Source organism: Gasterosteus aculeatus, chromosome 16, assembly GCF_964276395.1.
Source record: "Gasterosteus aculeatus chromosome 16, fGasAcu3.hap1.1, whole genome shotgun sequence".
In the NCBI taxonomy this organism is placed as follows: domain Eukaryota; kingdom Metazoa; phylum Chordata; class Actinopteri; order Perciformes; family Gasterosteidae; genus Gasterosteus; species Gasterosteus aculeatus.
Window position 1 is genome coordinate 11350344 of NC_135704.1, and position 59745 is coordinate 11410088.

The following is a 59745-nucleotide window of genomic DNA, read 5'->3' on the forward strand; positions in this document are numbered from 1 at the left end:
CTAAATTGCTTTTTCAACCTCCTGTTTCACATACCAATGTTTTTGTAGGTAAACACATTTAATTTTTTTGTTTATTGTTATTGTGCTGATATTAGTGGACCTCTTCTGCTATCATCACTCCATAATGGTGCGATTGCTGACCTTTACAAACTTGCGCAACAGCTTAAGATGTGATTTCTCCTTCAAAAACCGACCCGTTTGTTGTCCGTTGGTGCATGAATTCAGCACAAACAAGAACGTGTCGCTTCTCGTTTCTTTTTCTACTGGCGGTCGCCCCTTTGTGTGCGGTTGGCCCCGAGTGGAAGTACATATGTTCATGTTGCAGGTAAATAAGGCAGCCTCTTCCTTAATACAGCCGTCTTCTGTGAATTCACAGCTGTGGCTGAACGGTGAGTCAGTGGAGCAGAACGGAGAAGGGATTTGGCCACACCTAATCAATCACTGACAGATTACCGCTAAAGCCACTTCCATGCACATTAAAGACAGACAAATGCAGAATTGCAACTGAACAAGTTCTAGTTTTAAGGCGACAGTGGGACTTCCTGGTGATTTATCAAAGTCTCTGCTGCTGAGCAGCGTGCCTTTGTGATTGTAGTTTGCAGCGGACAGAGCTGAGGCGCCGCACTGAAAGGGGTGTTTATGCCCTCAGCTGTGGCACTGACAGCCTCGTGAAATTTACTGTAAATCACATTGCTTTTATTGCAAGATTTAGTAGCTTATCCTCTGGTGGCTCTATTCACTTCCAACGTGTCCCTATTAGGATTGTAGCCCTGGTCTATGGAGGGCCTCGGATACACATCTAAAAATAATGTGGGAAATCAAGCCTGGGATTTTTTTACTTTTAGCACATCTTTCTCTATAATAGCTTTTCCTTTTTTATATTTGCGACTAGAAGACGGTGTCTTAATACTAGGTGTGTGCTCTCTTCCTGGTGAGGATTGCTGCCCCTGCAGCATCTCGTAGAATGATGTTGCTTTGTTTACATTGTGAAATGCTGAAAAATATTAACACTATTCAGGGAAGGAAAATCAAATTAGTTGTCAGTGCTGGTGGAAATACTTAATAGACATATTCTTATTTTGGTGTGAGATTAACGCTACGCGCTGTTTAAAAACTACCACAGTGGAGATGAGTCAATATCTACGAGCCTCTAATCAGGGGAATAAAATCAGTTTGTTACATCTTGCTTCTGTGAGAAATGGCTCAATGCAGCTGGTTCCTCCGAAGTCAGTGTTTCACGGCAGAAACAATAAACGCCCGGCAACATGGTTTGAGTGATCACACATGACATGAGAGTCTGTAGGCAGAAGGTTAGAAAACAAGCAGTCACGTGCCGCGTAAACCCCTAACCTCGTTCCTGAGGAAATGAACAATTCCCGTCCGTGAGTGTCTATTTAACACTGATTCCTCATTGTAGCGTAGTCAATGCAGAAATATGCAGACATTGATATTCATCTTGGAAAAAGGGTAATGTGTGACTTTTTTATTTTATTTAACAACTCAATTTTGTGAAACGGGTTTGAATCTTTTCAAACTGTGTCATTTGAAATTTAGATCCGAAATGGCTTGACACTAAAATCACAGCAACTTCTTTCGCTCTCTGTGTTTGATTTGTGTCAAGGAGGATTCAAGTGTGTGATGGACGTGAACTGTGATCTCTGTAGCTGTGTGTGTGTGCGCGGCGTCTGCATGATGTGTGTATTGACGTGCTGTAGCAAGAGTTCAGGGAGGCAGCTGAGCAAAATAATTTAGAATGTCCTGCCTGCTGACACAAGGACAAAGGCACGGACTGAACATGCCCATAAGAGGAAGGAGACAATGGACGTGGCTACCTGGAAATGCACTGCTGTTGTTTTGCCCGTGACCTCCACAGCTCACAGATATTTTCACAGGCTGTTCCTACAATCGTGGACACCCACTTCTGCTCGAGTCAGCTGCGTATTAACGGGACGTTTCTCCACAATGAGAACCAGCATCCGTACTTTGTTATTAGCAGGGGATAAATAAATGGCATTAGGATCATTTTACTACCTTTTAAATCTCGGCCAGTGTTGACGCTGCCGACAGGGACAGAAGCAGTGGATTAAAGTGGAGTGTGTGCGTTTTTTTAAATGCCGTTGTCCAAAGTAGCCGTGGTTACTTCACATCCGGCCTTTTGGGTATAGGATTCATCTTAAGAGCTCATGCAGTTGGAATTAGCATGGTGCAGTCAAGGGAGCACTGAAGGCTGAATCAATGCATCACTCCTAAGGCCTTGGTATGGATATGAGAGGGCATAATGGGACTTTTGTTGCCGGCTCTCACATCATATGTCGAACCGGGGTCTTCGTGAGACGCTTTCCCCAAAGGAGGAGAGCCCCCACCTCCCCTTCTTGTTTCTCCCCTTTTTCAAGGCTGTGCACAGATAACAGAGAGGGGTTTCAGAATAACCTGCAAAACTTTGAGTCAGTCAGCGAACAAATTGCAACGCTATGTATAAATAAATGTCCCTTTCAGGACAAAATGACTTGTGGTAAGTAAGTAACAAAAGTGGATATTCACAGTCTAAAGCAATGGGCAAAAATGAATCTTTTTAAAATGTCCAATATGTACCAGGTCAGCCGGTCAAAAGTGTCGACAATCCCCAGCTTTCCCCCACTCGCCGTACGGTTCTCCTCACAAAACGTGTGACAGCGGAATCGGCCCAGTCACTTAAGGTTATCCAACTTCCGTCACCTTGTGATGACAAGGCAGCAAAACTTCCATCATCCATTTATTGTTTTTAATGTAGCCTACATGTGAACCTGAAACAAACCACAACTTAACCGTGTGCACACACATCATGTGCACACTGTACTAATCAAACTATAACTACACCCCTACTCAGAGGAATATGCAACTCTGACCCCAATGGTGAAATCTCGCCAGCAGAGACAACCTCAACGCAGGACAATTGGGGAGGTAAGCAACAGGCTACTCTTGACTATAACAGAAGCAATATCCAGCAAATGTATATAACATCTCTCACACCCTTAATAGCAATGCGTTTACGATGTGTCCCTCTTGCTCTTATTCAGAGAAGTGGACACGATGCAGCACTCAATCCAACAGAGCCTGCAGACGCCATACAATTAGTCTCAGTTGTTAATAGCCTCGAACACGTTGTCACAATAGGCTGCGGGTGAAGCCTGCTTCCCTTTGAATCCGGCTCCCGCTGCACAGATCATGCGCAGTGTGCAGCGTGCCGCCTTCAGTCAGCGGAGCAGCTGTCCAGGGTTTGGAATTCCAACATGGCAGAGGCTGCGGTCAGTCTTCCCCCTCACTAACTTGGAATGGTTTCAGATCGCGAGCAGCCGCGCTTAACCTCAGCGAGCCGATTCATCTGCGCACTCACCGAGCCGATGGTGCCGCTTTAAACCCCGACGCCCGGCGCTGGCAACCCACACGAGGTAAGACGCATCCCGGCTATCGGCGATTTTTGGCCAAATTTCAAAGGGAAACGAAGCGACCCTGCACACCCCAACAGCCATAAAAAACAAAAAAGAGAGAGAGAGAGACGGTTTTTTGCGCAGCGCAGATCTGCGGCGCAGTCCTGCGGCCAGTCACCCTGCGCCTGCATGGACACCGCTTTTAGCGCAGACACGATACACGCTTTGAAGTTTGCGTTGTTTTATTGCATAAAGACTCCGCATCCAGTCCCATTTAATAACTTTCCTGCGACAAGAAGTTGCGTGTTGTTGTTTTTTTGGTTGTTTTTTTTTGTTGCACGTCTGGCCGAATAAAAACTTGCATGCGGGAGGCTGATAGGCGCGTTGTCATTGCGCTCGTGGTGGAACAACCGCTGGCGTGTAATCTATTTTAAAAGTAAAGGGAGGGAGGGGAGGATGGGGGGGGGGGGGGGGGGGGGGGGGCATCACGCTGGTTTGGCTGCTTCCCCTAATAGGCGGCATGGAGAATGTGTGTTTTATGTCATCTGCAGGCTTTCTCTCTCTCACGCTTGCTGTCCTCTCGTGTTAAACTCGCAGGAGAAGTGACAGCCTCCCTTTTCTGCGTCTACCTACTGGGATGCTTTGCTTTGCTTTTTCTTTTTTTTTTAAATTTCATCTCACTGTTCCGTGTCCCTTTTTTGGTTTGATTTGTCCTTAAATACGCGACCTAGATGAACACCGGAGGACAGAACAAGGGAGCGTGCGTTTTTTGAAACTTGTGAAATGTGATAGCTGAGGAAAAAGTGGCTGTAATGAGACGCAACCTTTGGAATTCCTCCTCGTGAAAATTCCCTTTCTGCTGTTTTTTCCCCTCTCCTCTTGTTTTTAGGCTTGAAGACATGATCACTAGCACCAGTATTTATGGTATGTTCATTTTATGATTATCAATAATATTATTGTTATAATGTCATATGTGTCATAGCCCATTTGGAAGGAGAATGTTATTGTATTAATGTGTTTTTTTTCCCTTTGTGCATGTGTGGGTGATCTTTAAAAGTTTTCTGAAATTAGGTTATTATATGAAACATGGTCCTGAAATTTGGACACATAATGTGCTTCATTTCATACAAGTGGCATTATCAATTAGGCTCAAAGTATCTTGTAAAGGTTTAGGAATTTGGACCCATTTTAAATTGGTTTGGTTTCTATTCCTGACACAATTTTTGTGCAGATTAACTTCCATATTTCTTGCACGTTGAACAATAGATAATTTTTTCTAATGCATGTTAGGGGGAACTTTGCACTTTCATTAAGAGAACATTTAATCCCTGTGTGTGTTGAGACTAGTTTGCTATGTCATAAAATAAAATATTGCCCATAAAATAATTTTCAGGAGGTACTATTCTGACAATAGCTGCCAAATGTAATTTAATTTAACATATATGTGACTGAAGCTCAGAATCTCTCACAGATATTTAGAAAATCTACCCTCAGTAAAATGACTGCTGATGTGAACATTTAGAATCACATGTTATTATCAACCAGCTGCATTACAAACTATGTCTGTTGAATTATTCCCAATGAGATTTCAGTTAATAGCACAACAGAAATACCTGTAATTTAACAATGCTACAATATGTTTGCAATATCATTAATGTAGAGGAGATCATTTAAACATCACAAGACTTTGAGGGAAAACTCACAATTAGCCGTTTTAATTTTTCATTCCTGAAGTTGTCTTGCACTTTAATTTACTCGTCGCACTGTGTAACAATTCACTTGTGAAACATAATCAAAGTTGCTCACAGCTGACATCAAAGGGAGCGTCAGAAATAGCTGTTATTCATGTTTTCCGGTGGAAATGGTTTGCGACGAGCCAGTAACTGACACAAAGTCAGCAGGAGTCACAAGTTGTGTGCCGTGTCTCTTTTGCAAACACTTTGTCCCAAGCGAACCACGTCCACTTGCATAGAACAATTTACTTAATTGTGCTCCAACATTTCATTTGCATGTTTCCTCTGAGAGGAAATTAACATCAGCAGCAGTGAGCTGAAGTGTGTTTTCATTCCTCTTCAAAAAAATAACAGAATTGCATCCTCCGTCGCTCAGTGGGAGAAAAAATGTACATTACCACCACGTTCATTATGTTTGAGTGTTTAGTTGTAATGTGTTTTTGTAAAGTGCTTATTTCATTTTTGGTCAGATTTTTACCTCCACCTCCACCAACACTATACTTATCTGTGATGTGGGTATTGTTTTTTTTTGTTATTACAAAATAACTTTAATTGTAGCAGCTCAGATATGGACTGGATCATTTGAAGTAATTATTGATATCTAAATTGGTATCCACAGCTTGCTTGCATGTGCTCACACTGAAATATCCTGTTAAGTGTGTTTACACGTCACATTTTATATCTTGAGTCTCAATACCAGTTGACAACTTCTGCAAATCACATAATTGTTTTGCTGCTGCAGTATGTTCACACTTCATTTTAGAGAAGGTTATTTACAGAAAGATCTTGACAAATTAGAATGCATCCGCACAACAAAGGCAATCCTCTCGCATTCATCAAACTCCCCTGTTGGATCTGGCGTATACCCTAATTATCGAGTGCAACCGGACACTGTTTATTAGAGTTCAATCCCTGGAAGGCTTCTCTGTCGGCGCTCCTGCGGTGATTCTCGCAGGTCCTTACTTAACCTCAGACGACACCGATGCGCATGGAAAGAAGCTGACAGCTCTGTTTATTTCTCATCGCACTTATGCTAGCCCTCTAAGCTGCTGCTTGATGTCAATCTCTCTGAGCCGAATTCGACGACAGATGCTGACCCTCCCCCCTCCCTCCCCCCCCCCACACCCCCCCCCCCCCCCGACCCTCCTTGTTTTCATCACCCTATTTACTGATTGTCACACGTGTTCACACTTTTTAAAGCGTCTGCAAAAAAGAACGAGGAGTTGCGCGAAGTAAACAACAGTAAGTTATTCTATTCAGCTAATCCCCAGTAAAACAAGGATGGCAAAACAATTTTGAAAATTCGTAATCTTTCTAACATTGCTGCTTTTCAACTGTTTATTTACTGAATGTTAGCTGCAGCACATGAATCCACCGAGGTTTCCAGAAGTCAGTGTTTGTGTTATCTGCTGTGACCAATTTAATATACTGCACAGTCTTTGTAGGCTGTTCGGTTAATCACAGATGTGAGAAAAAGTAATCATCGTTATCTGCATAGTGATGCAATCTTTGCATCAGTATGCTGTATGAAGCAGGTTACTGCTCTAAATGTTCTGTCCATAAGCCAAAGTGTGTTACTCCATTAACAAGCGCTAAAATCGACAGCGTGATTTAAAACATTATCACGATAGGACGGACACTTTATATACAGTATGTGCCCTAATGACGGCAATTAAAGCCAGCTCCTAAATACCTTGAGCTGATTCTGTGTAAACACCCGCTGGGATGTCTGCCACGCCGTCCGTAAACTGATGAAATGTTAATCTTTACAGATGTACATATCTGTCAGTAACTATGAGCAATCCTTTCCAGCCCCATGGCAACATAAACAGATCAGTTCTGGATGTTCATCTGATGGCAAATATGTTAAGTGGTGTATAAAAAGCGAGGGAGTCCCCATCCGAGCAGGATGCTAGCAGAAGGGACAAAAACATTCCAATCTTTCTTCTTCCAACGTCTTCCTCCCACTATCCTCCCTTTCTTCCCCCGTCTCTCCCTCTCTCTCTCTCTCTCTCTTTCTTGTGTCCACATCTCTGTCGTTTCCCTTATGGCAGCTTGCTATGTTATCTTTTTGTGTTTCTCTCTAGTCTGACAATTCTTGCAGTGATCTAAGTTGGACTGCATTAGAAAGTGAAGGCAGCTGTCTGTTGCTATACTGAGGGACGTGTTTGCTCTACTGCAAAGATGAAGGACCATGAATCCTTGACATCCTCCCTTTCTCCCCCGCGCTCCACCCTCCTCCTCCTCCTCCTCCTTCCACCATCTCATTTAGACACAGCGACTGTCTGCTCAGACTGTTTTTTTTCCTCTGAGTGACAGCATATGGCGTGGACATTTTCTAAAATGCACGAGCTAAACATTTAGCTGTACGTCTATTTGTTATTCTAATCCAAACAAAATACTTAAGGCACAATTCAATTCGGTACATGGATCTCTCTGTTATTATGTTGGCATGTACCTTATCATCTTACATGTTTGAAAGGATTATGTGCAAGTACATGTCTTTGCATGTCACCGTGAGTGTGCACGTACACTATGTGTGTCTGTTTCTCTTTGTGCATGTTCTTTTTCCCCGACCAGTTTTTATGGGGGAAAACAATGCCCTTGTCTTAAAAAACGAATCTTGCACATTTCTCCTGTTAGCATTTTTTATGATCTACACCATAATAGCCACTGAGCTTATAGAGCTTAGAGTTAACTAAATGACTGATGTTCATAAGTCAAGGTTGATTTATTCAGGCTATATTTGCAAGGCATATTATTTACAAATACGGCATTTGTTGCTTTGAATTCGTTGGTCTCCCTCATTTCCAACACGTTGAAACAGTGGCTTTGTTTCATCTCCTTCACACGAGGTGTCTGTGCACTTATCAGGACACGAGGCAGCTCCCCGCCTGTGGGGGATTGGCTGGAATAGACAATCCCCAGGTGTACTAAACTAGGTTTACTACTAAGGCTTTTAATCTGGACTTGTCGGAGATTCATGTGCATTCATAGATTTGCCTCTGTAATTATCATACCCCCAGTGGCAGCCAGAGAGACATTTGCCTAAATCACTGATGTCCTCATTACGCTGTTTACATTTTAATTAGAGATGCTATACCCCTGTCTTTTTTTAATGGCCACAAAGATTGAAGGTCTTCCTATCATTCCTCTGGGAATGTCAGGGACTATTTGTTGCCTGGCTGTAAGTCGCAGTAGTAGGTGCATATTGCTAGAAAAGAAAAATTATTTTCCACCTTTTAAATGATGTCTTTTAGCTAGACTATTTATTTCTGACTTTAAGGCAGTAAATATCCAGCCGCGAACCACTGATTTGAACAAACTCTACTGTTGAAAATAGCCGTCACTTTGAGCTGTCATTGTGTGCCTGAGTAGCTGTTTCTCATCATTGAATAACCTTGGTTAAGAGAGGTGTTTTTTCCCGTCCTTCTTACAAAGTGTTTTTCATCTTATTTCATTGCATGCTGTTATGCAGTTTTGTACTACGAGAAAGCAGCAAGCTTTTCACAGGAGCATAAGAGAAAACTCAATATTTTCCTGTATTGTAATTCCTCTTGTGTACCCACAAAAGTGTCTGACTAATCTGGCCATCTAGGGCACCTTTCTATCTGGACTGAAAACCCATACAGCAAGAGAACCTTTTAAGCACTTTCATCATAACACACATTTTCAAATATAATTTGAAGTGTTTGAACTTTTCTTTTTTAAACAGTCTCAAATTTTCCTTTAATGCTGCCCTGTCTTAATCAACATAGCCCCTTAAATATGATAACGCCCAGAAGCTGTGATCCCACCGCTTTGATTGCGCTACAAGAACGCAGATCGCTCTAAATTTAATAAAAGATGAAACATATAACTGTAAAGAACAAAATTTTAATTTGAATAAATTTGTCTCACGGAATAATTCTGTAATACAACCATTTCATTTAATAAGTGCATGACAATATAATAGTGTTATAATTAATTTATTGAAATACATGCTCAAATTAACTTCGATATTTTCATTCGAGAGCATGCTGGGATTTGCTTTGAACAGAAACGTTAATCCTTTGACCGTTTCCCATTGTCGCATTCATCACATCCCATGCTAATTGTCTCAAATTGATATCTGAGACAAGTAGCTGAAAAGATGATCTGACGAGATGTGAGCTATCGGTGGCTGTTACGGAAACTTCTGAGTGCTTCATTCATCCTCCGCGGAGCCGGTCGGCTGACAGGTTGGCAACGTGCCGAGTGCTGGCAGAGGGGGCCTTGAGTGCCAGGGACGGGAAGGATGGGGTTGATGTCTGCCTGGTGGCGTCTAGCGGGGAGGGAGGGAGGGAGGGGGGGAGGGCTGAGCGAAGGAAAGGAGGGGTGAGTACGCTGCCATAAAAGTGTAGTGTCAGGCCGTGGCAAGGCAGCGGGTGTCTGCAGTGACACTGTGACCCGACCACAGCAGCAGGCGCAGAAGTCAGCAGCTGGATATTTGAGGATGTGAGGTTGTTGTTGTTGTTGTAGTTGTTGTCGTAGTGTCAGGCGAATTAGAGCATAAGACAAATTAGTTTCCTTTAAGGTAGCTTAAAATGAATATGAAACCATAAGAAAATATCTTTATTTTAGTTAGCGGAAGATTAAATGCATTCATTTAAAATGATAAAAAGCGTTTTTTTTCTTCTTTATAAACAAGTCTCACTTGCACGGTGTAAGTAAATAGTAACTAGAAGTCTTGTTGCCTGCCGTGTGGCCTATTTGACAGCCCCTCTCTGTGTCCACACGGAATTAGATTAATTTAAATCAGAAAAATAAGAGTTCCAAACTTGCGCAAGGGTTGAGCACCATCACAGAGCTTCATGAGGGCTGACACTTCTTTTGTGTTCATTACCAGGAAATCCCCTCAGGGAGTCGCGTTGACTTTGCATGGTCTAAAATAGCTGTTACATTGCACTACTGCACCGCGCCCGCTTCCACTCAGAGTATCTGGGGAGGCGAGGTGGAAATACCAAACCAAGGATTTGCTGAGAAAAGCTAAACATAGCATGAACTCCCTGTTTAGCCGAGGACATCAAGCTATTCGTCCAGTTCTGCTGTCTAGGATTGTTGCGTGCGCTGAACAAAGGCTTGTGTTCTTTTTAAAACGCCACGAGTCCAGTGTCTTTAGCTTATTGTTACATGTTTACAAAAAAATAACCCACGGTGTATTTTTATCATTTTTGAATGGATAGTGATGTCCAATTTTAAAAGTAAGCCTGTCAACATTTAATACTATAATGTTCTTACTGGCATCAACGGGCCTGCACAAGGTTTATAGCTGCAGTCGGTCTGTACAGTACAGAACAATAGCAGATCATCATTGACTTGGAGCGTGATGTTTCTGCAGTGCAAACCCAGACTGCTTCGCCTCTCCCACATCTTTAAATGGATCCCATGAGTCTTCTGCTCTGTTGTTTCCATTATTCATTTCAAAACTTCCATGTAGCATGGAGAGGCTAGAGGGGTGAAAAATAATTTTGTGTCTGAAAAAAATTGATGTAGAGCAAAGTCACTGCTTTATGCAAAGTGTGCGATGCCTGGGGAGAATGTGAGCTGGCGTACTGTAGGAGCGGGCGAGTGCTTGGGCGACGAACGGAGTGTATGCGCGCGCGTGTGTGTGTGTGAGTGTGTGTGTGCCTCTGCGTGTGTTCCTGTCAGTCCGTCAGTTAGGCCTAATGTGGCTCCCTAGAGGTACCTGGGGGAGCCCCATCTAGCACCCAGTCAGCCTCTGCTGGCGGCCAAGTGGTGACACCGGGTTCCCACTGAGAGAGGAAGTGTCATAGTATGTATGTAAACTAGTGACAGATGACTGGAGACATGTGGCCTGTGGACACCGGGCTCCGAAAGTAAAAGCAGTTTTTTTCACTTCCTTTCTCTCTTCTCACTTGAGACTTCAGAGGGTGAACGTCAGACTCCACAAAAGCATCGAATACATTGACAGCAAGTCAAGAATTTGAATAAAAAGGATGCAAATCATTTGGCATGAAAAGATGAATGCTATGTGCAAATATTTCGTTTCGCCTTTGAAAAGGCCATAGCAAAGGAGTGAGGAGGTTTTTAGTGTGCAGAGCTTCAGGCAGCTTTTCTTGGTCAAAGGTCATGTGGGTCAGTGTTACACTCCCCGCAGCCTCACTTCAACCCCTCGGTCTGGAAATAGAACATGCAACGTCACCCAGCCAGGACGGAGGTAGATTCCAGACCGCGGTTGGCCACGGGGCTGCACATGTGAAATCTGCTCGTGTGGTTGACCCGAAATGTTTGAAACTCAGAAATGCTCCCACTAGGATATTGTTATTTCATACATACCCAAATGAGCAAGGCTGTTCAAATTTGCCTCGCACAAAGTGGACCGGCATCCTTAGACTCTTCCCCGTCTGCCGTTCACAATTCATCGAGGGAACTCGCACCAGCCAGAGGCAGTTTTATTTAACAGTATGCACATAACCTGTAAGAGAGGCGAAACATAACCGATACACTGTGGAGCAATTGTTGTTTTTTATTACATATATCAGCCAGCAGGCCTGCCCTTCCTCTTTTTAAGCATTCACTGTAGAAACATCGACGCCTCAGCATGGAGCACATTAACTATTCGGCTTATTCCATTTTTAGTCACAAAAAGCAGTTAAAAATGCCCACATACAAGAGTATTTATTGTAAGTGTTGTCGATATAAGATCATTTTTGCTGTAGTTGTCCTGGTAGTTTGCAGTTACACACAGCGAACGCCAAGAATCACATCAAGGTTTTCCAAAATATGCAGTGAAATACGAATTGTGAAGCAATTAAACCTGAACATAAACATGTGGTGTATATGGAGTGTGTTGCATACTCAATCACACTAGTGTTTGATTCTAGTATTTGTTTATTTTTCACGCACTTTTCTTGTGGCACCTAGAAGATATGAACTTGTGGCACCTAGAAGATATGAATGTTAGTCCATAGTTTTAATAGTTATGTCCTTTTGCCATGTGGAGATTTATGTGTTTCATCGTGGCTACATAGAACAGTGATTCAAAAAATGACTTACAATAAACATGTGATCAGTAGTTGATATTTAGAGTTGCAGTATGATTACAGTATTGTGTATTTAGTACAATGTGAGTTCTAATTGTGATCATTTGAGAAAAGCTGAATGTCCAAGCAACACCTCTTGGTCCCACTGTCTATCCAGGGAAGTAAAAATCTATCAGCACTGATGAGTTCATGCTCCCTTAAATATATCAGTTCCTATTGTGTTTATTGTGAGCTGCAGTAGTGCTATTGTGCTTTTCTCTAGTCCACGTGGTGCAAAGAACCAATCCACTTTTGAGCAATGGGTGACCCGGGGTTGTGTATATTGATGACTGGATTTTGTTGCTTAATAGAATTGTGTCTAATTAATTAGCTTTTAATTGGTTGAACTCTGTACATGCAAATGCAGCACAATGTAGAACAATCATTGCTTTAAACTGCACACTGAGGTTGATTTAATGAAATGTGGGAAATGCGTTTGTTGTGTGTGTTTATTTCGGTTTGGTCGGGTCAAATTCACTTCTCACCCAACATACTCGAGGATTTGACTATCAGCACCAGAAAGGTTTTGGTTAAACAAAGAAAACATAGAATTGTTGGAAAGGTCTATCTCTAAATTTCTATTAATTACCTGGTGTGTTTTTAAATCGTTTTGCCATAGATTAACCTATTTCATTCCTTCATTTTGTAATCTATTAAGGAATACTTTAGCATAATTTCTATTGCAAAGCCCGTGCTGCTTTCTTGCCTGCCGGTCAATTGTGTCAAGTCTTCATCTCTCAATCAGAGCTGCTGCCGTTTACTCAAATTACACAAAAGAACAACCGCGATTTTGCTCCCTTATAACATGCAAAGGGATATTGTACAACCATTAATTGCATATTTGATTTGAAAATCAGAATTTATTTTGTGTTGAATATTAGCTAGATACCTGCAACACTGAAACAAATGACACCAAAACAATAGTTAATATTATACCCTAAAATGTCCCACAAAATTAACGTAAGTAAGATACTATTCTGCCATAACCGTATGCAAGATCCGGTAAAAAGAATGAATATGCATGAATAGAATGTATGGTGATAAAGTCACACTCCTCAAGTTATGTCGTAAAAAAAAACGTTTTTCATTGTTTATTTCTCTGTAAAACAACAAAAAGCTCGGAAAATATTCAAACCTTTAAAACCAGACTTACTTTTAAAATCAGATTCATTAATTCAGCTCGATGCTAGTGCACCGACATGCCACCTTAGCTCTTAGAAGTCATTGTTTGCCAGTGGGCGAACCAATCTTCCAGACAGCTCTTTCCTTGTAAAAGTTCCCCTTTATGGCTTCACTACCGCACTTGAGTAACTTTATTATAGTATAGCTGAAAGATTTCTATTTCATATTGACCTAAGATTGCTTCAGTTGTCTCATTTCACCTTTTGTGTGGCCTGTGTTGGAGAAGTGACCTTCTTTGAGGCTTGCAGTCGATACCGCAGAAAGCTCCAGAAGGCTTTTGACGGAGAGCCGGCGGTGGTTACAGGCCAACGTCCGTTTTCCGTTCCCTCGGAAGGTTTTTAACCAATGTTCCACGTGAAATCTTTAATCACTTATTACAGCCATAGCTTTCCACGTGAATGCAAAAAAAGAAAAGATTTCACTTTACCTTTTCAGTTTTGCTTGTTGTGTTACTGTTTACCATCAGATCAAAGCACACACTGTGTATTTTTATCATAAACAAAGGCTTAAACATTGGTGTGCATCCCCATATAGCTGCAGTCACTATGTGCATCTTGGAAATAATGCCGCTGGCTGTGTTCACAGTCTGATATGTCGAGATCTCACTGTGAAGAAGATTTCTTTACAATGTTCTTTTCTGTCTCAACCAGGTTAACGTGGTTGTAAAGTCTAATAGTTGTAAGTGTAGTCACAGTTGTGAATCGGACCAGTGAAGAAGATAATCTGATCATTTCCAGTGGTCCTCAGCACGTAGGGTTATACATCAGATGACTGCTGCTGGTGCCATTGAACCGCTGCCTGTGGAAGTCAAGATGTGCTAACTTTGTTAAAAATCCAGAAAAACGCTACGGAACGCTGTGAAGTCTCCCGTAGCTGTGTTGGTTTTATTCGGTGTACAAGTTTGTCTCATGAGAGGAGAGCTGTTAGTTTAGCACGTGTTGATTTAAAGAACACTTAAAGTAGTAATGGAAGATGTAGCCTCTGGGGCTGTTTGGCCTGAAAAGTCATGGTTTAATTAGCATCACTTAGACAGAGGAATCACAGCGCCCAGCATCTCTTAACTTAAAGGATTTACTGTATCGCAGGGTAGAAAATGAGAAAAACATGTTCCCCTCAAGCCAATAGTCTATCATTAACAATTAAGCACAGAAACTGGGGACATGACAATATCCAGGGTGTGTAACAAAGACTAAATGATGATATCAAATTTAACATTGTAACCTTGCAAGCTGGTCAACAGATGAGTTGTGTGTTCTGCATACCAAAAGCTTGTGCCGTCAAACACAAGTCATCTTTTGTGCACTCTTGTCGGTCTTCTTCCCTTTGGAAAGAACAGCTCCACTTGCACACATGTGTGTTGAATCGTCCATCTACGTCGCACCCCGGCGCTTTAGTTTTTAACTCTTTTCAAACAAGTTTTGATAATTATTATATTACATGGAATCATTTTTCCTTCCTGATTGTGTTTAATACACACGATGCTTTCCAGCAGGATGATGTGTGACTGACGGCGTGCATGGTGATTTTAATCAAGGAACATGCCAACATCAACTCTATACTATAATTCTTATTGTATTCTTATCACTCTGAATACCGAAACATCTACACAGTGCGCTCTCATGCGCTTTATTCAACCTCTTTTAAAGACAGATTACTTCAACACAAAGTTGACAAGTGGACATTTGTACAGTTAAATTATGAAATGATGCCTGAGTGGGAACATTTACATCTTCTCGTTACATTTCAGATGAATTATTCAAACTATTAACAGCGTGGTGCCAGCTTAAAAGTTTTATTCTGTTTCAAGCTCTTACAGCCACTATTAAAATAATGTGCCACTAGGTTGTTTGTAGTTTTAGGAAAATTAGGCAAAGAAGGTTTTATTTTCACTCTCTTGTTGTACATTTACAAGTCATGCAATGGTACATTTACTGTGACTACAAATAAACAGGCATTTCACTGAGGTTTTGTTATTAGTTTATATTTACTATTATTTGGAAATCCATTATCTGCTAATTTACTGCCAAATAACGTATAACAAAGCGTCTTTTTGAATTATTTTAAGACAGTCAATTGATTTTAAATGAAGATCAAATAATAAATAAAAGTGAATTATAGATCTACTCTAAGAAAAGATGTTTGTTTTTTGGTTGAGTAGCATTATACTACTTAGTAGTATAGTAGACAAATAACTGATTGTTTATGACATTTACAATTTAATGTAATTTAGTGTATTAAACAGCAAGCGTGTTTGAGGTTTAATTGCCTAAATTAATCTAGAAGGCAACGTGGGTGCAGAATGATAACTGACTTAGTTGTGATTCTGGTCACTACTTTTATCTGAAAATATATATGCTTACTGCTCAGGAAAACAGCGTGTAATACTGCTGGTATTTGCACTAACTGGTAAGCGGAAGATGGATAGAAGACAATGGCTTTCTGACATCTACTCATCGTGTAACTGTTGTGGTTTTGTGTGAATTCCTGTGCAGGGTTATGTGTATATTTTTGATCACACACTATAAAACACCCGGTTAGGGAACATTCTACTATCTCGTCAGGCTGTACACACTTCAAGGATTAAATCACAATCGGATGTCTGAACACAGCTCCAAGGAACTATTGTTTATATATATTTGGATACAATGTATATCAACTGCCAGATTATTTTATACGCTTCTTTTGTCTTCACCGACTTGCCTACGAGTTCGCACCAGCATTTCTGCAATTATAGTGTATTTCTCAGGATAATTGTGTGTTGCATCCAATCTTAGGTCACCTTCTCATGTAACTAAATGTTTCTTGTTCCCATATTCCCAACACCCCTTTGTGTTTAATAGCAACTTGTGAATAATTTGACAATTTTTCATTATTTTTGGCCAAATAATGTAAACACAGTGATTGTTTAATTCTTTAGTGGTATTTAATGAATTCCATGAAAGATTTTTGAATCAACATCAGAGTATTTCTAATAATACTAATAATTTAGCATATACTCTAATAATTTAGCATTTTCAATGAATACATCTTTTTGATTGTCAAAAAAATGACAGCTCTGCATAGACCAAATCTTACCATGTTATATTATAGCATCTTTAATCTTACATTGAATCTGATTGATCCAATATGATTATGATTGATTCTTATCAAAATAATCATTCATTCATGCCTTGCATGTTCTTAAGATGTTTAAGGTGTGGCATTTTTTCAGCAAAATCGAAAGTTTCCATGGATACAGTAGATAAACCATACGAGATCAGGCAAATATTTGCGGCCTGTTTCATCTCAGATAATATACAAAATAAATATTGTTGTGGTGTGTCAGACATTTACCAATGCTGCTTTGAATGAATAACATGTGTTTACTAAATCGAAATGATTACAGCACTCTTGCAATGGACTTGAAGTTGTCTCCCTGACTGGCAGGTCATCTACAATAAACAACCAGTTTCAGTGCATGCCTGCACAACAATTTTACGCCTTTTGTGTTTAGATAAGTACTGAATCCACTTTGATAGTGTGGAAACATGCTGCCATGGATGGTGAGACTGTGAAAGACAGTGAGTGAGGAAGGCATATCTTAAATGAGTGGTTAAATGGCACCCTGCCGTCTACAGATTGGAATGCCACATAGATCCCTAAATTTACTTTAAATAGTCTTAACTTGATATGTGAGATGAATGAGACTGTAGCTTTACCGATTACCATTTCACATTGTATGGGAATGTTTTGCCCCACCCCTACTTAGAATATCTTCAGTAAATTTTAATACGAACATGAGCTTGTTTTTATTTATAAACGTAATTACTGTCTGTCCGCAATATTTGCACGCTTGTCATGTAGAGTGGTCTGTGTGCGCAGAATAAAAGCAAAAGCTCCCGTAATTATGTTTATGTACGCCGACTGAAATCCCAGGGTTGTAATTATCAGTAATTATAAATACTTTTCAACATGTCTGCTTCCTCAGCTGGAACCATTGTTTGGTGTGAAGTGCAGAGTTTGTGCAGCTTAATTATGACATTGTACATGACTAAATGTACAAGTCTGCTTTAGGCCTGCAAAACACTTCCAGTGTATAATCACGCTCAAGTCTGACTTTAAAGAGCTCATTACAGTTAGTTTTCTAAAGAGCAGCTTATTAAACACAGTTACCTAATAAGCATCTTTGGTGGTGCAAATTGGTAAAAATGGTAATGGGTCTGATTAGGCCACGTTTCAATTACGACAGCTTTCACCCCCCCCCCCCCCCCCCCCCCCCCCCCCCCAAAAAAAAGCCTCAACCCTCCCACCTTCCCCTCCCCCAAATCAAAAACGAGGAAGCAAAGTCCAGCTCTTTATTCCTGGGAATCCTCCTGGAAGGCATTTTGCTCTCTCCCTCTCTCTCACCCTGTGTCTCACATACAAACGGGCAGAAAGAGGAAAAGAAAACCGCTCTGCCACCTCTGTGCTTCCTTTCAGCAGCACAGTAATGAATAGAGAATTGTGCGAGCGGCGGTCCAATTTACGCACTGGGAAATTGGATGGACAGAGTGGAGGCCCACTCTTGTTTGCTTAAAAAACGTTCTAGGCTACCAGATTAATAGTTCCCCAAAAAGGTCAACATCTCTGTTTCAGCGCTGATGATAACTGAACCAGAAATTAAACACCACAGCGTAGCATAGCAGTATGGAGTCACATGGCCAGTGCATTTTCCCAGGTTTTTTTTCTTCAAAAAGAGTGAGATAATCTAAAGCATAACATGTGTTTTATTCCTAAATTCAGCGGGGTTATCATTCAGAAATGAGTCAACTTTTAAGACACATGTAACTAGAAATATTTGATAACTGCCAAAGAATACCATCTCATAGTATCATCGTCTCCGAGATCCGAGCCAGAGGATTATTCAGACAAACACAATGGTCCAACAAAGGCTGTACTTGTTGATGACTGATCAGTGGAATTTGAGCCGGAGGCCTGAGGCTATCTGACAACATTCCGCGAATGGAGCGCTCTGTAATTATACTATTTCTAAGAAAGACAAAGGGACATGTAGATGTTTTATTTGAATTTCCAGGCAGGAGGAGTACAACCGTTTTACCGTAATGCCAAAGTACAAGATCACTATGCTAATGCATGCTTGTGTGTGCACAGGGCTGCATTGTGTCTTTATGTGTGTTGGTGTTATCTACTTAATTGTGTGTGGATGCATTTCTATATCTACAATATAACCGTTGTATGATTGAAACTCTTATTCTTAGTCCTATTCTCCTTCAAATAGTGAGTTCAGTAGAAAAAATATGAAGAGAAAACTAGTTGATTCACTAAATTGTTTTACAGCACTAATTAGAATAAGATGCATTGCTTTATTGCTGTTGAATACAAAATCTGTTTATTTAAAACTGTTAAAAAAAAGCCTTGTTTTCTTCAATTCCTCTTTGTATGTTCTGTATTAATAGAATATACATTGTTTCCTGTGGAAAAGAAAATCCCTTGATTTTGTGGGTTACTTTGCATGTACTGAGTATGTTTATTACAGTGTGCTGTACTTATATAATTAGCTTGGAGGGTTTTCTCTTTCATAAAATACCTGATCCTCAAAGATCTCAAGTACACGTTTTGAGCAGCCCTCCTTGGATTGTCCAAAGTGGCGCATTGCTCAGGGAGGATTAACAGTAATAGACGAATCTCAATCAACAATCTTTATGCAATTTTCTTATTGACAAAATGTGCCTTATGGTGTTAATGAACTCTACTGAATGGTTTTACCAAAACATTCTCCAGATTTCTTTAGTAGAACACAGCGGTAGTTGGTCTTTTCCAAATAATTATTTGTGATTTTGAAGGGAACATTTTATCTCATATTTAGCGATAATGCAGAGAAATAAATACATTCTACACTTTAAATAAAGGTATGTTAATGCATCAATAGGGACAGGCGGCAGATAAATCAGACTTTTGCATTTCACCCACCTACAGACTTAACATTACAGCTGACCTATAGAATGTATTGAGGGACACATTCTTAAATTACTGTAAATGTATCAGAATCAGTGTAAAGTTGGGAGTGAGACATCTGATATTCGAAAGGGTGTCATTCATTCTTCACATCACTTCACTTCCACCTAGCACGAGTAAATAGTTCTGGTTTACATTAAATACTTTTTCTTTCTCATTGTTTTTACCTCATTCACCGCACCCTGTGGTTCTACACATCGTCTTCATATTGTATTTTCTGTGGTTTGAGGAACCTCCCTGTTGAAGCACAGAACAGCCACTGTATTTGTCATTTTGCTTTTTGCCTCAGGCTTTTTTTCTTATTTATTAGCTTGGATGGGTTACAACCACGTGAGCATGAATCTCTTTGACTAAAACCTTGTAAATTAACACAATTAGTGCAGCATCATCCTGCTAATTAGCTCCTGGTGTCTGGTGTGCCGGGTGGGCAAATGGCTGGAAGGGAGTTGGACAAACATTGCGTTTGTAATCCGCCTATGGACAGTGGGGTTTGTTTCCTAAATCCTGTGATATAGTCCTAACGTTGTGAAGTGTAAAGAATAGCGCTGCAGCGCCTGATTAGCAAAGCCTTGGACCATTTAAACGACCATGGAAGGTTTTGTTAAATATATCTCCTCTTGTATGCTCTTCTTGCTTTTGGTCCGATTAGTGTTGATGGAAGATGTTTGTGGATCTCTGATTGTTTTGAGCCGTAAATCTCTTTAGTAGTCGACATTCTCTGAGGCCATAGTACATCTTCTGATAATCCCAAACAAGAGTTAGAGATGACAGAACTGGCAAAATCTTTTATTTGCAGATTGACTTGTGGATTTAACTTGATTATTCATGTCATTTAAACCCTCAAGGCCAAATAGAGTGGCTGAGAGACGTTGGAGAGAAAAAGACAAGTGAAGCGTGTTTGGTTTTTTTCCCCCTCCCCTGCCTCACTCTGTGGACGAGGAAGCAGTAGGCACACTGGAAGTGGATGTAATTCATGCTGAGCTGAGGGGTTTGTGTGATGAAAGCAACAGAGCGCTGCCAAGGAAGATTGCTTTGCTGCGCTCCTCCAAGCAGATTTGAAACTGTCTCAGATGAGAGTTGGATTATAGACTGACCTGCTGTGTCTGTGTCATTCTGCTCTATGGTGAATTATGCCACGCTAACCAGGTGTTTGGTCCCACATGATACTCATACTGATCATGGTGTGTGTTCTGTTTATGTTTTCTTTCTGGCATATTGGAAACATTTGTTGACAGTTTTTCCATAGTCAGAATAGCCTCTTGCTTTTTTTCTTTAGATACAAATATTGCATTGTATTTTATTGTTTATTTTATTGTATTGTATTATTATAGAACACTTAAAATGGTAAAATGTTATTGTCAATGATTACGACAAAACAATGCTTACTGTGACATATTTCTTCCTTTTGCACTATATCTAGGTTTAAAGATGCAGTGGACCCCAGAACACACACAATGGGCAGAACAACACTTTGACATCTCATCCACTACCCGCTCGCCAGCACACAAAGTAGAGGCTTACCGGGGCCACCTACAACGAACATACCAGTATGCATGGGCAAACGATGATATCTCTGCACTGACTGCCTCCAACCTGCTTAAGAAGTATGCAGAGAAGTACTCTGGGATCCTAGAGGGCCCAAATGAGAGAGCCCTGCTGTGCTCTTACTCTGATAGCACCGTTGGACTCATGAATGGACGAAAGTCAGAGAATGAGTCCTGGCAGGAGGGGATTTATCCAATGAACTGTGCTCCAGATGTTATATCTGTGAGCAAAGCTGGAATGACAGCTGCCCTACCCCCTACAGATGTGTCGGCTAGCATAGGCAGCTCCCCGGGGGTGGCCAGCAGCTTGTCTGAGCCCAGCTATTCCAGCAGCAACTGTGGAAGCCACACAGCCACTACTCTGCACTCCGGCCTCTCCTCTCAGGAATATGCTGCCAGCTACAACGGCTCCTACCTGCATTCTAGCTACAGCGGCCAGAGCACTCCAGCCCTCCCCTCCCCACACCCTTCCCCTTTGCACAGTGCTGGGCTCTTGCAACCACCGCCTCCACCCCCTCCCCCTACCTTAGTGCCGAGCTACAACGCCGGGTCGCCAAACCTTCCCAGCTACAGTTATCCTCCAACAGGGTATCCTTCTCAAACTTCTGTGGGTCCTGGTTACAGCCCTGGGGGAGCACCCCCTGCTTCTGCTTATCTACCATCGGGTATTGCAGCTCCTACACCAATCCCTCCTTCCACACTGCCCGGCTACACCTACCAGTCCCATAACCACACACCAATTGCACCAACACCTTTGAATGGCAGCACATCCAACTCATTAAAACGTAAAGCTTTTTACATGAGCGGACATGGAGACATGGACTCTAGCTATGCTAATTTCAACTACAACCAACAGCGCTCCTCACAGAGCCCGATGTACAGAATAGCGGACAGTGTCTCAGACTCAAATAGGGGCAATGGCTTTGACAGAAATGCCGAAGCATCGTCTTTAGCGTTCAAGCCGACCAAACAGCCAATGTCATCTGAGCAACAAAGAAAATTTATTCTACACTCTGGCAGAGCACTAACTCCTCCATCCTATGGATCAACCAAAAGCTCTGTGGGTGATCTCAGAACTGAGCCCTACAGCAAGTTTGGGTCCCCAGTCATGAGCGAACAAACTGAAGAGCACAGACAACACCTCTCTCACTCCCTAACAGGGCCTGACATTGGTGCAGCTACCTCGTCCATCCACGCTGCAGAGGAACAACTGAAGAGCAGTGATTCCAACCTGGTGGAGATGGTGACCACAGAAATCCTTCAGCAGGGCCCACCAGTGGACTGGAGCGACATTGTGGGCCTGGATGTGGCCAAAGCTGCCATCAAAGAGGAGATACTATGGCCTATTTTAAGGCCAGATATGTTCAGTGGACTTAACACATTACCTCGCAGCCTCCTCTTATTTGGACCTCAGGGAACTGGTAGAACCCTGCTAGCTCACTGTATGGCCAGCCAGCTGGGGGCTGCCTTCTTGCAACTCAGCAGCTCAGCTCTGGTCACCAAGTGGCTCGGGGAGGGGGACAAGATCATTCAAGCTTCTTTCCTGGTTGCCCGGTGTCGCCAGCCAGCGGTAGTGTTCATCAAAGAGGTGGACCTGCTGCTGTCAGACCAGTTGAGTGAGGAGAGCCCAGTGAATCGCCTCAAGGCTGAGCTCCTCATGCAGCTCGACAGTATTCTGACCTCCGCCGAGGACCATGTCCTCGTGGTGTGCTCCACCAATAAGCCCGAAGAGATCCCGGAGTCCCTACGGAGGTACTTTGCCAAGCGACTGCTCATCCCCTTGCCTGATGGGACAGCACGACACCAGATAATCACCCAACTGCTCTCACAGCACAACTACTGTCTTAGTGACAAAGAGATGTCACTACTGGTTCAGAGGACAGAGGGCTTTTCTGGACTGGATGTGGCTCAGCTGTGTCAACAGGCCGCGGTAGGTCCTCTCCATGGCATTCCTGGCACTGATCTGTCGGCCCTCCACCCCACTCAGATGAGACCGGTCTCCTACCAGGACTTTGACAGTGTGTTTTGCAAATTCCAGCCCAGCATATCACAAAAAGAACTCGATGTGTACACTGAGTGGAATAAAATGTTCGGTTGTAGTCAGTGAAGGAGACAACTCAAACGCTATTTCTTTGAACCCAGTAGTTCAATGCAAAAAGGTGTCTGGCATTCATTGAAAGAGAAAATAATAACAATGGGGACATGAAAATATTATATCCAGAGAAAGGATTGTCCTTAGACAGAAGATCACCATCTGGACATCACACACTGGTAAAATTGAATTAAATGCTTTACATGGCTGACTTCATATGCTCACTAAAACTCTTACGATTTGGAAGAAGTTACCCCCCTTTTTTATTAAAAACATATATATATATATATATATATATATATATATATATATATATATACACACACTATTCCGCTGATCTTGAGATTTAGTTGCTATCAAGTGCCTGAGGTGGTGCTGTTAATTTGTTTCTTTCTTTTTGCCTCACAATCTTCATTAGTGACATGTGCTAGTATAAAAAAAAAGCTTTAAAAAACATGAGTGTTCTCCAGCTGTGTCTGTTGTGTGCTTTCTGTGAACAGTTGTGTTAAATTACATTTATTGATACCATTTCAGTTGGGATTCATTTCCTGACAGGTTTTATCGATGTGTAAATCCTTTAATTACAATAACACTGACATGCTTTATGTACAATGTGATTGGTTTTCTATCAAGCTTACGGTATATCTGGCTGCTGTCATAGTATCTCCACTATAGATGGAATAAAAAAAATAATAATTTTACAAGATGACTTGTCCAAACGATATATTACTATGTAATGCTGTTCAAATATTGTTTCAGTAGTAATATACAGTGTTTCACCTAAATGTATGATTCTAGAATTAATTATTTTGATGTTCTCTATTTGAAAACTCAGGAAAGTGATGATGACATGTACAGTACCTCATAAACTTGTGGAGAAGCACCACTGCAAGAGCATTTGGCTAACATTTGAAATTCCAACATCATGCAAATGTAATACCTCAAAAAGCTCGGAATGAAATGATACGGTTCCTGAAATGAATGTATGAGAGCAAATGTGGTTTATTTTCCAAGACATACAAGTCATTTGTTTGGGTTTCTTTAAGCTGGTGGTGATGCAGAGCTGAAGTTCAAAAGTTGCAGACAACATCTTGGGGTTTAGGAAGACCAACAGCCCTGAGCTATTTCATTCCATCCTGCAGATGTTTTATCATTAATGAAACCTAAGGATTATGTACAGCCTAAGTTCTTTTCTACCTCAGTTTGTTAGTTATCTCTGAAAGACAAATACATGAAGAAAGAAAAATCAAGTCATGCCCTATTTCTCTTGTTTGGTGAGGAAACCCTTTGAGGGAGCATCAATCTCTTTTAGCTTTGCATTCTGAAAACTCCCAAGGACCACGTAATGCACTTAAAGGGGAATACCACTGAATTCACGCCTGGGATACACTCCGCCTTCGCCTTAGGAAAGAAATGATCTGTATTAGCTAACATTGACCAGTGGATGTTGTTGCCAACGCTTGTTCAACCCCTGAATCTGTGATGTCAAATGATGTTCAATATGGCTTTAGAAGAAGTGGAATAGTCTGTCTCTCTCTGTTGCAATTCATGAATTGAGTGGCATTCCTTTCTAAGAGCATCTCTTGAAGGCTAGTCGCACTGTACACAAAAACGTTATTTTTACTCTGTGTTGTAATTTTCACATGTAATTGTTTGAACATTGTCATGTTTATACTGCTGATAATCACTACTTGCCGCCATTAACCAGTACATTTCCATTTCCAACATGTTGTTGGTAATGACAGAGCAGGACAGACAGCTGAATTGGCTAGTTGAAAAGGTTATTGAATGTATTATGTCCTCTGAGCAGAAAGGAAAACAAAGCACTCGCACATTGAAAAAGGCCATTAAAGTAGATAGCACTGTAGGTGGATGTGTACTGCAGAGAAATTAAAGGACCTTGTTTTTACAAGGGGGTCCCCTTATCTTTGCTGCCTATTGCACATCTTGTACCTGTTCTTTTGTATTGTAGATCACGGATATTGATTGATACTGTACAAAAGTAGTTTTTTTTAGACTTACTGTATACATTCAGTACATCTGTGGGATCCATAGACAAATGAGTTCATCAAAGTCCATTTGGAAGTTTCAAACATGAAAAATGTGTAATTACACAGACAAATTAGGCCAATAATAATGTGAAATACGTTTTTCAAACCCATTAAATATTATGTCATGTGCAACTGCACTTTGAGGTCTTTATTAAAAGCAAAGAGAAACGGGTTTCTATTGACTATGATGATTATTTTGAAGAAATCGAGTTTCAGAGATGTTATTGCCACAATGTGAGTTGTTGATATTGGCATATCCAGTTCTATATCTGTATCTAATTCCATTAGGCATTATTAAGTTATTATATCGCAGTATGTGAAATATATGTTGGTTTTTTAGAATATTTGTAATTTTTCACTTGAATCCAGTCTGAGTTTATGAGCAGTAATTCACTCCTCATATATCATGTCATATATCCCAAATTGTTTTGTCACACTAGACTATTGTATTTCTGTCCATGATTACTAATTTCAAGAACAAATTAAATCATTGGATGCTTTATAAGATGGTGATAAGAAGCCCTAAGTGCTATTATCCAGCTCAGATTTCCTGAGAAGGTGACTGAATTTACAGAGAGATGTACGTACGAAAGGGAAAGATGTTCCACTAAATTGATGTATTACTTGTAATCACTCAGACATCAACAGGTCTTGTCATATATTCTATTATTTTACCATTTGTCTCCCTACTGCCCTAAGTTTAACACAACGCAGGTGGATAAGAAGTTACCCTCTAGTTGTATCACAACTAGAGAATAAATAGCCTTAAAATAAGATCTGATTTGAGAAAAACAATAGCAGTTAGTTAGATTGGGTGTTTATTTAACATGCTATATATTTAAATAGTTATTTGGTATCAGGGTTATGGGATGTCTCAACCAACACATGAGCAGAACCTTCAATAAGCACATTCAGTCTGTACATTGACGCCAACTCAGCCACTTGAATCGCTTTTTCTTTTTCTCTGTCAGTATTTCTATTATTTCGTTGTTGAGATCTGCTTAAGATTTTTATTCCATCTTGATGTAGTTTCATCATCTGGTATTGGTTATAACCATTTCTACCTCATTGCTACATATTGTACATGTAGTACTTATGTCCTGTCTTTTTGAATGTTATGCATTTGTGGATTAAAAAAATGTTTTAAAAAGTGAAAAAGAAGAAATAAACAAAAAAAAATGCTTGCCCTTGATTCTGAGCAGTCTACCTCACAAAGACTGTCTTTACACTGTCAAGTACACAAGTCACAGAAAAAATAAGGCACCTTGAAAACAACCACTATTCATACTGGTACACAGTTTATTTACAATAACAGCTTTCCATTGAATTACTGTGGGCTGGAAGGTCTTCACCAAAGGCGCCAATGCAATTCCCATTCATTTCCTGAAAAGTAACAAATTGCTTTAATCCTCTGTGAAATCTTGTAGTGCGCATGTTAACGTGTATGTATGTGCGCTCGCAATCCACATCCAAGAACGAGGGGACAGCATTGAGATATGAAAAAGTTTTTACTTTTCATATTCATGTACAGAGAATAAACTTGCACATACCTGTATGTATTGTACATTTGCTAATGGTATACAGCATACATACAAAAAATGCACCACATACATGTTTATATGTGTGTATGTATCGCCATACTTACAGTACAGTCGATTTAAATGTATTTTAATTTCAAGATACATAAAGGTTATTGAAATACTGAATAAAAATGTTGTTTTTTTTCCTGAAAACTGGATGCATTTTGTAACTGTACTTGATTAAATTTGCAATGGTGTGATTGATTTAAGGCTCTGCGATTTCGGTGTACAGCTACTTCTTGTGGTAGTTAGTTTGTAATCAGAAATAACATGTACTATTCCACGACATGAAAACACTACATGGAAAACCCTGGTTTTACAGAAAGAAATCAAGCACATCATGCATTATGTTGTGAGTGCTAATCACTTGGGGAAAGATCCATTCTTTACACTTAAGATTGTAAATAAAATATGTTTTCATTTACATAGAGCCTTCCTAAATAAAGAGTCTTAGATAATATGGATTAAAATCGCAGTATTTCGTTTTACTAAACCAAGAAGTGGGTAAACTGTTATTCCATGTTATCAGGGCTCTGTCTGTGTATGAACTCTCTCCCTCATAAGCAGTGATAAGCTTGTCAAGGTGAGAACACTTAAAGTGTTGCAGTCTCGCTTGGAAATCTGACCTTGGGGGATCTTCACTATGGGTCTATTCATCAAGGCTTTTATTCTGAACATTTCCCCACAGAGTGGAAAACAGGAGTAAGCCATTTAAGTTAAGTTTGTAAAACCCGTTAGCATTTTTTATTAAGATAATGATTTTTGCCACATTTGAATGAATGATGTACCTGCTAAAACATGTTTGGTCTTTTGATCTAGAAAATCTGGTGAAATCATTATGATCTTCACAATGTCTGAACATTCTTTTATTGTTTTACCTCTTACATGCAAAATGATCCATTCAATTGTCAATAGCAAGCTACATGGTAAATTCCATGAGAATAAGGAGTTAATGCAAAGTGTATGTGAAGACAGCTCAATACATTTTCATTAATATGATTTAGCCATAACATTATCCAACTGCATATAATAAAAAGATATAAAGCGATCAATGGATGGATGAAAGCATGGATGGATAGATAGATAGATAGATAGATAAACATGGAAGCAGAAGAAATCAGGACAAAATATCAGGAAAATAAGTTGAGTCAAACAAATTACACTTAAGTTATTAGTGGCTATTTTGTAAATATGAAAGATCCACTTGTCCCAGTGTTCTGTGCTTCATTTGCATTCTGATGAAAGTGGAGAGGATGTGTGTGAACTCGGAGGTTATCTGTGGAGCTGCAGCGCTGAGCAGCCGAATCAGACAGCTTCATACCGCGTGGCTCAAGAGGATGAGCCACAGACCTCTCTCAAATCACTTCCTTCATAACAATTAAAATATGCAAAGTGATAATTTTCCTTAAGTAGCCTTAAATGTGCAATCTATTTAAATGTGAGGGAAATTGCCTAAAGCTTGCGGTGTGTGTATATGTGGGGGGGGGGGGGGGAGTGGGGGATAAATTATGCAAATAACAGAAAGGACTCTTGAAAGCCTAATTTTTCTGTAATACGCATACAGTTCATTTAATTTTTTGCCTCTTATTAAAAGTGACAGTTCTTTTGCTGCGTCTGATGGCTATATCTGACACAAGCCCGTGGAAGTGACTGCTCGTCTAAATGGTAAAGCATTTTTGTAGCTTTTAGATGATGGTTACATTCACAAAGTAATTATGCACTAGAGAGTCCAGAAATAAGGTTTAATTACACAGTAATCGCTTCTGATGGACACTGGAAAGTGTGAGCACTGCCAGGCTGCAATCCATCAATGACAAACCTCTGGCCAGTTTTAATTCTTCCTCATTTGCATCATAACCTCAGCACCAAGTTGCACAAATGCTGTTAAATGTTAATAGGACCTGTCTCTCTTCTCAAAATGGATGCTTAAGCCATTTCAATTCTCCCTTTCCCTCTATCTACTTTTCCCACTCCCTCTCTCTCACCCTCTCTCCCTCACCACACACACACACACACACACACGCCCACACTCTATCTCACACAGTCCATATCTCGTCTCTCGCCTCAATTCTCACATTCTCGTGAGTCTTCACATAAATAGCCCCCCTTCAGAGGGAAAGCTGAGCACAGGAGACAGTGCACGGTCACCGCTGTGCTAATTGGGAGCAACGTGTAAAGTTTTATCTCTTGAGTGCTAACAAACCGTACAGACAAGTATTCCCCTCTTCCGAGTGCATGTGTGTGTGTGTGTGTGCAATGGTGAGACGCAGTCTGTGTTCCACACACACATTTTCACAAAGCTACAGAGCATTGAGGTTTGTTCACACCATGCGAGGGAAGGCCCTCAAGTTATACCGAATCCCCATCCTAAGGGACTGGAAGAAATTATGTTTTTATTAATTGAAAATTGTTATGGGAGCAGTGGACACGTTTCTGCTCCTCTTCAGAATTGTATTTGGTTGATTAAAGCCGGTATGTATCATTATCAGTCCATCTCCTTCGTATATTGTGAGTATACTACTCTATTATACCTAGAGCATGTCGGTGTATTTCAAATATGCATCCTGCAGCTGGCAAAGGGTGCACATTAGACCCAGTGGACCACTTGTGTAAACAGAGTGGACTGTGTTTGTTTATTCTAATAAATGCTTCTAACGTGGAAAAAAGGACATTTTGTACTTTACTAATCCCTACAGCATCAAAGTCACCATATACTCTTACTTATGATATGACCTTGTTAATCCCCAGGCACTTAAAGCAATTTTATCTTGATTTGAAAAAATAATGAGATGTATGGAAACAAAAGAAAAAGTCAAACCGTGACCCGTGAATATAATTAGTGTGTGAATGTTTTCGAAATGATGTTCCTGCAAAAAAATGTAACCTACCTAAATATTTACGTTTACTGAGATCTAGAAGTTACTGTCAGATGTTACTACCGAGAAAATAAGAGAGAAAATAAGGCTTCCCATATTTTCTATTACTTAAAAGCTTTCCAACATATTTTGCGCCTGCCCTTGGAAACACTGGCAGGATGTTTGTTTTCCCAAAGTGGGATCCACAGTGATTCTGCATGCATGTTTGAGGTTACACAACCTGGACTACATGTAGTTAGCATCCTATAACAATTCAATAAGTTTACGCCGATATCTTTTTAATGGTAATACAATATTGATTTTTAAAGGTGGTCATATTTAAAATGTGGTGTTTAGATGTGTTACTTGCCTGATAAAGAAATTCTGAAGGTATACCAGTAAACGGCTGCAAGCTATTTAGTTTAATGAAAAATAATTACTATCTAGTAAATATGTACCTAGAGCATCCAAAGCAAATGCCCCCAGCAATGATGTAATGTTGTATGTTTCATATATGTTGTTGGAATCGTGGGAAAGTGTAGAAGATAACACCTTCACACACTTTTCGATTAATAAAAAACTCAGCACTTTTTATAAATACAAAATGTGCAATAATGGCTACTAGGTGTAGTTACTGTACAGTATTACATTTGAATACATTTCCTTTCTGCAAACTATTCCATCAGTTTCTGATGCTGTTTTTTTTCTGAAGTCTGAACTTGAAATCCCCTGGTAGTTTTACGTTGACAACGCTGGTGAAACATTTTGGGTGTACAGGTAACATACAGAGGTATCCGACACGGACGGTTTTTCCTTCTTGAAATCATCTTCTCCAATCTGCCACAAAGTTCCTTCCCTCACACAGAGTGCAAGTTGTCCGACTCAGGGTGCAGAGGTCAACATTTTTTTCATTCAAAAGCCTCAAATTGGCAAAGTGAGGAAATCACTTGTATTTATAGCCGCGTATATTAGTGTTGCAGCTGCAGGAGAGATGTCCCTCTCTCCTTTAGCACATACTCAGCTCGATGGCCCCCTGCACTAGCGTGATCACGTCTAAATGTCCTCAGGTCAGCGCCATCAGCTATCCACTTCCTATGTTTATAACAGATTCTGGGTTGTGCACCGTATTATAGCTCTATAAACGCAGTGCGCTCCTGTTGTGTGATCTCCATCATTCAGATAATTCCTTTTTCACATTTTCGCAAAGTGACAAAAGTGGCGTGTAGTTGGTCCTCTTTGAAAAATATAATGACGGTATGACACACCGTTCCTGTAACAGGCCATTGCCGCAGGATGAAGTCATTAGAATGAGAGGAGGGATTCCCCGGAAATATTTCATCTCTTCATATATTGGAGTAGTATCTTAAATGGTGTCAATTCTCGTTTGCTTTAGCTGTTCTGCTAAAGTACTGCATCCATGTATTAAAGTGTATTCATACTTTAAGACTCAACATCAATTGTGACCTAAACGTCAAGTTTGTTCTTGATACATTACAGTCACAATTATGTAATCCCTAATGAATTGTCACCTCAAATGTAAATCCTTGAACCAATGACAGGGGAGTTGGAATATTTTATAATTTCTTTATTTAAAAGTTGATATTTTGAAATACTCATGGAGGCTTTGACTGGCCGTATTGGCGGATCTCTTTAGTGCGTCTTAACCCCTGTCCGGGAGCAAGTGGAGCTAATGGGGAGCAGAGACGGAGGACTGCATGTCCGATAGCCACACGTCCTCCAGTCAAGGCAATCATGGGAAACAGTGAACGTCACTCTTTCAATTTCATCCTTCCCACCGTGCGAGCCACCCTCCATAACGTCATTATCTCCAGCAGATCTGCAGGGTCCTCTGACAGGGCCATGTTACCCAGGCACCGGGGAAATGCAAATTGATTTCGTATCAGCCATGGCATTTTTAAGGCCTCCACATGTTACATAGATTGTCATTTCAGGCTCCGATATGAAAATCAGAGGGAAATGTCAAACTGCGGAGGGACCGTATTATACGCAGCGTGTTGTTTACCCGGATCACAGGCTCATGAAACACAATACTACTTAATGCCACGTTGTCCGTAGGCTATTTAAGAGATCTCTGATATGCTTATGATCTGTTTGAATAGAGGTCATTTTCTCTAAGCAATATAACACAACTTACACACTTTAACATTCCTAACTCACGGATTCCGTTTCTGTTTTTACTTGTGTTCACACTCTTGTTTCACATGCCCACACATTTTTCCTGGCAACTAGGCTGGTAAACAGGTGAATGTATTCTAACAAGCTAGCCCTATGATGAAGGGTGATAAAATGTGATAATATATAGTTGTCCTCACGTGGCCCACAAATGTGTTTTTGCAGTTGAGGTAAGTCATGTATAGCCTGCTAATAATTATGCATTGCTGATTTATTTGAATCTAGCTTTCACATGCATAACCTATTTAAAGTATGTATTGCAAAATGAAAAGAAAAAGCCAGAGAAAAAGAGGGAGGGGGAAAAAAAGAGTGGAAAGCAGATGGTTAGAAACGGAGGGTCAAAACATTTTCAGAAGTTTGTCAAAATCTGATGATATAACCAATCTGTAAGCTGCTATTGAACCCAAGCTTGAGGTACAGAGAAACATATTGAAATTCGTCCCTCCAAAAAAACACTGCATCTGCCAGCACACTGCCAGGAATGATTGCCCCGAGTCTTTTTCCTTGACTTGCCTCTTTCTTTCTGTCCCCCCCACCCCCCCACTTGTAATACGCATGGCTGCATGCCAGATGTGAAGAGAGGCATATCACAAAACTGTCAGAGCCTTATCTTAATACAAATAGAGTTGTCTGTCATCCAGCATTGAGTCATCAATTTTAGCCGGTGATGAGGCCAGTTTGCCGCACCTAATCATCAGTCTCGTCGGGAAGTCTCTGAGGCCGATCAGATAGCACTTGTAAATACTCGTAGCAACAACCGTGGCGACTCAAGCTCCCCAGGAACATCGAGTGGGCCCCATTATTGCTCACTCTTAGCTATGTCCAAAATGTCTTTTGTACATAAAGGACAGCCTGGAATAAAGCATGCAGTACACCCACATGTCTATTGATTAAAGCCTTTCCCATGCCTGCATCTGGTGATTTGTCCACAGTATAAAGAGCAGCTTTATATTTTTTCCTGTCAAAATGTTAGGTCATTTTATCAAGGCCAGCCTGTTCCACACAACAGCACAGCAAGTCTTCTGTTGAAAAACAACAAGTGGCAGTGAATGAATTATTGTATTTTCTGATAAAGGAACCTGCTGTCCTCCCAGTAGATATCATAGTTTACTACTGTGAGTAAATACCATTTTTTAGCCATTTGCACAAATCAATTTGTTTTACATAAAGTGAATTCATTGAAATGAGTGGGATTATGTTGTTTGGGGCAATACTTTACTTTAACTCCCCCCATTTTGCATTCAGAAGCAGGATATTACCATCTTGTGAATTGTTACTATACCGTAAAATATACCTGTAAGTTGATGTTTGCTTTTGCTGTTTTGAAGTGCATGTTTAGTTGTGTATTTGTGTGTAACCCCTCCTGTGGGAACCCATTGGAAGCTGCCGTATGAACAAATGGTAACTGACAAAATAAATACAGATGTGTCCACATAGGAAAGGATTGTAGTTGTAGAAACACACTGAACACACACTGAACAAATAAACAGTTTTTTCTTCCTTCAAACACTTGTTGTTTCACACTGCATACTTTATTGTGTGTTATAATTACCTTGAAGTGTGTACGTATTATCACTTTCTTAATCTTACTGATGACAAGGGCTGCGTTGCTCCTCTAAAAACACCGTCTTGCATTTTGCTGCATCCTTTACAATCATTCTGATGAGAACTTGAAAGACCTCTGCTAATGTGGGAGTGTGAGAAGGCCTGTAGCCTATAGACCCTGCTTTCATTCATCTCACTAACATCAGGGAGCTCAAGCTTGGCGTCACTCAAAGCTTTTTTCCTTTGAAATTCCCCAGGCACACCCACAAATTAAGCTCACTTCTGTTGGACCGAAGATGAGACCGGGGCCCTGAAGTAAGGCAGCTTTCGCTCCCTTTTCTCACAAGAGTTTGCAATCTATCCCTTAGAACTCCACAGACCTATAAATCTCTTCAAAATCTCTCTAGTTATTGTCAGTCTGATGGTTGTGAATGTGACGACTGCAAAGGCAAGAATACATTTTTATTTTTTCAAGCATGTACAGCATCTACTGTAAAGATTTCTCAGAGCCAGCTGCCGAAAAGAAAAGGAATGAAGGTAGTATTTTTACGCAGGTCCACTTGGTTGTGTATGGTATTGGAAATTTGACACTACCATCCATACATGTAAATATCGTGCTCCCTCATTTGTAATGATAATATATTGATGCTTGGTATCCAAGGAAAAAAAACACCTTTTATATAAACTGTTGAATTTATTGATTGAGGGTTCATACAGTTGCAGATACATATTCATTAAAAAGTTTATATAAAAATGTTGCATGGATTTTTTTTTTTTCCGTGGATGCATCCATATTGCATTTATATATTTTTAAAGGACCCACTGCGTTACAGGGTTACTTCCTCAGACAGCAGGGAATGTGTATTCACAAGTTAAACCCATCCCAACTTGGAAGACATCTCATGACAGGCAATCACTCCTACAATGGGATTCTTCTCCACCAGAAAGATTCACAAGGAAAGATTATCTCAATCTATTTTGAGCACATTCAAAGGCAAGGGACCATGCACTCCCCTTTCCGAGTTCATTATCATTCCCAGGTTATCCTGGGCCCAGTGAATCTGGAACGCAAATGAATTAGTGAGAATTAAGAAGTCTCTGTGGTCTGAAACCTCTCCAAATCTCCTCCAAGATGAAAGGTGCATAGCCATGGCTTATGCACTGTCGTTCTCTTCGCCTGAGCCCCCACAGTAGTCCTATATCTACAGACGCGCTTCACGACCCCCCCTCCCCTCCTCCCCCTCTTGCCCCCTCTCACACACACACACACACACACACACACACAGTACCCGCTTCACAAAAATGGAAATGGTGCGGCCAGTTAATGTTGCCTAACGTCTCCTGACCGCTAGGTTTTGTCGTATGGGAGAAGTCGAGCGGGGCTGCCGGACTGACGCAGCCATCGCTGGCGATTAATTAAGGCGCCGTGGCGCTGGCACTTCGACATGGTTGATCCCTCTGCAGGCCGGGCTTCCTCTCATCTCGGCCTCTCTGTAGCCTTCAAAGGGCTCTCCACTGCCTGCAAGACTGAACCTAGGCCTAGGCCAGGTAAGAAAGACGCCATGGCTCCAGTGTCACTACTACTTCACACATTTCAATGTGACTTTGGTTCTGGATTGTGTCAGCATTACTCGTCCATTTTCCAGCTCTTATAGTCAGTTATAACAAAGATGAGAATAGATGATGAATATGTGAGGACGTAATAGGTAATAATGATCATTTTGACAGAGTTTTAGATGTGTCTTTAGGTGTGAAAAGATTAAGGTGTGGTTGCCCGACACCACACTCCTAACCAAGCCTCACGACCATTTCTAGATGAAATATAGTAATGGTCCGTCTGTGCTCAGTATTTTTCCCTCCTTCCCTACCCGTCAAGCCAGGCCTTTGTAACAGACTGCAGAGGCTGCCTCTCCCCCTCAGCTCATTCAGCATCACACCCTGCCCTTGTGCTGGACATCAAATGACCAGCTCACCCCCTGAGGAGCTCTCAAGTTTCTTCATTTCAGCAGCCGCCTGGCTCTCCCCTGGTCAGCAGCCGGCCACGCGGGGAGAGGGGACATCTGCCTGTCTGAGGATAAGGGACAGGCTGGCTCACTATCCGTCTGTCAGCCCCTCCGACTGGACCCCTCAAGTCACTGCTCCACTCCCTCCTTGTTATTCTGTGGAGAGAGCGCAGGGATCTGATATGAGGCATTGTTTGTGCCATGCTGGTCAGGCGGACAGAGCGGACTGAGGCTAATGCACATGGCATGATCTGCGACAGGAAATAACGCTGTTTGGCACAAGCTTCTGAAAACTAAAAAAAATCACTTGTTAGAACATTGTAACTGGAACATTAACATACATTTAATCAGTGGGACAGTAGGCTTTAAATCATGCACAAATTTAAGTCAACAGTGCTAGAAACCGTTGATGCATGCAAGAGATTGTCTCTTCTACGCTGATGTAAACGTGTTGCTTTAATGATTATTCTGTAATGATTATCTCTACCTAATTACACGTGGTTTGCCATCAAAGAAAGGCAGAGCGATCGATAGAGACATATTTACATAAAAATCTATTTCACCCTAACTGAAGGATAAGGACTGAGCTCCCTGGAGAAAGATGCCCTTCGGCTTTCTCGCCTGTCTAACCGGCCAAGTACGTTGTTTGCCTCCTAAACTTAATATTTGTTCTCTTCCTCCAATGATTATTAAATGGGGTTAGAGTGCGATAACATGTGGCTAAAGGAAGTGAAGAGTCTCACTAAATCAGTATACAAATGTTAATTACCCATCAAACTGGCGACCTGCTGCTTGAGTTTCAGTTTAATTGGATTAAATGGAAACTATTTTTAAAACAACCATATACAGTTTTTACGAGTTGTCTATACGTGTACTTCAAATTGTTATATACTCAAGTTTCATCATACTAGTACTTGTTTTTGATTGGCTATTGCCAATGTAAAACCGAACACCGGTGTAGAATGTGGCTCCCCGGTGCACGGAGAGAAGCATTGCGCTGTAAATGATCTTGTGCGGCTGACTGCTGGCCAGCGGCCACATCTATACGAGCAGAGGAGGACCACTCCGAAGAGCTCACACCTCCTGGACCAAGCCGGAGGTGAAGGAGAGAGTATCGCACTCTGCAAGGGTAATTACTGCTGGCTGAAATTACTCAACATTTGTTTATTAGCTCCCCAGAGCACACTGTAAATAGATTGTCTGTTATAGTCCGATCACATTAAAACCTCGTGCTGCGCAACACCCCCTCCCCCTTCACCCCCCCCCCAATTCCCCCTCACCCCCCTCTCCCCCCACCCCCTGCGTTTGCTGTGAGCCAGCCTGCTGCTCACTTATTGAACAGCTAGAACCAAGGAGCCATGTTAAATGTGATTGTTTTCCATTAGCTACATCCTGTCTAATACCTCACTTGTGCAGTGCAATTACTGAATTCTGCCATGCAACCTTCATTAGCTGAATGTAGAGTCCTGCAGCTCCAATGGTCCCCTTACCATTTTTCATTTGTGTTTTTTGTATTTATGAGTGGGGTGTGAGTTTTAATTTAATATTGATTCCTACGTAGACACCCCGTGCCTGCGCTTTGTGTAGAACACGGTCACCATGTTTTAAGTGTATTGAGTGATCGAACAAAACAAAAAAGAAAAAAAATCTCTCCATGTATTCATCGTGCCGGTTGGTTCCTGTCAAAGATGACATTCTGAAACATTTGACCCACTAAGAATGAATTCTTGGCCAGAATACATGTGACAGTGGAAAGCAATTCAATTCAAGGAGATAAAAAGCAGAGGTATGCAATAGTCCTGTCAAAAGGGAAAAAAGACAGAGAGGGGGATGGAAAATGTGAATGAAATTTGTATTCACGAATGTCTGCACAGAAATCCTTTCACAGAGTTTGAAACAGGATACCAAATAACTCATCGCCAGACAACACTTGAACACTTAGGCGATAATAACCCAAACTGCTGTTTTGCTGGCAGAGACATTTGTAACAAAGATATTTAGGTGTAAAAATCTAAGCTAGAACTAAAACAGCATGCTTTGTGTGGCTGTGACAGGTGGAGCACGGCTCTCTGGGAGCCCGGGTAATAAAACGCTATCTCTCAGTGGCATCTTCCCTTTTCCTCTAATGTTACTCTAATAAAAGTAACTGCTGGGGTGACTACGCACAAATAAGGGCCAAAAGCTGCAGGACATCTACCCCAGCCCCCTGGAGTCCCATTGCACACACCTAATGGCCACTCCGAGCTTCATTAGGATATTAATTCTCTGCGTTTCTGAAGTGATTCCATCCTTAATGTGACAGCATCTGGCTGCAAGCGGGGAAACTTGTTGTTATTGTTGTTCCCTTCCATTCCACCCATTTTATCCTCCGACCCCCTTCCTTCCCTCAGAATATTTCTATTCTCACAGCGCCACTGTCTCAGTTTTTAAGAGGAATCTGATAATACTGGGTGTCCTTTGAGATGGATGCCGGCGCTCTGAGCACTGCCAAAAGCTTTGCTCAATCTAACCAGGGGAGCAGATGGTCAGGTCCACCACAGGTCGAGGTAACAAGCAGCAACGCAAAACATTAGACGTCATTTTGCAATTTTAAATTCACGTCGCCTCTTCCCACCTGCAGGATGTCGGGGTCCAGGATTCACAGCCAGCAGCATGTGGAGCGCATGTGGCAATAAAGGATTTGTTTCTGAAAGACACATGGAAAAAAACATCATCAGGTAAAGTGAGGGAGGCAGAGTGTAAGCACAGACTTTTGTTTGTTACAACAACATTAACAGCTGCTTCAAAGTATATGAGGAGTTACTGACCTTTAGTTATTGACCAATACATTGACACTTTATTTTTATTTTAATTATCCTTGAATCTGCCTACAACTACACAAGCATGAATAATGCTGTGTAATAAACAATTTATCAATTACAAAACTGCTTTGTAGTTTCACATTCTTGTATATAAATTATATGTCCATTTTATTTAATGCATATCTGAAAAAAATGATTATATATATTGACTATTAGTCAATATGTACTAAACATTAATAATTGTACTCTGATGTGATATTGTGTTTTAAACAACCATGCGTTTTGGACTGTTTATAACGAAGAGCAAGCAATTTGCAGATATTAATCATTGGTTGCTTGAACTTAAACAGATTTTTCACTATTTTTGGTTTTATTCAGGGGACTAAATGGTGGATTTTTTAAATAATTGACATATTAGTCATTAATTGCAGCCCTGATAATAGTGTACAAATCATATTCATCTGTTCACTCATACACATCACATTTATTTTACAAAAATGTCATTCCATCACTGCTCTCACACCAATTAAACCTGAAACCTAAAAGCTCTAAACCAGTGTGATCCTATCACTTCTCTGCTCACATCCTATATCTTGAAATAACTGGGCAGTTTCTTGGAGAATATCAGAGAATAAGAGAAAGAATTAGGAATATTTAAAATGCAAAGAACTCTTCTCTTGTTTCAAAGACCAGTGATATCAGAAGGTTCAGGGGTTGTTGGGAGAGAGCCACTCATCTTTGTCGGTGAAGAATTCCATTCATCCCAACAAGTCTCCTCAAGATACAACTGAAGTGTGAGATTCTGACATTTCTGAAGTGAAATGATAATTGCCTTTAAAGACCTTAGAGGGAAAAAGGGAGAGGAGATGAAAGATAAAAGGTTGCAACTAAAGAGAACATTAGGGCGGTGAGACGGATGGCACACCACACAGACTAACCACATAAATAGTCATGAATTGAGAACTTTCTCCTTTGTATCCAAGTTAAGAAAGAAATATTCAGCGAGAGGCCAGCAGGCCAGACTAAATAATCCTTGACTGAGCCTCCTATTCTGAATCGCATATTAGCTGCCCGGATTTTAATGTAAATATGCCATTACGTTGTCATTACAGTGATCAGACGGCGTGGCTTACAGGTCAGCGTAGCCACTGTTAATTTAGCAGGCAAAAGCTTTTTTTCTGTCTTTTGAAATGTTAATAACTTTCTATTAGTTAATGTAGCGTGACTAAAATTTAAATTAGACATAATTTATTTTAATATCTGTGACTAGCTTGTCTGACCATTTAGCAATAGTCTCCTGCTGAATACAACTCTAAATTGTGCTAATTTGCATTTGATGGTTGAGGCACGGCTTGTCTTACTGTTTGCCGTTGTGAAGTCAAGGAGGATTCTTTTTTCGCTCCTTGAGGTGCAAGCATCCAGAATTGAAAAATGCCATCCGTCACATTCGATGCATGTGCTTTAAGCGGGGAAGGACTGCCTGTAATTCCTACTGAGAAATGGGACATCATGAAAATTTGTTTAATATTTCGAAGCCACCGACACTCAATTGTAGCAGAACTACAGGAATAACCTGTTGCTGATGGACACCAACCGCCCTCATGTGTTGACTGTACCAGATATCCTTCAACATCCCATATACTATATATATATATATATATATATATATATATATATATATATACATACATATACATTTTCCAAATGTTTTCCTTTACATGTTGTGACACAGCTACTTGTCACTCACAAAACATGTAGAAAAGAAAACAAATCCAGCACCACTCCTTCATCTTGTAGTAGAAAATTCCCACCAGCATGACAGCATACTGACATATGATCATATATTAAATTAATTTACTATCAAGTTACTATTTATTATCAAGTAATGTAAATCGTTTTTTCTCAGGCAAATCATTTCCAAGTACATACAAAACCCTAATCCTTTACCTGAAATTTGCACCGCCATGATTTTATTTTGTACCACCCTGTTTACCAATGTTGTTTTTCAATTAAATATAACATTTGCAGAAAGCAAGCTAATCCTAACTAACACTGGAAAACTTACACTAACACTGGAAAACTAACACTAACACTGGAAAACTAACACTTTTCCATGTTGATAAGAGCATTATGAAAAATTATTATTTATAAAAAAATATTTAAAAAATAAATAAGGGGAGATTTAGAATAGATAAACATTTGCGATTAATCGTGATTAATTGTGGTTGTGATTCATTTTTAGTTAACTATGACATACATGTGATTAATCGTGATTAAATATTTAAATCGTTTCACAGCAATATAACATTACATTACATTACAGGTCATTTAGCAGACACTTTTATCCAAAGCGACTTACATTACACTTTAAAACCCATGGCTTTTTTCACATTTTTGCCCGGGGAGCAATTAGGGGTTAGGTGTCTTGCTCAGGGACACTTCGACATGGAACAATAATAACAATAATAATGATATTGAAAATCAGATGAAATTCTTCGTCACATATTGTATGGTTAATCCCTGGACGCATGCAAGGTCATGAGGATTTCTCTCACTCCCTTGTGCCCTGCAAAGCCCTCTCTTGCCTTCACACTTTTGATACAGCATGTAGCCGCTAGCTAACCTGGCTTGGATAGTCCCAGGGTGGCGTCTCAGGTGGGAAGTAGCCAATGGTACACCGGCAGTCATCGTCTTCATCTTTTTAGATTCTTCACCAGTCTACTGCTGACTCTGACGAAGAAATGGGAGGAGAAGTACAATCCCATTGCTGTTTGATGTTGCACATGATTAAATATGAGAGGTACGAGCAGAGCAGTAGGGCGCAAATGAAATCCTTACACTCCAGGGATTAATGGTGAACAGCGGCAATACGCATACCTGCGTGGTGGGCAGGTGGTCATAAGAACGTATGCTCCAATTTTTAGAGATTATATATATACATATACACATATTTCCAATAGTAGTATATAATAGTAATATATATATATATATATATATATATATATATATATATATATATATGTATTACTATTGGAAATCTCATCCGAGGTTTAAAATATTTTTTTTATTCTTAAAATGTTTTCAGGGGTTGATGATGCCAAACTCAGGGACACTGGCAAAAGTGGCTGAGGAGAACAGGAGAAGCCCAGCTGATTGGAAACATCTGGGTGATTGTAGGGTGCACTCCCACATCATCCAGCGCTGGCTGAGATTTGACAGTGCCCTCTGAAGTGACAGCTTTGACCTCGGTCAGCGTGCATGCGTGCAGCTGCCAGAGACCGGTCTGGCTGAAAAAGAGGACAGAGCCAGCCGCTCCAGGCACTAGAGGGTACCGCAGCTTTCTGACGGGAGCTCTGTTGACAACAAACGTTTCAGTCAGGGATAAAATACAACCAGCTCGTCATTGTGTTTGGTCCCAAAAATATGACCAACAGCAACAGCTTATCAGAATATTTGGGGCACGTTGGGAGATGTGTGCTAGACATATGTGTGTGTGTGTGTGTGTGTGTGTGTGTGTGTGTGTGTGTGTGTGTTGTTTGCTCAAAAAGATGAATTCCCTGTGTTGTGATTTTTATCATTTTCATCACTTTTTTGTTGTGTTTCGATGTTCAATGTACAGTAGCTCTACAACAGTTCAGTACAATATATTGATTTTGTTCTAAAAAGTTTTTGCAAAATTATACTCCCATGCACTTACCAAAATGCAGCTGTTTTAAATCCAATGATCTTCAGCAGATGTTAATTGTTATTCCAAACTGATGGAAACATGTAGAATGCACACAATACCTTTCAGATGTTCCCTGCATGTTACTCAATGACAAACTGGGAATTCTACGCCTGTTTGTTTCTTTGTGGAGCAGGTTATACATTTTATTTTTTCCTTTATCTTTTAGCAAAGCATATTGATGCTCGTCATTAGATATTGCAGCTCAGCATCACCAAATAATGGCATTAATATTAATGCATATGGAAATTAACTTTTTTTAAGAGGAGCGCTTATTCATATTTGATTCATTAATGTAATGAATGCAAGGAATGCATAGATAATATGTTCTTGTGTCCTTGATATGCAATGGGAAGTATTAAACTGACTTAAATTCAAGATAGGTATGCCTAAACTGCAGCAATCTACGCTAGAATATAGAGGCCATAAACTCTCCGTAAAAGGACTGCAGAAAACCTACAATATTACAGATTAAACAAAACAGTGAAATGGAGTTAATTTGCATCACCCTGTTCTTTTCAGAGGAGCTAAACTGCTTACCATTATTCAAAGATATCTTTTAAATAAGGCCCAAATATGCGGGTGAAACCAATTTAACGAGTGGCCACCAAAGACGTTTGTCGAATGATCTATATTGAGATTTTCGCTGTGTAAGCCTCTTATCATAGCTGCTATAAAACACACATCATTCTGTTTCAGGACTGAATTTCAGAGATATGAAAATACAATAAATGTGACATTTTAAAGCTCAGCTTACTTATTAATTGCAAAACCATCTCAAATTGAACTTGGGGACTTAATAAGTGCAAATTTGCGTTGAGGAATGAGATTCACTCATGAAAAGTAAAAGAATCCTGGCTGATTGTGTTTCACAAGAGATGAAGCAAAGGTCCAGTATTGCAGGTCATTTTATTCAACAGCTAATCAAGTTGTGTTACAGGTGCTTTCTTTATTTAAGTGACTTATTTTTAGTTTATCGGGAAGTCAAAATAAAATGACTTTGTGTCGGGTGTTGCCTTGCAACGTTTTTCGTCCATGTGCTCAAAAGGCCTTTTGCGGAACGTCACAAAGGGTTGGAAGATAATCACATTTGCATGTAGCAGGGGACAATAAGGACAACATCACTCACACATGAGAGTTTAATCATCTCAAAGAAGAACAAATGAATGGATCCTCTTTAACCGTCTGCTAATAACCAGCATGGAGCAAAGGAATCGCTGAACACCTTGTTCAGCAGCAGCGTGATGCATCATGTGTAGGTGTGCGTCAACAGTATTGTGTCTTTAGCAAGCTTCCACTGCGAACCCTAACAGCCAACATCCAACCACGCAGACACATCCTGACACTCACAGACGCCGCAGCCCTCAACCTGTCAGCAGATGGTGCGGCTACTTATTTGCTTTAATTACCTGTTTGACATCAGCGGTTGCTCTTGTGTCGAGTGAAACAAAAATAGTCTTTTCTATTAGCCAGCCATTACAACAAGTCCAATGTTACTGGGCAAATAAACTCACTAATGAGCTGCAAAAACGTCAGCCTAAGTTCACAAAAGGTATCGTGAATGATGTGATTTCGAAAGGGTATTAATGCTAAAAGTGATATTGAATTTAATGGAAAGGACACTTGAAAACATTATCAGCAAACTTTGTTCTATGTTATCCACTTTGTGTCTTTACACCCACTATGTGGCTTATTAGGCTCTCTTTCCAGTTCCGTAAACACTGCACACTCCACACACAGCACGGTAAAGATGGATGAGCAACACCACCCAGTTACTACAGCCACATTTATTTAGAAACAGTGGGGAGAGTTTTTGGAGGTGAGGAATAATTCCAGCCAGCGGTTGGTGCCCAGTTTGAGAAAGAGGAGGGGGACCACCATGGGGCACCTGACAGTGATGAAGAGCATGGGCACATGCTGGCAGATTCATCTTGAGCCACAGCGAGCGAGAGAGGATTAGCAGGAGAGGCGGTGTGAGAGAGAGAGGGCGCTCAGTAGGGAGGGCAGACAATGGCAGAACAATGGTTTAACAATAAAAACAGCACAGAGTGTTGTCTTTGAGGTTTATTCCGCAGCAGCGAGGCGCTGCAACTCTCTTTTCAACCTGCTGAAAAGAGTGAAGCAGAAAAGGGGAAAAGACAAGGCGAGCATGTTGTGATTTCTTTTTTTGATTTAGAAATTGACACGGAGCTTTCAAAACATTACCTGCTACATGGCTGCTGTTGGTCAATTACCTGTCACTCACCCCCCCCCCCCCCCCCCCCCCCCCCCCACCCCCCTGTGGGGTACTGTGATAGGGTTGGTGCTGATCACATTCCCCAGCTCTCTGCGGTCCAGCCGGCTGTCAGACAGGAGCTGAGCGGTGCGCTGGGATGTAAACCAGTGCATGTCTTTGACGACTGAGAGACGCACACTTCTCGTTTGTATTTATGTATTCAAGCTGCCCTCTGCTGTTCGCGTTCCCAATGACAGGAGATGAAACAAAAGAAAAGCACCAAAGTTTACCCCCATGTGTAAATGTGAAATGTAATGTTGAATGCATTTGTGTCCTTCTGTTTTAAATGTCCTGGTTGGTTCATATTCTCAGTGTTTTTCATATTCACCTTAAACCCCTTTTGCTATGTGACAAAAGGGGTGGAGTTGGATCTATTATTAGTAATACTAGTACCTAATCAGCTAGATGCAGCTATGGATAAAGCTTTTAGTATTGAATGTAATTTCTTTCATGCTGATGCGTGCTTCACATTTGACAAGAGTTTAGGGGAAGCTGGTCAACCCAGGCTTTAGAGTCAATCCAGCCACGACGCTGAAATGTTTTAATTCTAATTCTTTGTTTTTTTTTCTCCAATTCACATCTTGTGTCATTTTCTGGCAATTAATGTTGGTTCCACACTAAAAAGAAAACCATTTAACAAACTCATATGGTTGTACCGGGTTCACAAATTATTCCCTCATTTCTTTCTTACCAATTATTTTTGACCTCACTAAACGAAACGATGCAATTCTTTCCCTACCTGACAATTAAATTATTGCTGTTATTTTTAGAAATGTGCGGGCTGAATGGTAATACGTTTCTGAAATGCAAGTGGCCCATATGCTAACTAGGGCAACGTATTCCCCCCTTTGCATTAACATATCATCTGAATACAGTTACCTGACACAATTCCAGAGATCAACACAGTTGATGTGTCAGCTCCATGTATGTGTTGGCTTGTAAAATCGGCTGCACTCAAAGTCAAGTGGATGTTAATGCCCCACAGACCCATCTGTCTGATTTCTCTCATAAAGCAGGAGCACATTTGTGCAGAAGCTCTCCTCACATCTTTTAAGAGAAAATTGTGGAGTTTAACCTCCCAATATTATCTCTCCTTTTTTCTTTGTGCAGGGAACAGTCGTATATCCACAAGGAATTCGCCACCCTCCACACAGTCAAGACGCTGATAATCCCAAGTCTTTGACTGCTGATAAGACGGCCAATTTAACATAATTATAAACCAGTAGTATGAATAGTAACGATTCATTAATTCAGTGCATAGAGGAAGGTGATAATTCAAATCTAGCATTTACTCACAATTAACACACATGCTAATGATTTCAATAAATCCTCCTCGGTTTTTGGCATTATAAACATAATTGTTACACAATAAAAAAAACGGTTTAACATAATAAAATCGGAGTAAATGAAATGATGTCTTTGCTGCATTAGAGGGGTTGATGCTGACAAATCCCTCTCTCAATACAAATGCTGTTGACCAACACTATTATTACCTCCACACTTAATTACTTTCTGCTTTTTGGTTTAATTGCTTCAATAAAAAATAATCTATAACGCTTTTTTAATTACACTTTCCGGGTGACCTATGTAAAGAGAATTTTATTATGTGTGCACAGTAATTACTCTGTCACAGTCCAGTTAGGGGCTATTGTCTAACTATCCTTTGCGTAGCTGTTACTGGCATGACCAGCATTCCTAAATACCCACTTACTGAGCTCATAACTTTTTCTATAGTTGCACGGTATGCAAAACACCAGCACATTCGTGCCAGATATTCTAAAGAGGAAGTCCGGTGAAGTGCGGTTTCATCCAGCCAGAGAGTACGCCAAGATGTGAAATATTGAAACAAAAACCTGAAAATAATGTTTCATCAATGCATGAATGACAAATGCTTGTGCCCAAAGGCGAGGGGCAGTAAAATGAAGAAATAATTTATAATGAATGGCTATCCATGTGCAATATATGTTGCTAATGAGTTACTAATAGATACACAATAAATATGTTTTGTTGAATGCCATGCTCACCTGAATGTTGTTGTGGCCCATTATTGCGTTTAGTTCCATCTGGTTAATCATGCAATCAGAGAGCACATGAAGTGTGACAGATTTGAAACCATCTTTTTACTACATGGTCCATGCACTGCTCCACAATCTTTTCATCCATGGATGTACGTCCTTTCTTTACATAAACACTGGCAAGTGTGATCACGTCATGAGAAATCATCAGAAGCACCCTTTCTATGTAGAGACACTGATCAAGATCAATCAAGAAATTAAGAGGTCACATATATTGAAATACACAAAAGACCGCAATGCATCCAAACAGGAAAGAAGGAACAAATAGTAAGTATCATAGTAATTGTGTTTATCGTTGCAGCTGTTGGTGTTCATTTGCCTCCCCTCCCCCTATTGGAAAACTGGAGGCTGCCCCTTTCTTTGTATGGGTGGCCTTGTCAGTCCTCATCCGCTTCCCAGCAGCCCCGGCCTTCCAAAGACCTAAAGCTTAACCACCAAGTTCTGGAATGTACTTCCAAGACCAACAGAACCACTGTTGTTCATGGCAAAGTGTTCAGCCTTCAGCTATGTCACCAGCAAAGTAGAGAAACATTTAAGGTAATCAAAGACTGATTCTTTGGTCAAATCGAATCCAAGCTCAAACATAAATCCTACCGGTACGAAGATAATAATGTTTTGATTTATACCGTCACTGCTTTTTTTTCACAAATATTTTGGTACTCTTTCATTAAAAACTATGTTTGACAATAACATTAGCTGAAATTTCTCCATCATGAAAATTCAATCAGTAGCAATGTTTTTTCAATTATTTTTTAAACCAAAACACACATTTTACTAAGCCTACAGGATATTTTCCTTAACTATTTTTAAAGAAATGTCAAAGGTGAACAGCAAACGCCAAAACACTTTGCAACTTTATCTATTTAAGCCACGGATCATATGGATCATTTGAGTAGGTTAGAAAATGACCCTGCTGTAACTCGCCGAGCGTGTTGAAAGCAGACTCTTAGAGAAATTCACAATTTCAAGCAGTACCGGGACAGCCTCAAAAATAAAAAAAGCCTCAAAGCAGATATATGGTCCTCGGAACCGCTGAGCGAGAGCTGAGTGGGGAGCAGTGGGACAGCCTTGGGACAGGGGGCCCTCTTCATGCTGGCTTGCCAGAGAGATGCCCAAAGCATGAACAATTAGAGGGGTCCCTGGTGCCTCTTTGCTCTCTGTGTGCCTGGTGGGCTGCTCTGTGAGACACTGGGGGGGCTCGGGGAACTGACTGGGCTGGCGGGGCCAGAGGCATAGAGCTAGGGGAGGCATGATCTCAATAATCCTTTTGCCCCCAAGAGGCTGTCACACTATTCACACTGCTGGAAGCTAGAATGGAAATGGACCGAGGGCTTTCTGAGGCTTTTACCTGCTAGAAGAGCTCACCGCTGAGAGACAGAGACGCACTGGGAACTCGCCACAGTTCAAACACAGAGACAACTTCTTTTTATAAAATTGAACCTGCACCTTTGGTTTGAGACGCAGCATTATGGAACAACGGTTTTGTTATAAGTCACTTGCACATACAATGCATATGCAGATCTGTTAATAGACGTCCTGCTTAAGTACTTTCAAACGCATCCTCATTCGAACAAAAATAACTTGATAGGGTTTTACACCCCAAACATATTTTCCTCTCATGAGATCTGAGACTCCTTCGCTTAAAAGATGGAGAGGAAAAGAGCTTTTGCTATTCTTCTCCACAGCCTTTTTCCGCTTTCATTAATTTACAATTTCTTCGTGAAATTCCCTGGACCATGGCATAATCTATTGGCCTGGTGGAGTATATATGATGTAGAATCACCTTGTTGTACAACTTAAAGTGAGCCGTCCCATATGAATATGGCCAGAGTCAAAACCATTGTCCTAATTAGACCGACATGCCTCCGAATGTGAGGGGAAACTTAGTGCAAATGGATAAAGGTCTTTCAGTACTCTGCCACTGCCTGTCTCAGTCCCTTAATGTATTACCACCTGCACCCGCAATCAGCACAGGAACATTTAAATGACTGCGATTCAGGGGAGACCGAGCTCCAAACTGGCTGGAAACACATGAGAGGTGATTTAAGATATTGGCTGTAATGAAGCTGACCGTTGGCGGGTCTGCTCAGAATGTGATGGAGGAAATTAGGGGCGGGAACAGGTCATGGACGTACATATATACCGAGGGCACGGCAGCAAAATGAAATGCAGAGTAGAAGTCTACAGACCAATGTGCTGTTTACTCCGTGTCAGGTAAACATCTTCATGGTGAGCTTTGGGTGTCTGTAAAGATAATATAATCAATGTTTTGTGTTTGTTTTCCAGCAGCTAGAGCATATTGTGCTGTTTCCTTTTCATCACCTCTGACTGCTCTCTTTCCTCAGCACACCCCCGTACAGACTCTACAAAACAAAACAGAGGCAAAAAATGACTTTGCTCGAGGTGGAAAATAACAGATTTTACTCTTTATATATATACATTAACAATAAATGACACAAAACAAACCCAGAAAGTAATAATCCAAACTGTGCTGCAGAATTAGTTTACAGAGTGTGAGTAACAGATAAAGGACAGCCTATGGAGGCACAACGCGGGGAGATGGGAGACAGGCAACATCTGGGTACGGCTTCTCAGACTGGTAGCTGCTAACCGATCCCTGTGATTGTGATTGACAGGCACTGACCACCACTCTACTGGCCCTGGCTTCTCCACACTGCTGAGCACAGCAGGTAGTGTGAAGGCTCGCTGAGATTCCCAATAAAATGGACATTACGGGGGAAAAACAACAGCCAGCCTCGCAGAGGTGAATGTTGGGCACGTTGCACTCCTCCATCACGAAATGTACCAGGGTTCACTGACTCTGCACTGTTTCAGGATTGCAGTGTAGAGCCACACTCTAGCCACAAACATCTTATTGAAAAGAAAAACTCAAATCTTTGGTGCAACAAGAGCTCACCCAAACAAAAGAGTGAGGGTCAGATAGCGTAGTGGTGGTGTTAAAGATAAATCTACATTCGAATTAGGTTAAACAAAACAGAGAAGACTGCTCGCTTTTAATTTTTTTTTGATAGGCGGTGCTGTTAAAAGCATGCTTTAAATAAGTGTTCAGTGTTTGCCCTGTTTCCAAAACAGTTTCCAAAAATGAAAGCATATCTATATTGTAGGTTACATAAGTGTCGTCCTTATCCGGTAAATATTCCCATGAGCAATGAAAATAAAGGTGCAAAGCCATTTACATCCCTAATTTTCACATCCATTTAAGAGATGAATGCTTTGATACCATTGCAGTGTTTATCTGCCGTCTCTTGGGATTCATTAAAGTGAACACTCCTTTCAAAAGATAATCTATTGCTTAATTAAACTTTCCAAATATGAAATTTGAACTAACATAGCTAAAGAAAAGTTACTGCTTGGTTGTTCCCTCATTTGCACAATATTTTAATGAACCAGTTGAAGATATAGTGCCCTTTGCATGTAAATAAAGCTTTTCCTCAAGCAGTTTTGATCTGGATTACGTGTTTTTTTTTGTTCTGAACAAACCACCCAAGAACAAGAAATGCAAGCCCGCTGACTGCTTAGTAAATTTCACAGCTTCTAGTTCTGAAGCACATCATTACAATGTGTGAAATTTTAATCAGAGATGTTGTGAGGAAACAGCGATCAGCCAACGAACATAATTAATGTTCTCTGTCATAGAGATTATGATGGCAAATTTGAATGTGTAAGTGTTTTAAAGAGCAGGAGGAAATGCATTAACTAAATTATAGCATGACATGAATGAGCCATCATGCTTTTCTGTCACTTTATGTATGCACAGATATCCTTTATTACATAGGATGCCATTACTTCCCATTTAATTGAACAGCGTTTTGTTTGGCACAGGCCTACTGAACTTTGCATTAGCCATGCATAAATTATATGCATGGCTTCCTCATATGTGTCACAATCAAGGCAGATCTGCAGAGCAAGATGCAACCCATGACTTGAGTGTACGTTGAATATACATTTGACTAAGATGAAAAGAACAGAAAAACCTGTTATGTACTGAAATCATTTTAATTGTTTGCAGGGACATTCTAACAGTAACTGGTCAAAAGATCTGTTTATAAACATATTTAATTGCTATATTAAGGCAGACCTTTATTGTAAGAGTTGCTGTTGCCATGGCAATGTGTTTTATAATGCTCACTTGCTCATTAAAATGCAAATTGTGCATATGCTTTCATTTTCCAGTACAACAATCCAGACTGTTTATCCAATCATCAACTTCACTATGAAGACAAGTTGAGGTTTAAAGGGTTCTGCTGCTAAAACCAGGCATAAGCAGAGACACATGCACCCACTTGCCCTTGCACACACACACACACACACACACACACACACACACACACACACACACACACACACACACACACACACACACACACACACACACATACGCATGCATAAACTCAAAGTGAAAATAAGCATGCCAGACATACACATAGATTGATATAGTTTGAAGATCAGTCCAAAAGTACTCAAAGTATTTCAGAACTACACTTGACTGAAGCACAATTCAAGTAAAATATAGGAATATTTCCCTGTACCAGGGATTTATTCATTCTCTAAGTCATCTGCAATTGATTTCATATTAGGAAATTCCTGGTTCACAACTATTGTATCACTAAAAATCAACGGCACAAGTAAACGCCGGTCCAACGCATAATCACATGCAGAGAGATAATGCTCCTGTTATCCCAGTGGTCACATTGTGGTTGTCGTTAATGTGTCATTAATGTCTGTGTGTAGGTGTTTGCATGTGTGTGTGTGTGTGTGTGTGTGTGTGTGTGTGTGTGTGTGTGTGTGTGTGTGTGTGTGTGTTTGAGAGAGAGAGAGAGAGAGAGAGAGAGAGAGAGAGGAAAATTCTGAAGGGGAAGACTGTCCACCTGGCACCACGCCAAAGAGTTGCCAGCGCTGTACTCTCGTTTCTGTCACCAGCGTTTGTTTCACAAGCCTCCTAATCAATTGGAATGCGGCCCCTGAAATAGAACTTGGCACCGGACTCAACTCCTCTTTTGTGCCTGCTGGTCAATGCTCAGACGACACCGCACATCGCTCATGTCACTCTCCAATTTCCCCTTCAAACAGGTTAAGCAGGGCAGACAATTAAACACATTTTACATTACTGGCGTGCCAGCTTTTTGGAGGATGATCCCGGCTGTACATTCATTTACTCTGGAGTTTATTCTGGAGGGAGTGTTCTGCTAGGTGTCAGTCCATTTGTTCTCTGGTGACGAGCAACGCTGATGACATCAGAGCTGATGGCATAAATGAGCAAAAAAATGTTGTTGAACACTTGCTGTGAGGAGAACTGTAACGGCATTCTTTCTGACTTACTTAAGACGTCACTGAGTGGGATCGACACCCTGGTACCATGTCATGAAACCATTTCATAAGTTGCCGATGTCTTCTATGATGCATAAACAGTGGATTAACAACACCCAGCAGGAAACATGCAGACTGAGACACCGATGCGTCAGCCTCCGCATGTTGCCATGTGCTCCCCAACTAATTCTCACTGTCTCTGTCTTGGCGGGCCAACAGATTCACCGCTGGCTGGGTTAAACACACGTTAGTGTCACATTTGACTGATAGAGGGAAGTTACTGGATTGTCGCTCCACAATTGTAAAAGTCTGACTGCGTATCGATTTGTGCTGTATGAATCTTGTTTTTCTGTCCGCGCTAGTGAATCAGGCGTGACCCCCTAGGGTCAACAAACACTTGCAGCTGGCGTGTGAGCCAACAACACCCATGCGTTGCAATAGCCGTGCTCGGTCTTGTCGTTTCTCAGCCTGCCCGGCTTTACTAATTGCCGGCAATCACCAGACAATATGATGGGGCTGGAAGAGGTGGTGGGTTTCTTGCCGTTTTTTTGGCTCCAAGAAGGAAGTTTGAGGCTCCTGCAGCCAAAATCTATCAACAATGGATGTTAATTGGTCAGCAGGAGTCTGTGAGTTACAACCTGGATTAATTGGCATAAGGGGATCCAGCATGGCGAGCGCCAGATCACATTAAGCTGACTCAGTAAACTTTCACAAAGGCAAAGCCCTTGTTACAGTGGCTGAATGACACTAGCATGTAATTTAGCTTACCTTCTTATCTGTAAGTCCTTCGCGGAATGGACATTCAAACAGGGATTCAACCACATGCATTTACTGGAGAAACTTGGCTTTAACTTTGGCTTTTACAGAAAACACTATTAGTCTGCGACTAGCTGAAGGCAACAAGGTACACAATATGTAGGTGGAGCGGTATAACAACGACAATACTTTGTCGGTCCCTTATGCCCACTTTTTGCTTTAATAAGCAATGGAGACATCAGGTGTTAAATTGTTTAATCTTTCAGTAGTATATGAAATCCATTTGTTTGAGGGTTTGGAAGATTACCATTGAGAAAGTAATGACATTATAACAGGTGCCATTATCATCATTTATCTTTCTGACATTTAAAGACTCACTAAATGCCAAACTGTTCCTCAGAGACAGGAGCTTGTTCGTGTATGACGTTGGACCACTTTTAATTACAGGATCTTTAAATTCGGATATCTAGCCGCCAACTCATAAGGCATGAACAGAGGCTTATGAAAAAGCGTGTGAATTACCTTGGGTATAATCTTGACAAAATAACTTGTGTAAGGCTGCACATCTAAAATGGTTATTTTCCATTTGATTCAAGATCTCTGCCTAAACAAGTGATCATGTTATTCCCTTGCTTTGGAAGCCATCACGTTCATGAGTACATTTGGCTAATGTTCATCAGTACGGCCGCTGAGAGTGGAGGTCTGCGTGTGCGCGCCTGTGTGTGTGTTTGTCTTTGGGTAGGTAGAGAGAGGATAACAGAATTAAACAGCTAGATATAGAAAAGGGGGGGAGGGGGGCGTGCCTCTGGAGGCCTCCACACCAGTGCTCGCCCTGCTGCCAGGCACGCTACGCACACCAGAGACCCTATTTACCCAGCAGCCCCGAAGAGGCTTGGGCCCCAGATCTTATTTACTCAGAGCCCAGGCAACCATCAGGTGCTGAGGGGATCTGGCCGGCAGCAAAAGCAAATACCCCCGATCAAAACCAACCATGGAGGAAGAAAGGGGCGCTCGGCCAAAGTCCTGGTCAAGCACAAATGTTTACTCTTTGGTTTGAAGGGCTATAGACGGCGCCATTTGAAGAACTCCAAATTGACACGCACACCTTGCACCCCCCCCCCCCGCCCCCCCGATAAGAAAGTAAAAGGAAAATCAGCTGGCCACCACTGTCTCATATCCATATGTCTAGAGTACCTCCGGTAATGTGGACCTCTTTCGTCTTTTAAACCAGCGCTGCCACCGGTCTTCAGGATCAGTCACGGTGTCGGGGGAAAGAGAGATGAAGACGGGGGAAAAAAAGCCCAGCTAATGACTAGCTCTTATGCATCAGTGCACTTACTAATGAGCTTCCAGGGAGAGGCTGGCAGAGCCGGAGCGAAGGCTGAGCCGGGATGTGAGAGGCCTGGGCCATCACTTCCCCGCTGTGATCCCTGCCTTCCCCCCTCACAAGGAGCCTCGGCTCCCAGCCACTAATGAGTGTTAGAGGGAGAGTCCAAGCTCCCGTCCACCTGCCAGCCTTCAGAGCCCAGCCTGCTGCAAGACAGTAGGGGTCAGACGCATTCCTGAGCTCTTAATAATTTACATCATATTGATTTCCTCACTGTTAGACAGTCTCACCTGCACGGGCTCTCACTCCCACTTTCTCTCTCACAGAAATGAGCAGATTACACTAGTGAGGGGAGTTAGAATGAGCCGAAAGCATGTGACTTTGCCCTGTCTCCAAACAAGATAAATACAGCATTTAATTTAATAGATTTTGACCAATGTCCGTGTCAGCGGGGACACTGGGCCCTCTGTGTATTTCAACTACTCGAGCATGGATTATATTTATAGTTACAGACTAAAAACCATGTGCACTTAAAACATTTTGCACAATGAAAATCCCCAAATCATCTTTAACTTTCATTGACATGCTTGAAACAAATTCCACCAATTATCCCTTATTTGCATTCAGTACCATACAAAATTTAAATCCCTAAACTAAAAAGGCGGTGCAAAATCAAAAGGTACAAAAATGTAAAAAATGAAAATAAATTATGCAGTTTGCATTCTGGTTAACCTCTAATCAGACTCAGAGAAGAGGACATCAGTATTCTTCCTTTGTCCAAATGATGATCTGTATACTTAATCCTTTAAATATTAATAAGCTTGGAACAGAGTTCTCCTTACTCTGATTCATAATTCAAATGATATGAATGTTACATAGGTATGCCACCATTTCCCCCCCTCGCAAGAACAACTTTCTATCATCTGTGCCACGCTTAAGAGCGACTTTTAACACCCTCCACCTTTCTTCATTGGAGAGGCAACTTCAAAGTATTGAAGTTGCTCTACTCCTTGCTCTACTCCGCGGATTTCTCACTAAGAAGACAGCTGTTCACCAGTATTAGCTGTATTCAAATGAATGTGGTTATATATCTGTCTATCTATCTATCTATCTATCTATCTATCTATCTATCTATCTATCTATCTATCTATCTATCTATCTATCTATCTATCTATCTATCTATCTATCTATCTATCTATCTATCTATCTATCTATCTATCTATCTATCTATCTATCCATCTATCTATCTATCTATCACATATACATCTATCTATCTATCCATCTATCTATCTATCTATCACATATACATCTATCTAACTATCCATCTATATATTTATCTATGTATCCGTCCGTCCGTCTCTCTGTCCGTTCCTCTGTCCATCCACCAGTCCATTCATTCATCTATCTAATCACATCTTTTCCCAGGTCATCTCACCATGTCACTGGGTGTCTCTGCAGTTCTCACCCTGCGTCTGGCAAGTCCAGGCAGGTTTATAGCCTCCCGCCTGTTAATTCCCAGTGTGATAATCCAACACACAACTCCCAGCAGTCAGGTCACACGGTGAGTATCAGCCTGACACTCATAACTTCAAGGATGAAATGAGTGTGAAAGTTGCTGTGGAGAGTTTGTTTGCATGCATGTCTCATCACCTGATGCCTCTTTCTTCTATATATATTGAAACAATAGTGCAAATGTCATAAAAGCTTCGGAGTTTGTGGGATGTTATGAAAAAAGAAGTTTTGAAATTGACGATAAATTCATGAAGAATGTCATGCGGTTAATCATTTAACTACAGTGAGACGTTGACTTTTCATACCATGGCCAATACTGCCCTCTCCTGTTGAACGTGAATCCTAACAGCACATCTGTGACTCAAACTCACATGACTAAGCCCGCTAATTTCTGTCATCATTCATTTTTATAAAGACCATTATATGATTCTTTTTTCCTAATAATTTAACAATTGATTAAAGAAAAACAGAATTATGTCTGACGGATAAACTGTTTGCTTATTTGCATATTAAATGAATAATGTCAGTTATCCAACAATGACACCGTTTCCGGCAATGGAATATCCCAATAAAACAAGATAGTAATCCTGATTATCTATTTTTATGTTGACTGAATGTGAACCATTTATAAAGCATTATTGCAGTTGTTTAATTGCAATTTATTTTCAGCTGGTAAAACTTAAATATATAGACATGACAGCACGGCACAGTCTAACATTAAAGGCCCGGTTTTATTAATCAGAAACAGATGTGGGAAAATTTTAAAGCGTGTTTTAAAAAAAATATATACAGAATGAGATCCTCGGTTATTATTGGGGGCTGGGTATTTCCCCACTTTTTTTACTAGAACTACTAGGATTATTAGTATTAAACAAGGACAATGTGTATTTAGCAGCTTCCACATGTCAGTCACTTGCTTGATGTGTTGTTGTGTGAGTGATTTCAACAAGGCCAGAAGAGATATTGTGATGGAACACATCTCTACAAATACATCTACACGTAACTTGCGGTAGCAACCACATGATGTCAGCATACTGACATGTATTCCTGCAAAGACTGTAACTTAGTATTTCCTAACCAAGCCAAAACATATTGAAGATTTAAACCCAAGCATCAAGGTTTAGGTGTCAATGAAATTAGCTGGTGCAGAAGTTAATGAAGTGTTACGAGTGATAGGTAAAAATGCATCTTTCACAAACTTATACCTTCAAGTATACCATCTGCTTTCAAAATTATTTTTAGATTTAAACTTGCAGAACCCTACGCAGCTATTGCATTCGATTGTGTAACCCGGTTCTCTCTTTGTTGCAATCGACATAAGTGCAGACACACTTTCTCACTCAATTGAATCAGACAATGTGTCCAAACTTTTGAAGGCCAGTGTATGCTTTGAAAAGACGAAGGTGCATAACAAATAATTGCATCTGCATCACCGATCCTACAGTGGCTGATAGTGAAGATCAGAGAGAAGTCTGCTATGGCTCACGGGAATATTCATTAAAAAATGTTTAGGCAGGCTATTTTGATGTGTAAAAAAACAAGCCTGTCTCCTGTGAGTAAAAAGACAAGTAGAGCAAGATCCAACGGCTCATGTTCTTGTCCATAGTCCTAATGATTCATGACAGTTATACAAGCATGTGCTAGTGTGGTGGCTTCTATCTATCTTTTGTGGGCATTCGTGCGGCTGTCTGTTTTAATGACGGCGCTGCCCAGTTCCTCAACCGTATAGACTAATATCTAATATCAATCAATAAGCGTTTCTCATACAAATTATCAGTGCTGGATGTGTTGTCGGTTTTGTGATGCAAGGTCACATCCTCGTTAGTTAGTTTGGATGTGGAGAGTTGCTTTTGATTGGCCGCCCTCAAGAGAGACAACGCTGGGGAGTCAGAGCGAGAGAGAGAGAGAGAGAGTCCCTCCTTTGAGCTGTGGGTGAGTTTAAACATCGTGCACTGCCCCCAAACTAGTCTTAGCACGTTCACAGCAACCAATTTGAAGCTCTATCAATCACATTCATCATTTCTAAATTAGCCAGCTCAACTGGTTTCTTTTAATACAAGCCTAGTGCATTTGAGCAGGGCTTATTCATGATGAAAACATGAATGAGGAAAACAATACCATAAACCATTTTTGTTTTTAGCCAGAGCAGTGGCATATCCACTGGGGCACACCAGTTTCCATGGTAACCTCTGATCAGAGAGGGGATAACCGAAATGAGGTAATCACCCCATTGAGCCCTGGCAGCAGATTCACTGGTAGTAATGAACTGCTCATCCTTAAACTAAAGGATCGTTCCACATTTACCATCTGTTGATGAGATATGTTTTTTAAAGGTTTTATAACAGTGTTGCGACTTTTCCTCTAGGGATATGTTATAATAAATATTTGATGGGGGTAATTATCTGATTATTGACACATTTTGAAGTGAGAAGGTCTAGAGCAGGAAAGGCATCTCCATACTTTTGAATTTTGTCATCTGGCTCTGACTCACTATCTGCCTCTGAACCTACAGTGTTATGAATTGAAGCATCAAGTTAGCTTTTCATAAATATTGTATTTAATTCTCAACATTTCGAATTTTCAAAGAGAGTTTCTTCTGACATAAGTTTGTTTATTTCTGCTGAAATTAGTGTGATCAGAAAGTCATCAGTGATTTGCAATAGTGTTCTTGTTGTAAGTGGTACAATCGGCAAACAACCTTGAAATTATCCATGAGGTACTGTAAATTGTAAGTGGGTCCAGTGGCTGAGCGTTTTACACGTCATCTGGCATTACACTGCCCCACAATAACTTATGTGTAATGATGATCAGCTGTAACCTTGGAAAGTCATTTCCACAGGAGAAAGAATGGGATACTGCTGATGACCTCAGTTGGAAAGACAAAAATATTTAATTTCCCCTTCTATGTTTTGCTACGTGCACCTTTATTATTTCAAAATGAAAGTAATCATTGAAGATGATAGTTCATTATACCTCATAATTCTTTGGTCAGATAATTCGAGAGAAATTATGTCCAAAACCAGAAATAAAACAGCATATGTTCATGTGCTTGTCTCCACCCCAATTGTATGCAATCTGTAGACATTATTTCCCCTCAGCAGGTTTTGCATAAGCTTTATGTATCAGAACTAATTCTCCTTCCACTGCCAGTCATCTAAACGACAATGGATGGCTGGCCTACAAAAGCTGTCTGCTTTGTGATGAATCACCCTTCACAGCTTTGAAAAAGGCAAATGGCAAAGCAAGCCATGCATGGCAGCAGTTCACTGTCAGATTATTTGTTAGCCTATTTGTGGGCGCCAACATATGGTGTTTCTGCCTGGGGACTGCAGCTGCATTTACACGGCGCGAGCACCAGTTACCTCACGGCGATGACCCAGGGTCAGGTGCTGAAGTATTTCTGGCTCTTCAAATTAATGTAAACACGACACCTGCCGATTTAAAACCGTCCCTGGTGAAGCTTTTGTTTTTTTTATACTTTCGTCATGTTCTTAAATCACATTTTTCACTCTTTGTGATACATCCAACATTTTCAATAGTGCACATGGGACAAAGCACTGACCTCTGGCAGATTAAATGATATTGTGAAGTCACACACTAAGCCCATTTTTTGCTCTGTTTTTTGTGTCATCGGGGGCAGATGGTGAAGAACGTGTGCGGTGGCATATGGGGTGATCCAAAGCAGCAAGAGCAGCAATAACACTCTAGTGGATTATTCTCCAAGGCCTATCCATAATGGTGTATATGGACAACGGGTAAGCCTTGTTACCGCGCTTCTTAGGTCGCAGTTGCGGAGAGAGTAGGTGAGAAAGAGAAAAAGGGAGAGACGGAGAGAGAAGCACACTGCCGTGAGACCTGGATTAGGCTCTGCACACTGGATGCTGCTGCTGTTTTTTTCTGATTGCTCTAAATTCTGGGAGATTACGTGGAATGAATGAATCACCAAGTGAATGAAAAGAAGCATACAGTATTATGAAAAATGTTAGTGCTGACATTCTTTGGGGCTGTTCCCTTTACTGTGATTTGTTTTATAATGTCACTAAACATGACACAAGGTTTATCTTAATGCAAACATTGAGTTCCGGGCGTCTGCAGGAACAGATAGTCATTCACTTTGTGGATTGCAATGGATTTTTTTTCCGGCACGTGTGTCTGTGGCTGGGTGGTCTTTCTCCACAAAAACACCGTTCTCGCCCTCTGGAATCACTCAAAGCTGAATAAAATTGTAGCCTGACATATAGTGGCGATAACAGATCGAGGACGATGTCTGAACTACAGACTTTACAGAACGGCTGTATTGTGACACAGTGGACATCCTTCTAGGGGCCGTTCTATCGCTCAGCGCTGCATTTAGCAGTCTGTTATTCATCAATATAACGCTTGTGCTTTTGCTGCGCGGCCGTGGCTTCCACACGTGGAGCTGAGGAGAGACGGGTGAAGTAAGCATAGCGCTGTAGGTACATGCTAGCAAAGAGCACGGGACAACAAGCTGTAATGATAACAGACGGTTGCCAGTTTTTGTGTTTTTAGCTGAACTTGTACTGACCATGTTTGTTTGAAGAAGTGTGATGACGCTGTTCTGGCCTTGCCGTTCTCCGTGAAGTTAGTCCGAGATGGTGAGCCTGGATTTGTGTCTCCTGGTGTTCTTCCCCGACTGCTTTGGAAAAAGGAAAAAAAACGTGAATAACAGGCGAACCAGCTAAT

At 40.9% G+C, this 59745-nt stretch overlaps 1 protein-coding gene and 1 long non-coding RNA gene across 4 annotated transcripts; both read left to right on the plus strand.

The window, feature by feature from the left end:
- The first annotated feature begins 3056 nt into the window (after positions 1–3056).
- Positions 3057–26800, plus strand: fign (fidgetin). Of its 3 annotated transcripts, XM_040201825.2 has the most exons (3): positions 3057–3428; positions 4297–4331; positions 20801–26800. In XM_040201825.2, the coding sequence occupies exons 2-3, from the start codon at positions 4307–4309 to the stop codon at positions 23029–23031; spliced, it is 2256 nt and encodes a 751-aa protein (XP_040057759.2). In that variant the 5' UTR covers positions 3057–3428; positions 4297–4306; the 3' UTR covers positions 23032–26800. The 3 variants fall into 3 exon arrangements, with proteins under 3 accessions (XP_040057759.2, XP_040057762.2, XP_040057760.2); XM_040201828.2 differs by lacking the exon at positions 4297–4331 and having other exon boundaries at positions 3218–3428; XM_040201826.2 differs by lacking the exon at positions 3057–3428 and having other exon boundaries at positions 4174–4331.
- A 7735-nt stretch (positions 26801–34535) lies between these two features.
- On the plus strand, positions 34536–42261 carry LOC120833518 (uncharacterized). Its single transcript, XR_005714341.2, has 3 exons — positions 34536–37789; positions 37864–37960; positions 41130–42261. It is a non-coding gene; the product is annotated as an uncharacterized LOC120833518 (long non-coding RNA).
- The last annotated feature ends 17484 nt before the right edge of the window (positions 42262–59745 follow it).

Bases quoted from the DNA above. Each gene is read 5' to 3' on its own strand.
- fign (XM_040201825.2), top strand. From the start codon at position 4,307: ATGATCACTAGCACCAGTATTTATG. The intron at 4,332-20,800 runs GTATGTTCATTT...CACTATATCTAG, and splicing joins CACTAGCACCAGTATTTATG to GTTTAAAGATGCAGTGGACC.